Genomic DNA, 72089 nt, shown 5'->3' with positions numbered 1-72089 from the left:
AAAACCGTGAGAACACTAATCCCTTTAGAGTACCTGTTATGCAATGTTATGCTATGCAATGTATGAAATGTTTTCAAGGACTTTTGGAATTTAACTTTGCGTAAATCACCAACAAGAGAGAAATGTTTATTGCTAATTTTTTCCATGTTCATTACAAAAGGAACAATAGTAAAATACAATGAAAGCTCAAGTCTCCCAGGGGCGACTTCTTTTTGGGCGAAGATATGCATTGAGCCTTCGTTCCTCATTAAGCTGGCTGGCGAGTTCTAGTGCTTTCTTCCTTTCTGCATTGCACTGGGCTTCGAAAGTATCTCTCTCCTCTCTCAACTGGGTCCAGGATCTTTTCAATTCCTCAACATCGGTAGGCATATCTGGGTAAGAAATGATCTGGGAAGTACCTCCTTCGACCTCTGATTCAACAATCAATGGTCCGACTGCAAGATATGGCATGACAAGTTCACGAGCTCTGGCGCGTACCCATCTGAGATAAGGCTCCATAGGAATTGAATTTTTCTTTCCTAAAGTGCTTCGTTTCACCATGCCCCAAGCTCGTACAAACCTTTGGCGGAGACCTTGAGAGTCATTGTCATAGTCAAACACTATACCTTGAATAATCATTTCATGTGGCCCATCCCTTCGAGCATACCCAAACTGACGTAGGGCCAAGGCAGGATTATAAGTAATACCTCCTCTTATCCCCATGAGTGGTACATTAGGGAATTCTCCACAACGGTCGATGATGATAACATTTTCCTTGAGGTTAGAACCCCACCGGATGTCTGAATGAGAGAGTGCCATTATCCTTTGAGACCATTTCAGATTTTGATCGTGCTTCAAGACTGATTGAGGAAGGTGCGAAATAAACCACCTAGACAACAAAGGTATGCAACACATGAGGGTCCCTTGCCTCTTCATAGTACGAGTGTGAAGGGAATGCAAAATATCTCCGAGCAAGGTGGGCACAGGGTTATGAGTGAGAAATATCTTAATAGCACTCATGTCTATGAATTGGTCCGGATTAGGGAATATCACCAAACCATAGATTAGCAATGCTAGAACATCTTCAAAAGCATGGACCTTCATAACGTTTAGGAATTCCCGGGCCTTACCTACCAAAAATTTGGCGAGTAAACCCTTAACTCCACTCCTTGTTACCCAATTATTTTCAATGTCGGACTTTGTCATGTGTAAAGCTGCGGCAACTTCTTCAGTCTTCGGAATCTTTTCCAGACCACTGAAAGGTACTTGATCAAGGATAGGTATCCCAAGCAGCTTGGAAAACTCTTCTAATGTGGGTACCAACTGATAATCTGGGAAAGTGAAGCAATGATGTTTAGGATCGAAGAACTGGAATAGAACTCTCATCATATCTTCTTTGAAACCCGTGGTAACCAAATCGAGGAGAGATCCATGTCTTTTGTTGAACCGAGCGTGATCGGGAAGTTCTGACACTAAATCCTTGAGTTGAGGAGAGATTGCTACAAGATTGATCCGGATAGTCTTCCTGGAAGCCATAACCTGTTTACCAGAGCAACGCTAAATTCCTAAGTCCTTGAAATGGTTAGTATAATGCCATGATGTTATGATGTTATGATGTTATGATGTTATGATGTTAAGTAAACAACAAGCACAAGCAAGTCACACAACCATCAGTCCTAGGTTTTAAGGCTTGCATGAGTTTCATAGGTAAGTACCCTCCCCACTGAAGTTTGGTTGGTTCAACCTGTCCTAGAATAGTAACCGGGTTCTAAAAGGATCTCCAATCATTGACTTTCCTTTAAGTCCACTTCAGTGCAACACCAAGTGGTTGACCGAAGCTTCCCTAAAGTCCAATCTCAAGGAGTGTAGTATCGAGTCTCAACCAAGCCCCAGTCGGAACCGAAGTCAGTTAGCTCACTACTTTCTAATGGCCAGGATGAGTCAATTAGGGTTCTAAAAGTCTGGTTAATGCTTTGATGACACCACACGGAAGCCAAATTTTTCCTCAAATAACATGAGGACCATCAGGACAACCAAAGTGTCACATTAACCGTAGCCATCATTTTAACCATTCCAGTATACGCCGGATAGTCGCGATGATCTATTGCTACTTACCTAAGGTACACTAGATCCGGGTGTAGGATCTTTCACTCAAGCATAGGATACCCAAGCAATCCCTTAAAAGTAAATCAAACAATTCAAATAAGTGATCTTGTTTTAAGGTAACCTCTCTTTTTAAGGTCCCCAGCAGAGTCGCCAGTTCTGTCATACGGTGAACTGGACTTTTTGTGTTTTTTATCGCAATGTCGCGGTTAGCAAGAGTCGCCACCGACTTTTCTTTTATCCAATAAGGAAAGGTGGAAAAGAACAGGAAAGACCTTAATTTAGATTTTGGGTTCGGGAGGTACATTATACAAAGGGAAGGTGTTAGCACCCTTTGTATCCATGGTTATCCATGGGCTCTTAATTGCTCGATCACTTATATTATTTTTGTCTAAAAAAAAGTGTTTGTGAATTGTTTGGAAAATTGTTTTTGGAAAGAGAATTTAACTTTGTAATGATTCTTGTATGAATGTATACAAAATGATTATCTCGTTTAGTTTTGAAAATTGTTTAGAAAAATATAACTCGGTAATGATTCTAGTATGAATGTATACCAAGTGGTGATTTTCTGAAGGTATTTTGAAAGGTGTGAGGTGTGAAAAAATGTTTTAGGTTGTGAGCCAGCAATTAAGAGTTATACCGACCCAAGGTCTTTATGAGTATTTCATATCCTTATGAGGGTAAAACTGTCCTTATTATTGAGAAATAAGTAGTTTTATCCTTTGGATGTAAAAGGGTCATCGTAGGGTCGTCGATTGGTCATTGAAGGCAACAGCTATGAGGATATCTTAGCATTCGAAGGGACTATCATCTTTTAACCGTAGGCAACATCGGAGGGTCATCGAGGGACAAAGTTGTATATTCGAAGGCAACATCCGAGGGACTATAATTTATTTTATGATGATTTAACCGAAGGGTCTTTGCTAAGGGTATCCCCACGTTCGCGGGACATGACCGTAATATCGTAATCGTAAGGCAACAAAGAGAGGTCCAAGATCACTTATTCAAAGGCAAAGTTTTACAATTAATTATATAATTAGGATGAAACTCCACATTAAAATTATTAAAAATAATATATTAAAAAATTAATACATTAGAAATTAATACATTAAAAAAATAATTTAGGGTGAAACTCCACAAGGGTATCCCACAAATAAAGTGGAATACCTAGCCAATAACCTTTTCCTGGGATATGTGAACCTTTACGAAACTCAAAAAAAGAAACATGTCAGAACACCAAATCAGGGTGCAATCGAAGATTACACCGGAGAAATATCACAACAAGGGCAAAAAGGCAGTCCTTGACGAAGGAACCGCGCTACCTGCAGGGATATGAATACAAAACACAAAACATGTATCTCAGAGTAAAATGCCACCAAGGGGCTCAAACATTGCCTCCTATCGAGGTCTTCCAGCTAAGAAAGCGATAAAGTATGAGGAAGGGAAAAAATTACCACACGGATAAAGATCCGAAGCTATAGCAGTTAAAGGGGCAAGAAACCCTGAAATGTCTCCAGCTGGACCGTCAAAGGAAATCAGTCAACACGAATAATCAGAATAAAACTCCAGGGGGTATCCCACAAATAAAGTGGGAAACAACGCGAGTGTCTCTGATTGGAAAGCTTGATTGAAATTGAGTTGCACCCGTGAGGTTTACAAGTTGAGTTCCCTTCAGGGTTTGGAGGTTGCTCTGAACTCTGTTGGCTTTTCTCTCACTATCTTTTTCCTCAGGGTTTTGTTCCAAGGAAACCTCAGAGTGTTTTGCTTCTCTTCCTTCTTTCTCCAGTGAATCTCCCCAGTGTAACCTCCAAGTGTAACTCCCCTACTGAAACTTCAGTATTTATAGACTAATTTCGTGGGTAATGGGCTTGAAATGAGGGAGACCCAAGTCCAAAATAATTTATTTATTTTAATTATTTAATTAATTAATTAATTAATTAATAAAAAAAAATTCTTTTTTTTTTCTTTTTTTTTTCTTTTTTTTTTCGTTTTTTTTTTTTTTTTTTTTTTTTTTTTTAGGAAAAATGATGGGTAATTTTTGGGGTATGACAGGAAGCTTCTGTCTATTCTGGCTACTCAAGTGGATGAAGGTCTAATGAGTGTGTTGGTGCAGTTTTATGATCCCTTGTACCGTTGCTTTACTTTTCTGGATTTCCAGCTTTTGCCCACGGTTACAGTTGCCAGGTTACAGTGCTATGGCTCAAGGTTACAGTCAACAAGAAGGCATTTAAAGTGTATGTCAACCAACCCCCAGGTTTTGAAAATTAAAATTGTCCAGAATACGTTTTTAAACTTAAGAAATCTTTATATGGACTAAAACAAGCTCCCAGAGCTTGGTATGAAAGATTAAGTAATTTTCTTCTGAAACATGATTTTACCAGAGGGAAAGTTGACTCTACACTCTTCTGTAAAAACATTAATAATGATCTCATGATATGCCAGATATACGTTAATGATATCATTTTTGGTTCAGCTAACGCCTCTGTATGTCAAGAATTCTCTGAGCTAATGCAGGCAGAATTCGAAATGAGCTTAATGCAAGAACTAAAGTTCTCTCTAGGAATTCAGATTAATCAAACTTCAGAAGTCACGTACGTTCATCAAAGTAAATACATAAAAGACATTCTGAAGAAATTTGAAATGGCCAAATGCAAACCTGTCAAGACACCCATGCATCCAACTTGCATTCTTGAAAAGGAAGAAGTTAGTCAAAAGGTTTGTCAGAAGCTCTATCGTGGTATGATAGGCTCTCTCCTCTATCTGACTGCCACTCATCCTGATATTCTATTTAGTGTTTGTCTCTGTTCCAGATTCCAATTAGATCCGAGAGAATCTCATTTAACAACAATTAAGAGAATACTCAGATATCTGAAAGGAACTCCTAACCTGGGCCTGATGTATGAGAAAACATCAGAGTATAGACTATCTGGTTTTTGTGATGCAAATTATGCAGGAGACGGAATGGAACAAAAAAGTACATCTGGAAACTGTCAGCTCTTGGGAAAGAATCTGATATCCTGGGTTAGCAAAAGACAATCAACCATAGCCTTGTCTACTGCAGAAGCGGAATACATTTCAGCATCACTATGCACTACTCAGATGCTCTGGATGAAGAATCAATTAGAGGATCTGCAAATCTTTGAGAGTAACATTCCTATTTTCTGTGACAATACTGCTGCCATTTGTTTAAGCAAGAATCCTATTTTACACTCCAGAGCTAAGCACATAGAAATAAAACATCATTTCATTAGAGACTATGTTCAGAAAGGGGTAGTAATATTGAAATTCATTGATACAGATCATCAATGGGCTGATATCTTTACTAAATCCTTAGCTGAAGATAGATTCCTCTTTATCTTAAAGAATCTGAACATTCAAAATTGCCCTGAATAAAATGTGCCTTTGAGTTTGAAAAATAAGATTCTGATGTAAACAAAGTGGATTCTGCCTCTGACTCTGATACTCCTACCAAGTTAGAAGTCATCTGAGTTAGAAATCTCCAGGAGCCAATCCTTTGGTATTCCTGAAGATTAGATAGAGCAAACATATGGAGTACCTTGCGTCTAACCTTGGAACTTCTAGACAGCTGTCTAGCAGTATTCAAGGAATAGTCTCTTGAGATCTCCTCGAGCAGTATACTGACTGTTGGGATTAGACATCATTTATGAGCTGTAATCATTTTCCCTCTAACGTGCATACTTGGTTTTTGTGCTAAACTCTGTTTTGTGTGTTGTTTTTCATGCGCCCTAATTTGGGTATTTAAACACTTCTCTTCACACATTGCACACTTTTCACTCTCACAAGCACTCTAAACCCTCTGCAAGATCAGCTCTCCCTCAAGGCATTCCTGCAGCATTTCAAGTTCTTCAACCTTCAACCCAACTCATCAACAACATTCATGGATTCCCAACAACAATCAGTTTACAACTTCTCTCAACAAATGGATTCCAACGAACAAGCTCCAAGTTCAAGCAACCCTACTCCAGCGGTTACCGGTGTCGTCTCAACTCCCATCTACAAAGAGCCTCACATTCTTGATCGTGAGCGTCATATCAACCTTGCAACACCATTCGAGAAACTGAAGGTGTTATGTGAATCTTTGGTGGATTTTGATAACATGCGCAGAAATGGTATTGACCTCACTGAAGAATTGAAGAATCAAGGTTGGGGAAACTATTTCCAACGTCTGTATGGTCCAGTGTACACAAACTTAGTGAAGGAATTCTGGAGATTCGTTGACGCTGACGATCACTACATCGTCTCCTATGTTCTGGGAGTCAAAATGGTGATCACTGAGAAGTCCATTGCTGCTCTTCTGGGCATGGAAAAAGATGGAGGAAGAAGGATCTACAACATTAATCCTAGGGCAAAATATCTGTCCCATGAGATTAATCCCACTATCTTCAAATAGAACGCTGAAGGCAACCACTCCAAGAACAAGGAGCTACATCAGAACCTTCGGGTCTGACTGAAGATCATCCTGGGCACCATCCATCATCGCCCAGCTTCAACCTCTTCAAACTACATCAACACAGACCAGAAGTGCATCCTGTACTGCATCCACAAGGGTCTGAAGCTCTGCCTTCCAGCACTCATTTTCAAGTACCTCAGAGACTCTGTAAGGGACACAAGAAACAACATGAAGCCCAGAAACTACATCCCTCTGGGAAGATTGATCTCTGACGTTCTGATTGATAGCAGTCTCGTAGATCATCTGATCACCTTCAGACTCATGGACGACGTGATGATCGACACTGGAAGAGCTCTAAACGCCAAAATCTGAAGAGCATGGGGATTCTGGATCAAGTAAGGGCCAACCCCAGTCTGGACACCTCCTGAGAAGCTCTCAAAGATCAGAGGAAGATCCCAAATGGACTCTATCTGTTCTCAAAGATCGACCCTCCAGAGGTAATCCTTTATTACTTAGATGATCTGAGAAAACAAGGAGTAGATATCTCAGACTTCAACATAAGTCAACTGCCAGATGAGCCTCCAAACTTCATGAAGCGACCACGCGGACCCTCTGAGAAGGCAAAGCAAGCGAAGAAAGCAAAGCTAGGAGAATCCTCCGGATCAAGACCTCTAGTACCTCTGACTGGATCTTTTGGTAAGCCTGTCTCTCTAGCTCCTTCTGTACAACTTCATCATATTGCTTCCTCTCTCCCTCAACCAACCCCCATCTATACAAATTCAGAAACTCCTCCCTCAACCACCAGACCATCTAACCGACCATCTCAAAAATTCAACCTTGCCACCACAACCTTACCTGTTTCAGAAGCAGAAATGTTGAACGAAACCACCTCACCCTCTTCATCTTCTTCTCCAGAATCACCCCCCTACTACAACATTTCCACAGATAATGAACAATCTGACCCTTCCTCTCCCACTCTGGCCCAACTCCAAACTCGTGCTCTGGCCTCACAACAGCCAACACAACCCACACCTGAACCATAAGTCACTTCATCACCCATAAAACAACCAAACCCAACCACATCTGACCCTCCACCATCTGAAACAACTCACGCTGAAACTCAACCAAACAACTCTGACACACCCCCACCAAATACATCCGCTGAACCATAAACTCCCACACTCAACCTAAGCCCTCCCACTTCTCCATCCCCAGCCTCTGAACTAGAAAACACCCTGCCAACCCTTGAGGAATCAATCATGATGTTTGCAGAAGCCTCAGTTGACAAGGTCAAGTCTCTGACCATCAACTCTGGCATCAGTGATGATCCTTCATCTATAAGGACACACTGGAACAGAGTTATTGGTTGGATGACCGTTGAAGCCTTCAAACTGAAGGGACTCTCTGAGCAAGTCCGAAACGACTTCATTAGAGACGCTGAGTTACGACTACATGAGCGCCTAGCCAAAGAAGCTGAGGAGCGAGCCCGCAAGGAAGCAGAAGAGAAAGCCAAGAAAGAAGAAATACAAAGGATCAAGGAAGCTGAAGCCAAAGCTCTAGCTGAGGCTGCTGCTGCTGCTAAAGCTGAAGCCAAAGCTACCGTTGAAGCTGAAGCTCGTCTTGCTGAAGAATCTGCCAACATGGTAGAACCGGATGCTCTGACCCAGGGGGAGTCCTCCACCTTTGTCCCTCTGGTTCTCAAAACACTCGAAGATCTTCAGAAAGAGCAGAAGGATGTCTGAGCCAGATTGGATCAACAGGATTCAGTAAACGTCAACATTCAGAATCTGCTGACCCAGCTGCTCCAGAGGATGCCTCCACCTCCAAACCCTTAGGCACCTAGGACTTGCTTTTGTGTTCTTGTGCTTGTTGATTTGCTTTCTGTTTTAGCTGCTTGTTGCTTTCTGTTGTTTGTTCTCGCTTTCTGCTGTTTGTTGACTGTGTTTCTGGCTTATGTGAATATATATATATATATATATATATATATATATATATATATATATATATATATATATATATATATATATATATATATATATATATATATATATATATATATATATCCTTTCCTTCATTTATCTAAGTCTTTTTGATTCTGACAAAAAGGGGGAGAACTAAAAACAGCTCTAATGAAAACATATCTAAATCCTTTCAGTACTCTGCAAACATTATTTATAAATTGGTTCTAATCCTCTTTGACTTAGAAATTTGCAGTAGAGAATCTAGAAACATCATCTCTTGGAAGGGGGAGCTCACTTATATCTGATCTAAAACTCATCCAAAAATGTTTCATCTCTAAAAATTAAGATTGTTTTGTCATCATCAAAAAGGGGGAGATTGTAAGAACAAAATTAGTTCTACAATAGAATTCCAGGATTTTGATGATAACAAAGGATGAAACCAAAAATGGCACCCTAACGAAAATTCTCTAAGTGTGCAAGACTCTGAACAGCAACAAAGGAATCTGATCGTTTTATCAGATACAAACTTTGATCAGATACAAAGTACTAAAAGATCAGACACATCTAAGGAAGAATTGCGCCAAAAGAAGTTCTGAATCTGAGCAAAGCAAGACAGTAGAAAGAACCAGAAGCTCTAAACATCCACGGGTCTTAGCTCTGATGATCTAGAAGACCAGTACTCTGAGAAGCTCTGATGTAACCTCAACGTAATCTCCTTCTGACGCAGAACTCCAAGATAACAAAGACTCTGATGAAGATTCACCAAATCCAGAAAGAGTAACGGAAAGAATTTCTTCAAATGGAAAGGAAGTATTTTTAGAAAGAAATTATTCAGGGAGAAAAATTGGTTATGGCAAGAAACACTGAAGTAATGACATTGAATGCTTATCAAAGACAAATATTCTGTCATCACTACCAACGGTCCTTCTCACTACTATATAAAGGACAACATACCTTATTGAGAGACACAACAACGCACAGAAAAATCCTTTACATTCTCTCTCAGTTTTTCACGAGTTGCTGCTCATACGTGAAAACACTTGTTTAAATATTCTGTTGTAATACTTGCTTACTCTTAGAAGCACTCTCTATTACAAATTTACTTTGCTAAATTGTTTTTGTTCCTCAAGTGACTCTGCGTAGTCTGTATACTTGAGAGGACTAAGAGATCATTCTCTTAGACGTTTGGTTGTATTAATCTTTCAAGATTAGTGGATTAAGTCCTTTTTGAAGGCAAAATCACCTTGGCCGGGTGGATTGGAGTAGCTTTGTGTTATAAGCGAACCAGTATAAAATTCTGTGTGTTCTTACTTTTGAAAAAGCTTTTTATTTCTAAAATAATTCAAACCCCCCTTTCTTGTTTTTCTCACCTTCATCTCCCACTCTAACACTGCATCAACTTAGTACCTGGTACTAGTCTAGTTTCAATGACTCCTTATAGTATGTCTGCTTCAGAGTTAGGTGAGTTGAAGAAACAATTGGAAGATTTACTTGAGAAGAAGTTTGTTAGACCAAGTGTTTCTCCATGGGGTGCACCAGTGTTATTGGTTAAGAAGAAAGATGGTAGTATGAGGTTGTGTGTTGACTATTGACAATTGAACAAGGTTATTATTAAGAATAAGTACCCACTTCTGAGAATTGACGACTTGATGGATCAGTTGGTTGACGCGTGTGTATTCGTCAGATTGATTTGTGATTAGGTTATCATTAGATTCATGTTAAGCTAGATGATATTCCGGAGACTGCTTTCAGAACAAGATATGTTCATTATGAGTATTCAGTAATGCCATTTAGATTATCTAATGCACCATGTGTGTTTATGGAGTATATGAATTGAATCTTTCATATGTATCTGGATAAATTTATGGTGGTGTTTATGGATGATATTATGATTTACTCCAAGTCTGGTGAGGAACACGAAGAGCATTTGAAGATTGTATTGGAAACCTTGAAAGAAAACAAGTTTTATGCAAAGTTATCCAAATATGAATTCTGGATGAAGAAAGTGAGTTTTATGGGTCATGTGATTTCTAGTGTTGGTATTGTTGAGGATCTATTGAAGGTTGATATGGTGTTACAGTGGGAGACTCTAAAGTCTATCACTAAGATCAAAAGTTTTATGGGTTTGGCTGGTTATTACATAAGGTTTATCGAAGGCTTTTCTAGGTTGGCATTGCCTTTGACTCAGTTGACTCGAAAGAGATTGATGAAGAGAGTTTTGTAGAGCTCAAGAAGAGATTGATGACTACTTCAGTTTTGGTTCTTCCAAGTGCAAGTGAATTTTTTGTTGTGTACTGTGATGCTTCAAAGATGGGATTAGGAGGTGTACGGATGCAGAATGGTAAGGCGATGGCTTATGCTTCTAGACAGTTTAAAGTTCACCAGAGGAATTATCCTACGCATGATTTGGAGTTAGCAACTGTGGTGTTCGTGTTGAAGATTTGGAGACATTATCTATTTGGTTCCAGATTTGAAGTGTTCAGTGATTATAAGAGTTTAAAGTATCTATTTGATCAGAAAGAGTTGAATTTGAGGAAGAGGATGTGGCTTGAACTTCTAAAGGATTATTATTTTTATTTGAACTACCATCTTGGTAATACAAATATGGTAGCTGATGCTTTGAGTAGGAAGTCCTTGCATATGTCGACATTGATGGTTCGAGAATTAGAACTGATTGAACAATTCAGATATATGAGTTTGGTATGTGAGGTGACTCTTGGTAGCATAAAGTTGGGAATGTTGAAGCTGACCAGTGACATTCTTGAAGAAATCAAAGAAGGTCAGAAGTCAGATGTGAAATTGGTAGATCAGTTAGCTTTAATCAATCAAGGTAGCAGAGGTGATTCTATGATCGATGAAAATGGTGTTATGAGGTTCCGCGACAGGGTTTGTGTACCAGTTATGTCAGAACTTAAGAAGAGCATTCTTGAGGAAGGGCATATGAGTGGTTTGAGTATTCATCCCAGTGCTACTAAAATGTATCAAGATCTGAAAAGGGTATTTTGGTGGCCAAAATGAAGAAGGAAGTTGTTGAGTTTTTTTATACGTGTTTGACTTGCCAGAAGTCAAAGATTGAACATCATAAGTCATCGAGTTTGATGCAACCGTTGGAAATTCCTGAGTGGAAATGGGATAGTATTTCTATGGATTTTGTTACGAGTTTAAGTAAGAATCCTAAAGGGAATTATTTTGTTTGGGTTATGGTGGATATATTGACTAAATCGACTCATTTCATTACGATTAAGATCAATTATCCGTTGCAGAAGCTGGCTAACTTGTATGTTGAGAAGATTGTTAGTTTGCATGGCATTCCGTAAAGCATTGTTTCAGATAGAGATTTGAGATTCACATCGAGATTCTAGGAGAGTTTGCAGAAATATTTGGGTACTAAGTTGAAGTTGAGTTCCGCTTATCATCCACAGACGGATGGTTAGACGGAGAGGACCATCCAATCGTTATAAGGTTTGCTAAGGGCTTATGTGCTAGAACAAGAAGGTGCTCGAGATAGCTACTAGCCATTGATCGAGTTAACCTACAACAAGAATTTCATTCTAGTATTGGGAGGGAACCGTATGATGCATTATATATAGGAGGTGTAGAACTCCTTTGTGTTGGTATGAGTCATGCGAGAGTGATGTGCTCGGACCTGAAATTGTTCAGCAAACGACTGAGAAAATCAAGATGATCCAAGAGAAGATGAAGTCTTATCAGAGTCTTCAGAAGAATTATCATGATAAGAGGATGAAGGCACTCAAGTTCCAAGAGGGAGATCATGTATTCTTGAGAGTTACTCTAGTAACTGGTGTTGGTCGTGCTTTGAAGTCTCGAAATCTCACGCCATGTTTCATTGGTCCTTATCAGATTTAGAAGAGAGTAGGATAAGTGGCCTACAAAGTTTATTTACCACCGTCTCTTTCAAACTTTCATAGTGTGTTTCATGTGTCTCAATTGCGGGACTATGTTCCAGATTCGTCTCACGTGATTCAAATGGATGATGTGCCAGTGAGTGATAACTTGATTGTGAAAGCGTCGCCATTGCAGACTGATGATCGAGAATTGATACACATGAAAGGTAAAAATATTGTCTTGGTGAAAGTGATTTGAGGAAGACCTACTGGTGGAAGCGTGACGTGGGAGCTAGAGAGTCGGATGAGAGAGTCTTATCCGAAGATGTTTAATTCATGTAATTTTCGAGGGTAAAAAATTTCTTAAGTGGAGGAGAGTTATAATACCCCATTTATGGTATAGAATATTTACTTAATTTACTTATGATTTTGTGCAATTCAGTTAGTGGTTGTGGGGTTGTGAGAGTAAGTAGCCTAAGTAGCCTTGAGATAGAGAGATAGAGTGAGCATTAGAAGTGACTAATATTACTTAGAATTTATTTAGAATTTTAAGTAATTAGGAATAGTAGTGATATCGATATAATAATTGATTATTATATTAAATAATTAATTAAATAAGTAAGAATGTAGTACGAATGGGGCCAAATGTGTGAATTGGGAGAAAGATAGGGTAAGTGGAGAGAAGTTGAAAACTAGTTGGACAATAATAATAATTATGCAAAAGTTAGAATTATATATATTCTAAAAGTTGGAGAAAATAGGTTATAATTTTGTCAGTACATAGAAAGAAAAAGGCTAGAGAAACAAGAGCATTGGAAGGGTGGCAAGGTTTCAAAGGGAAAACCCATAAGAGTTTCTTGCTTGCTAGGAATTATAAGGTAAGAGGGAGATGTGCTTCTCTAATGGGTGTTAAAGAATGAGGGGTAGGTTGGAGCAACCTTTAACCTCCTTAGGATAGGGTGTTCTAACTTTATATTCTGAATTGGAATGTTATGATTGTTGTTGTATGATAACTTGGTGATGAAATTTGTATGCCTATCTGTGTAATTTTCTATTTTGAGGGATGAAACATATATTCATCATTGTTGCAATTTTGAAGGGTTTGAGATGATATGATATGTATGAATAACTATGAATTAAGTGTTGTTTGATGTACTTAGATTTTATGGTGGAATATAGAATATGTATGTAATGTCTTGGACTGATTTTGGTTGGCTGGAAGGTGAATTGGGGTGTAAAATCGTGCCCTGTGCAAAATTCGTAATTGGTGCCCATGGCACCATCGACCTCAAACTTGCATAAATATCTGTTTTAATGATACTAAGTGGAAGATTCCAATTTTTCAACCTTTGGGGATTGGTCTATTACTGTTGGGTATTGTTTGAGTACTGTTTGGTGTTGTCTTAGTATGCCTTGATGACTAAACTTATTTTAATCAATTTTACGAGCTCATGATGATAATGCTACAATAATGTGGTGGTGAAAATGCTTGCATGTATCGATAATGAATTCTTCAGTATGAATAATTGTGGGAATTGTTGAACGATAATTATGATGTTGTCATGTTGATATTGTTGAATGTTGATTAATATGATGTATAGTCAGGTATACACTTATGTTGAGTATTTTGGTGTAATTTTGGTGGTAATGCATGTTATTGGTGGTCATGCATCATGGTGTATGGACCTCGGTCCATTTTTGGTAAGCCTTTATCCTATGGTGGGGATCAAGTGCAAGTGATTGGTTCTGGTAGGAATCGGTGAAGTGTTACCTATGGTGATGGTAGAGATTTTGGTATGCTCCGGTTCTAAGAGGGAATATGATCCAATGGTAGGGATCGGGGAGCGAGATGAACCTGAGTGTTCATATTTGGTACCATATGCATATTGAGTCAGTGTTGAGTAAACTTGCACAAGAGTCTCATTTGTATCGTATTGATTGTTGTGGATGTGTTCTCGATTGAGAATACTTGATATGTTGGTGTTGATATGATTAATGTGTGTATTTATTGTTGTGTGGTAATCTACCTCTACTTGTTTTAACTGTTAATTATTGAAGTGTATTCTCACCCCCCTTGTGTTGATGTTCTCCATTTTGTACAACTTGCAAATACTCGGGAGTAACAATTGCTGACGTAAATGGAGGATAGCTCTTGAAGTGACTTCCTTTAGTTTGTCGTTTTACAAGTAGGGTCTTGCTCTGGTCATGCAACATCTATCATACCCTCAAATTTATCCTACCCCCATATCACATTCTTGAACCTTAACTCACGAGCATACATCCCATACATATCATCCCATATGCATTTTTACTTAATGATCCACAATGATCCACAAACTTAAGGCAAGGGATTCATCTAAAAAGCTTCAAGATTCTTTGGCCATGTTGAGGTGTGCCCAAGCCACATTAACTCTAACTTTATCCTCAAGCATCCAACAAAGCTTGGAGGATCATTCAAGTCATCTCACTCACTCTCCAAACCTAATTTGGATGGTGAGTCCCCTTTGAATACACATCAAGATTCATCTGGTCACCCAAGGACCCTAACCTTAGCTCTTGACCCTCATTTGGCTTGCATAAGTCATTATTCACCATGGATCTTGACCATGTCATTGAGGACCCCTTAAATCCAAAGTTTATTCATTCCCCATACCTTTGAAACATATCATTATGATCCTTACATCACCAAACCCTAATTCATATGACCTTGATTCTTAACAAAACTTGTGGCTCAAGAAACCCTAATGGGCATCCCTTTATCATTGACCTTGCTTCATCTTGATCATTCAATCACCCCATCACTTATTCAACATCTATTTATGTCCATTACAATCAAAATCCATAATTTAAACATCCATTCAATTAATGTTAGAAGTACTTGGTTTGGTCATGGTTTTTCAACCTTCAAGACATTTGTTCCACCAATTAACTTGACTTAAAATCATCCCACAAAGTTCCAAATCTCATTTCCCATCATGGTATGATTATATGAACTTAAAAGGTCCACCATCATGCCTTGGAAATCAAGAAATCACAAAATCACATTTTTAAGTCATGTTGGTTAGTCACACTTTGGCAAGAATGGCCTACGGAAAGTTCCAAAGACCATAACTTCCTCATTTAACAAGCTTCTTAAGTTCCACTTCGAGCCAAATGTACTAAATAAGTTCCTCCAACTTTGTTTCAAGGTCCAAGACCTAATTCATTGAGGAAGGACCTCAATGTTTTCATTGTCCAAGCTGGTCTAACATGCCTACCATGCCCTAAAACATGACCAAGACCACTACTTTAACACATCACCATTTCCAAACCACAACTCCTTTTGACTTGGTTTTTTTGTATTCAAAAAATGACATGACAACGAACAATTAGCACAAGTTTGGGACAAAATGCACGAGCTAATTTCATTTGGCCTTGGTTCAAACATTGATGATCATCCTGATTGGCCAAACCAGACATGTCAAGACAAATTTTTCATTTCCATTCACCAAGCCCTCAAATCACTTGGATCTGATACCAATGGTCCTCAAACATATTTCATATGGTAGTGTGGTGTAAATGGAAGTCAACTTGGATTCCAAAACTCCTTCAAGTGCAAACCCCGATCCCATGTCCAAAATCATATTTTTCCCAAATTGGCAAAAAGTGAAATCCATAGCAAGCCATCCCAAGCCCTTTTTTGTTCTAGATAGATGCTAAGGGCCAAGGCAAAGTGATTTGAGTTGCAAGCAAGGTCAGACAACAACCACACCTATCTCCCTAAGTCCAACCTTGAGGATGCTTTGAGCTCCACAATATTCTGAAGCAAACCTCCACAATCTTCCCTCCAAACCATCCAAACACCTTCCCTATAAATTGGGGAAGGTGTCCCCTTCATTTTACAATCTTCATAAGCCACAAAAACCCTGTTGCACATTCGAGTTAAAGCAACCAAAATAAAGTTTCCATTTTCGAGTTTCAAAGTGTTTCAACCTCAAACAACCACCCACAATCCATCACTGACCTCCAGTAAAACTTTCCCAAGTCCTAACTCATCCTCTCTAAGCCTCACCCAAATTGAGCTAAGTCATCGTAACTTCACTTTAAGATCGATTCCGATCAGGTAGTTCCACTCACCCATCTCTGAAACAAGTTACCATTCACCTCAGAATTCCCTTCTAATCATTAACCCTAAACTTTTGGCTTTGATTAATCCATATTCAGAATTTAATTTTTAAATTAAGTCAACTGTGTTCATCTGGTTCATAGTGAAATACTCCATACTCAAAGCCAATCAATGGCTCATGAATGTGAAGGATGATTTGTTTTCATGTTTTCAAGTTGAATCCATGAAAAAATCTGGTTAAAACCACGTATTTTCAAGTTTGGATTTATGAGTTCCAAGGTTGAAGACTTCCGTTTGCGCTTTTTTTTTAATTTGAAAAGACCCCGTGTCATGTTCTGCTTGGCCGAATCTCGTGCGCTTCCTGTAAGACCCCAATTTTGACCCTAAGATCCCTCATGTTATCTCATCATATGCATTGGCATTGGGATCACACCTTGACATCCTCCTTACCCCTCCATTCATTGGGTTTGCATTGGGAGAGATCACCAAGCACATTTGATTGTATCATACTTTGTTTTTCATTATTTACTAACCAAAATACCAAAAATATGTCAATGCATAGTTTGTTGCTTTTGTAGGTAGGGTGCATGCTCACCTATGCTCCATCAAAATCATATCTAGGGTTTAAGGCCATCAATAGAAGGAGCTCAATCAATAATTGGTTTACATTGGTTATAAGCATCATATATGGATCCCTATGATCTCCACATGTTATTTTGATCAAGAAATCATCAAGAGTTTGGAATTTGTTTGCCTTGGAAACCCTAATTCATTTGGGTATCTTGTGTGACTTCTTCAATAAGTTTATTCAAACATTTGATCAAACATTTCAAGGGATACTTCATACTACATCTTATTATGCATATATGATCCTCCATGAGTCCCAAAAGTCAGGAGAATGTCAAGCTAGCAAGATGGTTCATGGTGGTTGACCAGAGAAAGTCAACTGGTCAAAATTGGGGTTCCCTAGACCCTATCTCCTACAATGTTTGTCATATAAAAATTATTCCAAGATAAACGTTACTCAAAATGGAATTCCAAACAACTTTCATGTTGAAGTCAAGAGCTATTTTTGCTTGGAAAGTCATTTTTTATGGTGAAAGATTATAGGTCATTTTGTTTGAACCCTAGTTTGACGGTCAACTTCCCAAGACCATAACTTGCTCAATCTTTATGAGATGAAATCCATTCAAATTACATGATCAAATTAAAGTTGTCTAATTCAACTTTCATGCTTTTAGGATGTTAAAATTAAAATTTCAAATACATGTGCCAAGAGGAAACATTATAGGTCATTTTGGGCCAATACGATTGAATAAGTGATTTTCCTCAACTTCTAAAATGCATAACTGCTTCATGCCAAACCAAAATGAGGTCAAATTTGTGACCAAATTGAATAGGTTTGAAATGTATACAACTTTGATGAAGTAACATTTCTCATTTGAAGTCCATGGAAAAAGTTATTCAAGGTGGAAGAAGTGAACATTTGACTTGGGACTTCGAAAATTTTCAAATATGTTTGATTTACCAAACTTCCACCTCAAAATTCATCACTATCCAAGATTCAAATGAAAAAGTGTTTAACATGAAAGTTTTCCCCTTGATCTCACCTTTCTAAAAAATCCTAGATCATCTCATTTGGCCAAAGGATGAAGGACTTACGCATGGGTGCAACATAAAGACCCATTTGGATGATTTCCACTTCCACTTTTCATACACGATTGCATGGATTTGTAACATGATTTTAACATGACCCTCACTCATTTTTGGACCTGATTACATCACTTGATGGGCCTATCACACGCCCATGCAAGCATGCAAGGGAATTTCTCAAAATTTGCCAAATTTGGAAGTGTGTGGAAATGAATCTCCTTGGCTATAAATAAGACCCTCATTGCTCAGAATTAAGGACCTCATGCCCAAGCTTTGAACCTGCAATCCCAAACCCTCACCATTGAAGGATAATCTTGAAGGTTTTCTTTGAAAATCAAGTTTCAAATCTCCATCTATTTTGAGATTGAAACTCCAAGAGCCCATACCTTTTCTTGATCCTAATCACTTCCAACAAGTATCTGAAGCAAGACCAAGCATAATTGGAATCAAGATCGTGCCAATCTGAAGCTCTATTGAAGGTGAATTTTTAGAATTTTCTTCTCTTCGATTCTTCCTCAATTCTTCACCATTCTTTGTGATCTTTGGTTGTCTGAAGTCCTATCAATGTATGCAAGAAGATTGAGTTGCTTTGAGGTCAAATCGAAGTAACTCAGTTCATGATCCTCAAAATTCAAATCCCTGTATCTTTTTATATACTTGGAATTGGAGAAAATTGAGGCTTGATTCGTGCTCCTGAGCATTTTTCCTTAAAATTAGTGTATTAACTTTTCATTTTTCATAAGGTTTTTGTTGGACCAGTCTGGTGGTCCTCACCGGAGAAGATGACCGGGGCTAGGGCTCCGGTGGTGTGCTGGATCAATCCAAGCCATCTGATCCGTTTGAAATGTTTTAATCTCACGCGCCCAATCTGATTACCAAGCCTACAACGCATTGACTAAGGACTATCATGGATTGCGCGTGCTTGGCCATCACATCTGCCACCTCAATTAATGAGGGAGATCTGATGACCCTCCCTTTTTTTATTTTTTTATTTTTGTGTTTAATCTATTTATTTTGATTAATTCATATTAATTTCATTTTAATCCAAAAAATATGGGACTTTCGTCAAAAATCTTTAAAGATTTTCCTCTTTAATTTTCTGAATTAAAATTATTTTTTGGATTAATTTTGATATTTTTCATGAATTAATTGTTTTTGTGCATATTTTTAATTGTTTAAAAATACTTCTGACTTTTCAAAATTTGTGAAATTTTTTGTCTAAGGTCCTTTGACCTTATTTGACCTATGATAAATCTCTTGACCATTTATTTGGTGTTTTGAAGAGGTTTTAGATTTTGACCAAACCAAATTTAATTTAAATGCATTTTTAATTGATTAATTATGTAAAAATTATGTCGAGCCATTTTTATTGACTTGTGAAGTGTGACTATGTGTTTGGGCCTTGTTCAAGATTGTTTTGAGTTTTGTTGAGTTAAAATCATTGGATTTAGGGGACTGATGAAATGCACACTTCATCTTTTAAAATGAATGAATGATTTTAATTTGATAAAATTCCTCCCATGACCAATTTGTGTTCTCTCATTTCCCCTCCCTCTTCATCTTCAATCCTATTCTCTCCCATCCTTTCCGTTGACCAATGAAGTCTCAATATCCTAAGGCTAATTGGTTCAGCAATAACTTTGTGTTAGATGAACCAATACAAGTATGGATGAGATAGGTTCATCCTTTATTCTTTTTCTTTTTGTGTGTGATATGTTTTAGAAGTATGATTCATTATACCATATCTCTAACATGCACTAACACCAAAATTTTTATTGCCCGACCTTAGATAGTTGTGACTTCTACATAAGTCCAATTATGATTGCTTAACATAGAGCTAAATTTTGACCCAACGACATAACATTCTAGTAAGTGAGATTGTAAGTCTCCCCCCTTTCATGGCATTGTGTGGAAACTTGACATTTTTTCATTCCTTTGGAAGATGTCTTGGTTCAAGATCCATGCTTGTGAATAGAGGGTTGAGTGTTCTCCAAAGAATGACTTAATGAATTAAAAAGTAAAACATCACTAACATCTAATCAACTAACATTTGACTAACCTTTATTAATCTTGATTTTATTTCCAAGTCATTTACTTTATGCAATTTAAATTCAAGTCATTTACCATTTCATTTATCATTTACATATCATTTAACTTGTTTATGTTTATGTCATTTTCACTTTGCTCATTTGAGACATATATAGTGATTGTATATATATGTTTGTGTATTTTGTTTGTGTTTGTTGTCTCAGGACCTTAAAATACTTAATAAACAACAAAAACCCTAAAAAATGTTTGCGTGGACTGTTGAATTTGATTTGAGCTTTTGGACTTAAAATTAGCAACATTCCCTATGCAAAAGGACTTGGTCAATGCCAATTTTTCTGAGACTAAGTCATTGTCATTTGAGTTTTCATCTGATGCAAGTATTGGGATTTACATGAATTCATCTGCTACATGGTCTTGATGTAACTGTTACTTTGAACCTGTGTCTAATACCTTATTCTGAGCTAATCAAGGAGTATGTCATTTGATACATGAGAAAACAAAGAAGACTGTTAGCTATGAAGTTGCTTGCTTGGATGTGGTTATCTTCATTTGATGCCTTGCTCTTCATATTGTTATTTGCTTGTTGATATTGCTTGATTCAAAGTCCAAAGGGAAAGTGGGTTTTCTACATGACATTCTTGTCTGTTGGATTGCATCCCATTGGTCAGATCTTTTCAACTCTTAACTTTTAATTTTATGCTTAGGATTAGTCTCTTCATCTCCTCCAATTTCTTAAATTTCAAAATCTCTCCCCCTTTTCAAAAACTTTCTTTGCTTGTGATTTCAAACTTAGACTCTTTTGCAAATTAGAAACTTTGGCCTTACACCATTGAATTTTCAAACTCTTTTCTTAAGTCAAACTTGTAAATGAACTTAACCATATTTGGCCTAAAATTTCAAAAGACAAAAGAACTAACACTCATTCAAACTCTTTCGGACCTTTTTGCCTCTTTTAAACTTAAATTTTGATTAAAAGCAATCCACTCATTTTGAAATTGATACCACGAACTGCGAGGTTTTGATCCCTCATTTTTATGTTGGTACGTAGGCACAAGTCTGAAGGTCTTGTCAAACACAAAAATATAATCAATGAATTCTTTTCTCATCCCCACACTCTATTTTTCCCAAACATCTTTTATCCTTGGGGTTTGTTCATACTTTTCCCTTTTCCTTTGGAAACAATAAAAGTGCGGTGGCGACTATGGTTTTATTGACGTTAAGTTTATCCATAGCTTAATGGTCATGAATTTACCGCTACACTTCCCCTTTTAATTTTTGTTTTTATTATTTATTAGTTTCGGGTCATTTGTTGACACAACTAGGCGCTTGGCCCAGTGAGAGAGGGGGTTGATCCCCCTATAACACCAAGGTCAGGGGTTCAACCCCTAGCGTGTGCAAAATGTTTATTCTGTTTTGTTTCATTTTCATTTTATTTATTTTTACCCTATTTTATTTCCAACTTTGATTTATTTTTTAACCCACTTATTTTATTTATTATGAAAATATGTTCAACATAGACCCCTATTATTTTTGTCTGTAGTATTTAATTATGTCTTGTTTCAAGTCATTTGGATATTTTTTGTTGGACTTATGAGGTCTTAAACCTTAAGGCTAATGAAATCTAAACTTGTCATGATATTGATTTGATTAGGGTTGTTTGAATCTTCCATACTTCAAACCTACTAATGAATGATCAAATGATCATTCATGGTACTTTGAAGCATGGATAGGTTACCCCTACATCGATCAACTTGGGTCATTAGACATGTAGATGAAGCTTTGTTTATACATATGCTAACTTGTGATTTCATCTGATACATTGTCATTTCTTTTGGTTTATTACTAACCCACTAACCCTTTATACTTACTTGTTTATATTGTAGAATAACCCTTATTATTTTGGTCATATTATATATTGATCTTTATATCTTGTTTAACTTAATAACTTAATCAATCATTAAACTTTCAACCTTGAGTTTGCATAGTCTTCCTTTTGTCAATCTATTGATAGATGGATTTAGGGTAGCATAACTTTCATTGTTACAAATCTATTGCAAGTTGATCCTTTGATCATCTTCAATACTTTGCGTCAGTGATAAGTTATCCCCTGATGCGTTATATTTTCAATTCATTTACCTAAGGATAGATAATCCTCAATTGTTGGTTCATTGTTCATAATACTAACTTAACTTGACTTTACTAACTTTGATTACCATTAATCATTTGTTTTTATTGTTATCTTGTTATTTACTTTTAGGTAATTACTTTGTAATTTCAATTTAAGTACTCATCATCATCATATTCGTTGTACAAACTTATCATGCATATTTATTATTGTCATTTATCTTTATTGTTATCATACATTTTAAAAACAACAAAAACATGATAAATGATAAGACCAAAAACAATACATTCCCACTTAATCAACTTGGACTTAGAGGATCTCATCCTAGGACCTTTGCTTGGAGGCCTTTTCCATTACTCTTTGTGACACTTGGTTTTAAACTTTGGATTTCATCTGTAACTTGCATACCTATTGTAAGAAGGACATCATGGGACCACCTTAGGGGGCACATTTGTAAGACCATTATCCTAAGTTTAGCTTAGGTCACTTTTGCACACACAAGACTTTCTCTTGGGCTACCTTACAATGAGACTCTTTATTTTCTTGTTGGTTATTTTGCATACTTGTTACATTACATTAGACAATTTCATAATCAAATAAACAAACCCTTGATTCAACGTCAAATGGAATTTTCATAATCAAATTCAAAACACATTAAAACTACGATTCATATTGTGCACCACGAGCCTCAAGTGGTGGAGAATGAGTAAGAATGAAGCATTCCTACCTTTAGTCTGATTATTTTGGATGCAAGACGCTTGACTTGTTGTCTAGAATATTCACCTCCACCCTTAGAGTTTACTGCAATATAATCACAAACTCTTTTCATAAACCCTTATTCAAGGTAAAATCAACACAACCCATTAAACCTAATTTTTTGTGCCTTAGGGCACCATTCCGAAAACCCTTTTCTCAAAGGTAAAATCAATTAACACACAAACATTTTCTACTCCCAACTACGAAGCTCTGATACCTCATCCATGATGAGTGATACGTAGGCACAAGGGCCACAGTCCTTGGCGAGCACGGTAACAAAAAACTCTCAGAGTCCAATCTTTTTTACACACACTTTTGAAAACAAAACAATAAATGTGATAAATACCCGCATACATAAACAACCCAAATGGTTCCCATGGACGTAGGGTGTTAATACCTTCCCCTTGCGTAACCGAATTTCGAACCTAAATCTTGGTTGCGAGACCGATTACTTATCCCTTTTTACGCTTTCCCAGGCGCATCACTATTTTTCAAGGGTTTTATCGACTATTTCCCCTCGCCTCTCTAATAGAGGCATACAAATAAAATTTGGTGGCGACTCTTCTATTTTTGCCTCTCTTTGGCAATTCTTTAGTCTTTAGTCCCAGTTTCCTCGCTCAGAAAGATTCGGTAGCGACAACATCAGGTTGGGAACGTTTGCTTTCACTTGTTTTGTTTCGTTAGAGTTTACTATTTATGTTTTGCTGGAGATCCAAAGTTCTTGAGAGTTGAATATTACAACTCATTTTGCTTATGTTATGAAATTTGAAGTTTATGAGACTAAATATCATGAGTTGAAATGTTGTTTAATTATTTTAATAATGATTCTAATGCGATGATACCCTAAGTGAAGGTGAGCATGTGATGCAAGTTTTAAATATTCAGTTGTAACTCGTGTTACGGAGCAAACTATGTTTGATTTGTGAGTGAAACCCTAAGTGGTTTTGCATCTTGTTTTATTAAATTCTCTGATAAATTGAGTTGGGGTTTAAGGGTGTCACAACCCCTCATGCATGACACGTCTTCTAAAGTATAACCCTCACGTAGCAGGGGGTTTGCCTTTAAAGGAAAATGGATAACTATGTTTACTTCGTCCATAACTACATGTGCGAAGTCATACCTACGACCCCCTAAAATATAAGCGATCAACAAATCTCCTATTTAAGATGGAACAATTATCACTTCCTAGGGGTCCTCAAATTCTGGCCCGAGAGCATCTATAAATACCTCAACCCTAGGGTTAAGATGGAGAGATCGTAACATACATGATATACCCCCAAAAGCTATAAAGCTTCTCACTCTCACGTGAGCTTGCTCTCAAATCACCGCAAACACCATCGTGACGAAGAACTAAACCATAAAAAATACCTAAAGCTTCTAGCCACCCATACAAGCCTAGGGGTTCCACACATTCTGTACTTTTCACAAGTATAATGGCTTCCACTGTGAGCCCCCGGTAACCTGGGCCACACCTTCCATTATCATCATCACTCATATACTCACTAAAGTATCTACCCCTAGCTTTAATCGTCTAAAATCATGGTTTCTAAGAAGGCATAATCCCCCATATAAGAGGATACCATAGGTAGTAGTGATCCCAGTGCCATAACAAAAATGAATGCTGGCATGGACGAACTGCGCTGCTAGAATCAAAGTATGAATGGCAATGTCCACAACACCCAATAGAGCTAATAGGAGGTTACCCCCACATAGGATATGGAAGTGTTGGACCCCTAGCCACTTTTAGATGAAATATGGGAAACAATTGTTGCCAAAGGCTTCAAGCCTCCTTCTTTGCCGAAGTTTGACGGCCGCAACGACCCCTACGAGCATGCCGCCTCCATTAACACACAGATGGCCATTATCAGAGTGCCCGACTCTCTGAAACACAAGTTATTCTCTGGAGCTTTCAAAGATTAAGTCTTGTGATGGTACATGGGCCTACCCCGAGCTTACATCACCATCTATCAAGAGCTGATGAAAATACTCTTACACTAGTTTGCAGCCAATCGACACAGGAAGATGTCTATCAACAACCTGTTTAGAAATTGACAAGGCCTCTCAGAATTAGTGAGGAAATATATCGACCATTTTAATGAAGCCACCATAAGGGTTGCCACCCGAATCAAGAAATATTTGTGGGAACATTTCAGAATGGTCTTAAAGTGAGGCATTTCAATGAGCCTCTTGCCCAAAACCAACATCATCATTAGAGGAGGTGGTCACAAGGGCATAATTCTAGATAAAAGGCGAACATAGTAACACTGGGAAGAAGACCCGAGACATAAAAAAGCATGTTCCCAGTGTCGAAGGATCGCATGACTCTCGGATGAACAACTACGACTCGCCTATCAGAGACAAAGCTACATTCAAACGAGATGGAAATGATGTGGAGAGCTTTATGCCCCTAAACACTCGCCATGAATAGATCTGATGGGAGGTTCTCCACTTGTAGCATATCCTCGTGCCTCCAGAACCAAAGGTAGATGTTACGGGACTTGAACTTTGCAGATGGTGTAAGTTCCATAAAGTTAAATGACACCAAACAGAAGACTGCTATCTAATCAAGAAGAAAATTGAGTGATTGATCTAGGACGTACATCTTAAGAAGTATGTCAAAGGTGATTCCTCTCAAGGGTCAGACAGGTTCAACTCTAGCAAGAAGGACGACACATGAAGCCTCAGACCCAGAAAGGGAAAGGAGCCATCCAAAGAAGATGGAGAACATGTCGTATGCCATACGCTTAATACTATTTCATGAGGATTTTAATGAGACAGAGATACTAGCTCCGCTCGAAAAAGATACGTCTGATATGTATTAAACATAGAGGATCTTCCCAAAGGGATGAAAAAAGGTGAGACCTAGACGCCAGAGGTCAAGTTCGTTTTTTTAGAAAAGGATGCAAAAGGTGTCCGCCCCACAACGACGACCATATGGTCATCATCGTAAGGTGCGATGATTGGGAAATTAGAAGAGTTTTAATAGATCAAGGGAGATCTGCAGATATCCTTTACTAGGATTCATTTTAAAGGCTCCGCCTTTATCCAAAGTACCTAAAATCCTTCAAGGGGTCACTAGTTGGATTCTCTGGGGAGCAAGTACAAGTGAAATACTATATAACACTGGAGACCACCTATAAAGTCAGGGTACAGGCCAGACAAATCAAAGTCAAGTATCTAGTTATAGACTCCCCCTTCTCTTATAATATGATCACATGGTAACCAAATTTTAATCAATTGGGGGCCGCCTTGTCTATTTTGTATTTGTGCATGAAATACTTGTACTTTGACGGGTGGGTTGCTAGGAGACCAGAAAATCTCTAGGATATGTTATATGGAGAGTCTCAATCTTAAAAGAGTCCAAACTCTAGGTGTGAACATTAGGAAGGTTGGTTGGGAATCAAGCCATCGAAAAAGTCTGTCCTGGGCGAAGAGCCTCCCCCTCAGAAATGCGAAAAGATAGGAGACTGAAGCCTCGGAGAAAAGGCCCATAAGGCTTTTTCATTTTATCATTGTTTATTTATTTTACTGCTATTATTTGTGATCAAGCGAGTAGTACATCTCTTCCATTTTCATCGTGAGGGGCAAGGGTTATTAATGGGGCCTCTTATTTTTATTATTTCACATATTTGCATTGTTGTCTCCATCCTTTTTCTTTACAGAAACCTAAGGACACTAAAGGGAATCACCCTCAACTGCCATTAAAATGTTGGGTCCTCATAGAGAGATCCTTGTCGCCCTTTAAGGAAAAATAAAATGTTGGATCCCTACGAAGGATCCTTGCCGCCCTTTCAGGAGATCAAAATGTTGGATCCCTATGAAGGATCCTTTCCTCCCTTAGAGGTGAAATAAAATGTTACATCCTGACAGGGGATCCTTTCCGCCCTTAGAGGTGAAGTAAAATGTTGGATCCCTATGAGGGATCATTGTCGCCCTTTGAGGCGATCAAAAATATTGGGTCTCTACAAGGGATCCTTGATGCCTTTTGAGGTGATTAGGAATGTTGGATTCCTTTGAAGGATCCTTGGCACTCTTTGGGGCAATCTAATATATTGGATCCTCCTAGAAGGGTCCTCGTCACCCTTTAAGGCGGTCAAAAGATTTGGAGCGTCAACGAAGGGCCCTAGTAGAGCTCCAAATCAATTACGCAAATACCTCAAAGAATAGACAAAATAATGAAATACGCCTAAAAGGTGTAGTAGTACATGTTTATGTTGGACATGCAACTTCACACACAAGAGGGTGGGAGGGTGAATTGTGTCATAATTTAAAAACATTTTTAGAAAATATTTATAAGTAAGCAACCAAAAATAAATTGCGAAATTAAAGAGTCAAGGAAAGAGAGAAAAACACCAGGAATTATACAGATTCAGTAAAAAATGACTTATTCATGTTCCCAAGATTTGATCTTGAGAGTATCCAATAAATTTAAGAGCTTTTAGTAGATTAAACTATATAACCCCTTTATACAATAAAAATGAAGTTTATGGTTAACTTCCAACCAAACAACAAACACAGAGAGAAGCGACGAGTCTTCCTTCTAAACTATGGATCAAAGCGGCTAGTCTCCTTTCCACAAGAAACTTGAGCAGTTAGTCTTCAAGCTTCAAACCAAGATTTTATCACGGGCTAATCCTGAACCTGGGTGAGCTTTTAACACGGGCTTAACTCAAACCTTACCAAGCTTTTAATATCAGTCTAATCTTGAATCGAACCTTGGTTTTATACCCGACTAACAAGGAACCTGTGCGATTTTAACATTGTGATTTCTCAAACCTATGAAGACTTTTTCACAGGCTGAGTCTTCAAACCTAATTAGGTGACTTAACAAATAAATTCCCTGAAACCAATATTTTTATAGGATAAGCATTGAACCAAAAATAAACAATTTTTAAATGTATGAATTGTTCAACCAAGGTTAAAACAAAACTTCCTTAGTGAACTTACAAATCTACCATTCCAGAAGTACAACCCTCTCACTTGCAAAACGACTTTCTCGAAAGCGCTACAACTAAACTTTAGTGAGAGAAAGTAAAATAAATATTTTAGAGAGAGAGAGAGAGAGGAGTGAGCTATGAGATTCTCATGTTGGTGGATATGAAAATATGTGGGAATTGACCTCTATTTATAGGCTACAGGTTGGCACAAAAAAGGAAAAGTTTTGGGATCATTTATGACTTGCTAATCGATTGATAACATGCTCCAATCGATTGTTTCCCTCAAACTAATCGATTAATAAGTTAAAAGAGGTAAGAAAATATATATGGATGCTACTTATCATTAATATGATGTCCTACTCGCTTAAGACACATTTTTGAACTCTCCCAATCGATTGGGATAAGGTGTCAATCAATTGGCACATACAAGATTTTGTCTAAAGCTATTTTGATAGCTACCAACTTATCAGACATGATTTCAAAGTATTTTTGAAAGTATTTTCTTGAGAAAAATAAGGTTTAAAAAATGTTTTAGTGTGTGTGTGTGATTATCCACATACTTTACGAGAAAACCTTAATGCATTTATAATGTATATTCACTCAAACACATTTAGGCAGACTTTCACATACTTCAGCTTTTGTCAGATACTTCCATCTTGTAGACACTTGCTTGATCTTTATTTGAGATGAGACTTCAGTTATATTCCTTTTAGGTGTCATCATCAGAGAATCCAACTCATCAAGTTCTATTGATTTGATTGCATCTTTAACATATTTAATAGTTGTCATCATCAAAAACATGTTTAACTGCAAAACAATATTCCATATTCTCCCATTCTTTATGATGACAACACATCTCTCAGAAAAGGTGGTAAAAGAAATAACACGTATATTTTTGGAGTAATTAAACTTCCCATCAATTAAGTATAGAGTATGCTCTACTCCCTCTGAGAATATACTTCTATCCCCTTTTCAAAATAAAAAATAGATAAAGATGCATTACAATAATATATATATATATATATATATATATATATATATATATATATATATATATAATCCTTAGTTCCATTACACCACTTCCTATGGTTTCTTACAAAGACAAACGAAATCTTGTAACTCATCTCTAGATCCTTTCCGTCTTTAAATTAAACCCACCTTTAACGCATTTTCTTACCTAAACTATTGAATATTTTATTTTTTTTACACAAATCTATCTTCTCTTTTCCACCCAACACATGTTCTTTCTCCTCACTAAAACCGTTTCAAACTTGTTTTTTTTTTGTTTTTTTTTTTATTTTAATTTCTATTTTCCTAATCTTACTTAACACGTGTTCGTGTTCTTGTTCGGACACTCCTATGTAGTTTTAGTTATTTTTTCCAACACTCACAGTTAGGGTTTTGTAATAATGGATTACAACCGAGACGGCAACGTCGTTCAAATCATCACCGGCGGAGGCGGAGGCGGCACTGATAGCTGGTCGAGTGACCAAGCAGATTGGGCGACGGAAGATGAGTACCGATACTGGAACGGAAACGAAGCCGGCGAAACCACTCCGTCTTCGAACTCCAATTGCGAGAGACAACAGCGTTCGGGAAGCGAGCCGCCGAATAAGAAATCGAGAAGCAGTTCGCAAGACGGAGGAAATGGCGGCGGCGGCGGATCCAATCGAGCGAAAGCAATTGGGAAGATGTTTTTCAAGACGAAGCTCTGCTGCAAGTTTCGTGTGGGGACTTGTCCTTACATAACGAACTGTAATTTCGCTCACAGTGTTGAAGAGCTCCGTCGGCCGCCGGCGAATTGGCAGGAAATTGTGGCGGCACATGAGGAAGAGAGGAACGTGCTTGAGCAGCCGAGGGAGGAGTTTCAGATTCCGACGGTTGGGTCGAGTACTTTTGTAGGGGAGAGTATGAATAATAGGTCTTATAAGGGTAGGCATTGTAAGAAGTTTTATACCGAGGAAGGTTGTCCTTATGGAGATAGTTGCACGTTTCTTCATGACGAGCAATCCAAGAATCGCGAAAGTGTTGCTATAAGTTTAGGTCCTGGTGGTTATGGAGGTGGTGGTGGAGGTAGTACTGGTAGTGGTGGTGGTGGTGGTGGCGGTGGTGGTGGTGGTGGTAGTGCTAGTGGTGTTGTTGTTGTTGCGGCTGGTGCTGCAGCGGCTGGAAATGGAACAAATTTGAAGCCTTCGAATTGGAAAACTAGGATTTGCAATAAGTGGGAAATGACTGGGTATTGCCCCTTTGGTAACAAATGCCATTTTGCTCATGGTGCTACAGGTATGATTCATTTTGATGAATTTCTTATGTAGATAGATAGATAGATAGATTATAAAGGGTTGCTACTAGAATTGGAAAATTGTGAATAATTAGTACTTTGGAGTTGTGTCAATGTTTACTTACCATTTGAATACAATTTTTGGGTATTGATGTGAGATTGTTTTATCACTAAATTTACAACTTGAGTTGATTCTGTTATAATTTCCAAGTATTGTGCACTTTAGAGAGAGTTAACTTTCCTTAGTTGCGAATACTTTTCATATGCCTTGTGTGCTTCATTTTCTGAATAGATGAGAAAATAATAGTTTCATGAGTGATGGGTTAGATCTAGTATGTGTTGTCAAATGGTGCCTATAGCGGTGCTACCACCTCGATCATGTGGCAGAATTTTAACAAATCGCTATTGCTCCGCGATGTTATTTAGTACATAGTGTTGTCATGTCAAATAGCGTCCATAGCAGTGCTTTGCTGAATTCTAAAGGGTAGCTTTTGCCAAAATCGCTGTGAGTCACTAAGAATCTGCTAAATCTTACCATCAATCCAAACATGAATGTAAACATTACACTCGATTGATACATGAGTGATTTATTGGCTTAAATTGATTATCTATAAGAATGACTTATAAGCTATTTTTATTTTATATAAAATTGACTTTGATACTGTGACCGCAGAGTTACACAGATATGGAGGTGGGCTTATGGAAGGAGAAAGCAGAGACGGTGTTTCTGTTGTTGCGTCCGACTCAAAACAGGGAGTATCATCAAAAAATCAGGCTGATAATGTGGTTGCATCAACTCCACCTATAGGTCATTCAGATGTTTATCATATTGGAGTCCCTTCACAGAGGCCTTCCATTGTGAGTCAGCAGCCAGGACAGAGAGCTCATCATAAGTGGAAAGGTCCAGATAAAATCAGTAGGATATACGGCGATTGGATCGACGACTTTGACTAGAGGTATAATAACTTATATTCCCAATCTCGGAAACATGGAAAAATGGCTGATGATGAGGGTTTATCTATCACCATGTTGCTGAATAAGCTATGATTTCCATTCCCATCTTGTTATATTATCTAATGTCTTGTGATCCTTAGCTTCCAGAAGCACTTTGTTCAATTCACAGATGAATGTTCTGTGCACTTACAGCACTTGTAGCACTTTGTTCAATTCGCAGATGATTGTTCTGTGCACTTATGTTTGGTGAAAGAATTAATCTTTTCAAGTTTTTGTTTCGGAGTTTAGAATGTAACAAAGGCTTCCGTGTTTGCGCATTTGCGCATCAGACTGCGTCGCGCATAATTGTTCTTTGAATGGTATGAAAACACATTCTATTGTTTGGATTTGAGTATTATAGAATATAATGGAGAACTTTTTTGTATCTCAATCCATTTCCTTCATTCAATCTGGAGGTATGCAATGAAATGGAACTTATTGATTAAATAATTAAGCTTATGCCCCTATTTTTCATTTCACCATTTTCAACAGTTTATTCTTCTCTTTTTTATGTTTCTTCTGTACGAGTACTTGTTTTGCAGCTTCCTTTTTTTCTTCTAGTTCTTTCTTGCAGTTTCTCGTGAGTGGTTAATACAATTGAAAAGTTATAATGTTTTTCATTAATCGTACTTAATATTGTTTATTTTTTAATAATAGATAAAACTAAAATTAGAAAGCTATAATGTGTCCTATTTTTTTTTAACAATAGAAGGAAGATTTCCTTTTTATATCAAATCACTATGTACCATTCATTTTAAAATACATAAATAAAATCTAAATTTTCAAATTTTATTGGTGTTTTGGGTTGGTCAACTGTCCATAAAGACCGGCCATTTAGCATAGATTCATTTTCATTCAAAAGTTCATCCTAATTTAATAGAAAATCGTAAACTAAATCAAATCAAAATTGTAAAAAAACCGAATTTTGTTCATATGTGATAGAGTCATTTTTTAACAAAATCGATTTTCAAAATATACATGATTGATATGTATTTTGAAAATCAAACTAAACCAAACCTTATTATTACAATTCAAATTTCACTTACTTTACATTCAATTCAAAACTTCAAAGATATTATACCTCGAAGATATTATATCTTAGCCTTCCAAATATTCTCTTAGTCACAATTAGTTTTAGTTTCAACATTCTTAATTCTTTTATAGTAGTATAGCGAATTTTTTTATCTTCTTTGTCATGCACATCTCACATCTTCTCCTATAACATCTCTTCTCTTATGTTCTTTATTTTTTATCTTCTCATTTTTATATTATTGTTTTTTCTTTCAATTATATTTTTATCATACTTTTCTTCTCTAATCTCGCATATATAATATTCTTTCTTTTTTATCTTTTCTAATATCTTCTCTCCTCCATTTTTTTTTTATTATAATATTTTTTATATTATTTTATATTATTATGATATGTTTCTTATTCCAATTTTGTTTGATCTTATTTTTGTATATTATATGAAAAATTTGTCTAAATAGGATGAGTTTTGATATTATTTGGTAATGTATGAATAATTAAATACAAAGTTATCTTGTTCTCTGTAGGTGTAATGTATGATTCAATAATTTATTTTGTAAAAACTGAACCAATCGAACCAACTCAAACCACATTGATTTGGTTCAATTTTATTTTTAAAAATTAACCGAATCAAACCGGACCATATATTTTTTTTCTCTTACGATTCAGATGGTTTTTAAAATCAAAATCATTTAAATCGCACCACAATCACCTCTACTCACCACAACGACATACGCCATTCATTCTAATAAAGTCATTAGTCTTCCTCCTACGACTATTCACACTCCACGTCAAACAAGTTACAATATAAGTCAGATTATATATAATTTAACTGATACTTATAAAGTTTTACATTAATCTCATAGTATCTTTAGAGTGCTAATCTTTTCTTTTACCCTCTTCGAGTACCAGAGAATTATTGTCACTGCATGGGAAGCATTTTCACGGTGATCTTTATCAACATGTTAACTAGTCTCTATTTATATACATAATAGTGACACTAATATATTAACTATTCTCTATTTAAATAAAGAATAGAGACATTTAAATAAAAAATAGTTCTTTCTTAATTGCATCACCACCACTGTTTTTCTTTATAACTATGAGTAATAGTAATTTCTTTATGCTATTTCACTGAAGGACGGTTCAGAAGGTCGGTTCAGAGTCAACTTGTGATTAGAAAATTACAAGTGTGAACATTCTTCAAGATAATACTGAAATAGTTCTTTCCAGTGGCGCGGAATTGACCCCTCAGTTTTTTATTTTTTTTAATTCATATATATTAAATTATTAAAATATCCTTATTTTAAATTAAAATTACTTTTTATTTTTTCTTTTTCACTCAAAGTTAGATTAAAATAGAGATAAGATAAGGTAAAAAGCTCATACCTTTCCTTTCTTTTTCATATGGGTTTGCTACCGACACTGGAATCAGAACAGATTAAAGTGATCGGCATCTAACAGGTAAAAAACTTTATTCATTCTTCTTTTATAAAAAGTAACAAATTAAAGTGATTGTTTGATTTGTGTTTTTGAGATTTTTAGGGTTCTTCTTTCTTGATGTGTTAAAATAATCTATATGAGGTTTATTAAGTCAATTCATAACACTGTAATTTATAAATATAGTTATACACTGTAATAAGGTTTATTTAATCATTGTTGCTGCTAATTTCTAATAGTGAAGTTACCGGTATTTGAAAACGGATTAAAGTTGATTAATTAAGTTTATTAATTTTTTTCTCTTTTAATTTTTATGTTCTCTAAATTGATTTTCAGATCTGATATGATATTATAGGAAGAGTAAAGATGAATAATAGGAAAATTGATTCTTTTTTCAAAAGGAAAGCATGTGAAATTGAAAGAGAAGAGAGAGATGAAGAAATTATAATCCCGACATCCGAATCTGAAACAATTTTTGAGAATCCAACAATTGAAGAGCATCATGGTTTTGAAAATTCTTTGGAACGCGATCCTGGAAAGCGTCCTCCGATTTGGCAATATCCACCAAATCAAGTGGATGCAATACGAAGAGCTTATCTAAAATGGGGTCCATATCAATTTCATTTAGAAAACTATCCTTTGTCCGGTAACGGGATCATCCGAGAAGGTTTCAACATACTTGGTTTAGCATATTTCCATCATGGTTAGAATATTCACCATCTGAAGATGCCACATCTTGCTTACCATGTTACCTTTTTAGCAAAAAACTAAGTGGACGTCCCGGATCACTTGTCTTTATTTCTATGGATTTTAGAAATTCGAAGAAAGTTAGGAATGGAAAACATTATTCCTTTCTTAAACACATAGGGAAGGATCCTTGCTCACCACAGAACAATGCAATGAAAGCTTGTCAAGACTTGTTGAATCAAGATGATCATATTAGAGATGTTATTCAAGTGCAAAGTTCAAGTCAAAGAATGAATAATCGGTTACGACTCAAGACTTCAATTGACACTGTTCGTTGGTTAACACTACAAGCTTGTGCTTTTAGGGGTCACGACGAAAGTAGCAAATCAAGAAATCAAGGTAACTTTCTTGAGTTATTGAAACTTTTAGCATCCTACAATGATGAAGTTGCAAAAGTTGTGTTGGAAAATGCTCCACAAAATTGTAAGTATACTTCACATCAAATTCAAAAAGAGCTCTTGCAAATTCTTTCTAGTAGGGTGAAAAAGAGTATTCGTGAGGAAATTGGTGATTCCAAATTTTGTATCGTTGTTGATGAAGCTCGTGATGAGTCAAAAAAGGAACAAATGGCTCTTGTATTAAGATTTGTTGATAAAGTTGGTTTAATACAAGAGAGATTTTTTGATGTGGCACATGTTAAAGACACCACATCTTTAACTCTTAAGGAAGTCGTGATGAGTCAAAAAAGGAACAAATGGCTCTTGTATTAAGATTTGTTGATAAAGTTGGTTTAATACAAGAGAGATTTTTTGATGTCGCACATGTTAAAGACACCACATCTTTAACTCTTAAGGAAACAATATGTGATATACTTTCTCAACATAACCTTGATGTTTCTAACATTAGTGGCCAAGGGTATGATGCTGCTAGCAATATGAGAGGAGAATTGAATGGTTTACAAGCCCTCTTTATGAAGGACTGTCCTTATGCATACTATGTTCATTGTTTTGCTCATCGATTGCAACTTGCATTAGTTACATCATCAAGAGAAGTCAAACATGTTCATAAATTTTTTGAGAAGCTGATATTTGTTGTGAATGTTGTTTGTTCTTCTACAAAGCGTCATGATGAGTTACAAGCTGCCCAATTAGAAGAAATTGCTTATTTGTTAGAGATTGATGAGATTGTAACTGGTAAAGGTGCAAATCAAGTTGGTACATTGAAACGAGCTGGAGATACTCGTTGGGGATCACATTAAGATTCAATTTCTAGCTTGATAAACATGTATGAAGCAACTTGTTTAGTTTTAAAAAAAATTGCAAAAGATAGAGGGAAATATGCTACACGTGGGGATGCAGATAGTTGTTACAATTACTTGAAGGCATTTGATTTTATATTTATTTTGCACTTGATGAAAGAAATCATGGGAATAACAGATATGCTTTGTCAAGCCTTACAAAAAAAAAATCAAGATGTAGTTAATGCTATGAACTTGGTTCGTTCAACAAAACATCTTATTTAAGGTTTGAGAGAAAATGGTTAGGATATATTGTTTACTAAAGTGGTATCTTTTTGTGAAAAGCATGGTATTGAGATTCCTGATCTTAATGATGTTCATTCAACAACAAGATTTGGACGCTCCCGTCTTGAAGAGAATCAAGTCACAATTCAACATTACTTTAAAGTTGAAATCTTTTTCACTACCATTGACAAACAGTTACAAGAGTTGAATAGCAGATTCAGTGAGCAGGCAATGGATTTGTTAACTTTTTCTTGTTCTTTATCTCCTAAGGATGGATATAAAGCTTTTAGCATTGATACTATTTGTTCTTTAGTTGAAAAATATTATCCTATGGATTTTAGTGATCAAGAGAAGAATAATTTGCAATTTCAACTCCAACATTCTCTATTTGTTGCTCGTCAAGCATCAAACTTGAATAATTTATCAACTATTCAAGAACTATGTTCATGTTTGGTTGCATCTGGACAAGCTGAAACTTACTTCTTGATTGATAGACTACTTCGGCTTATCATGACTCTTCCCGTTTCTACGGCCACAACTGAGAGGTCTTTTTCAGTAATGAAAGTTATTAAGACTAAGTTGAGAAATAAGATGGATGATGAATTTCTTGGAGATAGCATGACAATATATATTGAAAGGGAGATTAGTGCAAGCATTAGTTCGGAGTCAATTATTGACGATTTCAAGTCACTCGAAACGCGTAAAGCATTACTTTAAGGTAGTTTTAAGTCATGTAATTTAAATTTTTAGTAATTAACTTTGTATTTATTTTAACTTTAATATTTTATTTAAAATACTATTTACATTTTATTTATAATCTTTATTTTACGTTAGCGGTCATCCCAAATTTTTTTATCTGGCTCCGCCACTGGTTCTTTCTCTAATGAGCGATAATCTTCCTATCCAGCAAGAATCACAATCTTCAACAACAAATCATTTGCATCAATCACCAGTTCCTCAACCTTTGCTCCAAGCTAGAACCATTGATCAAATCACTTGCTCAAAAAAATTCTCTTTCCTCCATCACATGTCTAGTTTCCTCCATTGCACGTTACTTTCCCTATGCCATACACCTCAGCTCCTTAACTTCATGTTCTAATTCCTTATCCATGAGACTTCTCCAAACACTCCCGTTCCTTATAGCAGGAACACAAATCTTGCTTAATATCTTCAACTTATTCGCGTGGAAGAGAGCTAGAAAAATATCCATGTTGAAATCGCCACACAAATCGAAGTCTTGTAATACATCTAATCCAAAGTAGATACGATGAATAACTCATCCCTTCTACGATGAGGAAAACTCACAAGCAATTTATGAAGAGCTAAATTTTCTAAATAAAAATATATATTTTCAGCCCTCACGAATGTCGTATTCAAGCAAGCTACGACAACCAAATACAACAAGAAGATAAAACCCTTGGAATTCCACCACGACGATCTTGTCCTTCGCAAATCCGACAACAACAGGAAGAATGTCATGGAAGGGAAACTAACACCCAATTAGGAAGGAGTGTACTGAGTCCAAACTAGCATGTGAAAAATAGCTTATACACTCGAGATGCTCCATTAAAAGGAAAAGAAACTTAAATATCATTTAATAGATGTCAAAAACAGAGGCCAATTTATAAAGCATCAAATCTACAAAATGAAAAACAATAAAGAGCTAAAACTCAGGCGCCACGGGGACAATCTTAATGTCCACGATTCTCTGGTCGTACTTGAACCTCTCCCTCAAAATTTTGGCTTCAAGGTATATACGCTATATCTGCCCCTGACTCTTTGTCAAAATATTTTTGGATATTGACTAGATTATCATTAAGAAGTTCACTTAGATTCTTATCTACAAGTGTCTTTTTTAACTCTGCCATAGTTAAAGCAATCTCTTTGCAGACCAAATCCTCTTTGATTGTGGTCTCCTTGTTAGTAAAAGCATGAAGGGCATGTTTGAGGGCATTCTTCTTAGAAGTCAAAGCTTCCTTGAGGGAAACCTCTATATCACTAATAGATTTGCACTAAATGACCACAATCTTATCAAGTGAGTCCATATTCTGCTTTAACTTTGAATGGGACCCAAATATATTTACATCTTCATCTAGTTTGTGTTAGTGTAAACTCTAGAGGCCAATAATTTTATTTAAATTGTTGCTTGTATCAAAGTATCTATTAATAATAAGACATTTCTTTATTATGTTTGTTTTTTCGAAGTAATAAAACTCCTAGAATGGCTAATCAGTTTGATAAAGCATTAAGTGCGACTTAATCGTGAGACCCTATTAAACATATGTACACCATTATTAAAGTATATGTAGTTGAACTTTATTGTGAAATGTGATAACATTAAAGTATTGAGACTATTAAATGAATATATTAATGATCATATCTCACATATCATGGATAAAGAGTTATCAAGTATTCACATAGGTATATATATTAGGAACAATATTTCTATTGTCTTGACCAACCATAAGAATACTACATAGACTGTTATGCAAGTGTCATAAGTTATTCTCAATGTGATAATGTTGTATACCACATTTTGACCTAAAACTGCTATAGAGTCTAGATGTGAAGCTGAGTACTTTATTGTCGTTCAAATTTTGTACATAATAACATAACTATAAAGATACTCGATGGATACTCCAAAAATCATGTTAAGGGACATGAATGATCTAGATGGAATTTTTCATCATGCACAACATGATAAATGTCTAAGGTCCCAATATTGAATTGGACAAGGATGACATATTTGATGCATTGTGTTTAATATAGACATGAGATCAAAAGGGTAATTGTATACATAAACATTATCATATAAATGTTTCATCATATTATTTGTAACTAAGGTAGAAGTGATGTGTTGCTAGATACTATTCACAATTTATTATATTAAATGTGTGATTTAGTATAACTGTCAATGTCATGAGATTCTATAGGGTTATACACATAAGGACAAATTGATGAGAGATAAAATGAAGAGGTGAAGTTTATTCGATTGTGAGGTCTTGCATGCACTAGCGTTAAATAGAGAAATGTGATACATCATAAGGTATGGCGTACTTAAGTGAAATATGGAACAATGTAACATACATTGCACTTAAGTAGAATATAGAACACCGTAAGGTACAAAGGAATTAAGTGGAATATGGTACACCGTAAGGTATGATGTGGTTAAGTGGTATTGTTCAGCTTGCAATCCACATAAGTGGTTCTATAAATAAAACCATTGTGCTGAAGTATTTACACATGAAAAAAATCGGTTTGCAAAAATCTATCCATATTCTCTCATTCTCTCTCTCTCTCTCTCTCTCTCTCTCTCTCAAAGTCTCCATTTAGAACAACTAGAACTAAGATTGAAAATACTATGTTCATGGGGATATAATAGAGGTGTTATTGTTTCTTCAACGCTCGTTATCGTTCTCTAGATTCTGCATTAGCGGTTAATCTCCACAAGAGATAACCATTGTATCATTGATCATGTTCATTCTTAAGGATCAAATTAAGGGATTTTTTTTACACTGCTTGTTTTAATCACATTTTCCCATCAATTTGGCCCCGGTCAAAACTCTTGGTTAGGTTTATTAGCCACCTTAGGATATTGATTCAATTTCACCTCTCTCTCTAGGGCCTTGGTCAGGTCATCAAACATTCACATTCTATGAATTGAAGATCTTCAACCACTTCTTCAACACGCCACTCTTATCACAAATCCTCATAGATGCTAAGATAAATAGAGTATCTCTCAACAACAGGGTTTTGATAATCCTTCACGGTCCTAGGGGAATGGGTGACAAAGACGACTAGAAACTTGAAGGAGAACGAGTAAGCATAAGTAGTTTTTGTGGGGAGAGTACGAAAATCGTTATTTCTGAGCACCAACCTTTCTTGTGTATGATTCTTCTTATCATGACCTATTGCCATATATTTCTTCTTCATTTTCTTGGAGTTAATATCTCTGTGTTTCATTACAGAGGTACCTTTAGTGGGTGGGAGAACCCCTTTTAACTTAGTAACCTTTGCAGGGAGAACCCATTCCCTCATATTTGCAAATTTTTCCTCCATGATGTCTATTTTTCCTTCATGACATCATTGATGTCCATGAAATATTTTACGAAGTCCTCAAACGATGAAGCCAAAATGACAATCGGGGAATGATGGCCTTTCCCCCCTTTCATCTTCATCATTATCCTAGCCAATATACTCATAGCATTTACAAAAGAAACAAAACATAAGAATACAAAAATAATGACACCTTAATAGGAAAATAGTAAAATGACAAGGGAGGACAACAAAATCACTCCTCACCAAAGATTTCTTTTCTCAGCGCTTCAGTAGCCAGTTCAATCAATAAACGAGTTTCAATTTATTTAAGTTTCTTTTTTTGGGGGGCACCACCCTCTGGGTCAACATCCTCATCACACTTAAATTCATATAGAAACTCTACAAGTCTCTTATTTAATCTCAATTTCTCAACAGAGAGGTCTACTTCCTTGTATATGTATGTTCTAGAAACGTTTGTAAAATGACTCTAAGACCACCAACTTGGAGCACTTCTACTCACATTTTGACTGGTCAGTAAAGCATCCAATTTCCTCTTCACTGCTCATCCGCGCCTTGAAGGGATATTTAGAGACAACAACCTCCAAGCTATCTCCATGTCTTTTTAAGTCACGTTATTTATCCCCCTCACCCTCAAATGCCCCTTTTGGGATATCATAGAGTGTTTCATGTGTGTTATTATTGAGGGGCACACCAAAGAAGAATTTATCATTAAAATTATTAAAAGAATCCATGTACACTTCAAAAAATGTAAGACCCTAATTTAAGGAGACCAATCCTCGAGGGTGGCAAGGGTGTAAGCTAACTTCCTTAGAACATGGACCAATTGGAAGAACATGGCCATCGTACGAGAGTTCTTCTTGTACTCACACTAGCACGAGAAAGATTTTACATATGCCTAACTTACCATATTCAATTAAGAATTGGAAATCTCCAGATGGTTAAGAACCTCAATCTCGAAATCATTAAAAGGTGGGGTAACTCACATCCAAGAAAACACAAATTCATATGTATGGAGGCCATATACCTCAAATTGACTACATATTCAGATGTCATTATCGGGGACAATCACCTTCCAAACTAAGGACAACCCCATATCCCGACACATAATGTCTAACTTGACCTCAAAGTTATAGAAGGACCGAGTACCCAATATTTCATCGTCGTCCCACAAAGTATCTTCAATATTGGTGGGAAACTCCAAATTCATTAAAGACACATTTTTCATCATAGTTCCGTTATTGTCCAAAGATAAAAACATGATGACCTTGAGTCATACACTTGGCAAGTTCCTCCAACCACCATTTCACTTCCTCAACACTAAATTTATGTTTGAATTGAAACTCCAGACCCCTAACAAACATTTTCATATTAGGTTCATTCATGATAATTTTAACATCAATGACAGTAGAGTTAGTTAGTTTAACTTCCCCAAAACTAAATTCCTAACCTGTTTTATATCAATACAAGTAAGATAAGGCTCCCTATCACCAAGATTGACTACTATTGGTTCATTTCTAGAAATATTGTCACTAATTTCTATAAAGGGAGTTTCTACGTTTAGGTTTCTTGGGCTCTCCATGTGCCAACGCAGATGAAAACTCAAAATGAAAAAGGAGAAGAAGCATAAACCTTATGTTGATGAAGCTGACTTTGAGAAAGCAAATAAATAAAAAAATTGATTAAATAAAGCAACCTCAATTCAGGAATCTCCAATAATGAAGAAAAAACAAACAAAGCTACTTTGAAAATCCTTGAACCAAGAAGAATGCGAAAAGTGAAAATGAAATGAAGGTCCCCACTTTATACATAACTTAAGCATAATGATGAACGACCTTAATCCATTTAAAGCTATAAGGTTCCATCCAATGACTCAGATGACAACTCGATTCAATAATTGCACTCAAATGAACTCAAGTGGGTCTATGCGCGTCATCTCCTTCCTCTATGCCCATGGGACACATGGGGGCTGGCGTTGTAGAAACGTTTCATCTTCACGAAGTGCATTTATTGTGCAGGTTCTCCATGCCAACTACTCCCACATAACACATTCTCAACGGGAAAAGTTACCATAATTCAGATTCTTGGGTCAATGTCACTTATTTCTACATCAATAATTCTCGCTTCATAGATGATAGCAAGGACTTGTAAGGAAACTATTCTAGGCTGGCTAATAGCCCATAAATATTTTGTTATCCCTATGAGCTAAATTTTCCTTAGAAACTTACCATATCGCCACATAAGTAGATCCCTGCACCAGAACGCCACATATGAGTACACACATCCTTTCATTAGAGTCGCCCATTTTCATTCAAATGTCACCCGCACTCCGCGTCAAACAACCAGGAGACAATTACAACAACTTCTCTTATATAAGTGTATTCATGAGTCACACTCAAGTACAATTTGACTCATATATACTTTCAAATTTTCACCCTAATCTCATACTGACTTGAATGTCAAAGTAGTAACTTTTTATCATGTACCATCTCTAGTCACCGAAAAACCATTGTTGTTGCACCATAAACATCCTTATGTTGATCTTCATCAACGTATCAACTATTATAAAAAATATATTATTTTTATTCTTCTTGGCTTCGGTTGTGAACATGGTTGAAATGATAAGAAACAATTTTTAAAAATAAAATAAAATTATTTCAAATGTTAAATAATTTTTTTGTATGGTCAAATAGGAGAGTGAGGTGTACATAAAAAATTATCCATGTATCCATCAAAAATTTGAAATTAAAAAAATTAAAAAAATTAAAATGATTCTATATGTTAAATGATTCTTTTGTATGGTCAAATAGGTGTATGAGATGTACATAAAAAAATTATCCATGTATTTATTATAACTTTAATAATATTAATTGCTTATTCATGCTCTACATACACTCTCAATAGTGTTCGGACATAAGTCCTTTTCCTTCTCACAACGACTCGCTCAAAACCAACATTTCTAATGAACCAAGGGCTATAAATCACTCTCCACATTACTGTCTCATATTAACCCATCATCTAATACTCAAACACCACCTTCATTCTCTCTCCCTTAAAATCCTCTCTAAAAATGAAGAGAGAAAAGTAATCACCACTTTACTAACTTTCATTCACACCACTTTTGTTCACAAACTTCTCTCATCCATGCAAACAAGAAAGTGTGGAAGGTCCGGAATAACCCATCCTCGCTGTCCCGACAATGTCTTCATTGGAACATGATTACGAAATCCCGCCGACTCCAACATACAGGACCCCACCGACACTAGTAGCTTTCACCTTCACCATCCTCATATTAGTCTTTGTGGCTTTGAGCATTGTGTATCTTTGTAAGTATTGTTTTCAAGGCCTTTTCCACACCTGGGCCTTACAACGCACAACCTCCAGTTCTCTCGTTCGTCTCTCGCCTGAGAGATCACCGCCTCGAGGACTCGACAATACCCTTTTAGATAAATTCCCTACTTTTGTTTACTCCTCCGTGAAAGATCTGCGCGAGGAAAAGAGTTGCAGCTTGGAATGTGCCATTTGTTTGCTAGAGTTTGAGGATGATAGCATGCTTCGTCATTTAACTATTTGTTGTCATGTTTTCCATCAAGAATGTATTGACCTATGGCTTGAATCTCACAAGACATGTCCCGTTTGTCGAACTGATCTTGATTTACATCCAAACCAAACGGCGAAACAAGGGGACAATGACAACGACAACGACAATAACAACAACAACAACGTTGATACAGACGAGGGTATGATGCAGTTACCATGCGATGCTATACGTATTGATGTTGGAGAAGAGGAAAAAGACATTGTTGGTGAGATCATTGGAGCTCAAATAAATGCCAATGGCCAACATGATTGTGAGAACACGAGCATGCCACGAGGAGAAGAACCTAGGTTTTCAAAGTCACATTCAACGGGGCACTCTATAGTAATGATTAGAGGTGAAGAGAAAGATAATGCGAAATATACTTTGAGATTGCCTGAGCATGTTATAAGGGGAGGGCACAGCAGCTCTAAGAGTTGTACAACTTACAATGAAATGACATTGAGAGAGCCTACACCTTGTAGTAACTGTGGTTTTGTTAAACCAGTAGCTGCCTCCTCGTCACTTGCTCATGCTCAAGACCATTAAAGCATGCTTTTTATCATTCAAGATCATTTTTTCTTCATTTAATGTTTAAATTTTACTTCTATAGGTTGAGACTTTAGATATAGACTCATAGAAGATAGAGGTACCAAGCTTTTTATTGGTGTAAGCAATTAGTTACATGTGGTTACTTAGTTTCTTAATCAAGTTTACCATTCAAGAGTTTTAAACTAAAAAAAAAATACATAAAACAATTTGATTGATTGAATGTCTTGAATAATTTATGCAATATGATATTCATAAAAGAAACCTATCATATTTATGCGGGTAATTTATATGTGCTCTCTATTTTGGAATACATGACATCCCATGTTCTTCCTGCAGTCTTATGTTTTTCACCATGTTGTTGTAATTAATATAATTAATTATCATGGTGTGTTTTAAAATAGTAAGAAAATATGCAAGGGAAAATTATTTTTTGAAATCAGAAATAGGAAATATTTTTTGAAGTGTTGCAGGATTCAAAATAGTATAACTTTTAAAATTCTTTAACCTTTGAAATAGGAATGATAATGGGAATTGGGAGGAGAAGTTGAGGGAGAGATAGAGAGAGGTTTAAATGGGAAAATGGGTATGGAATCTCCGCTTAAGGTTCGAAGACGAATGGTATTGGTAGTGGTGATACTAATACGTGTTGTCGAATGCTAACATAATATAATACTCCACCTAACCAAAGGTAAAGTAAGTGAATTACCGTCACTATGCCTATGTTTCTTTTTTAATGAAAATAATTGATTTTGAGTAAATAAATTTATAAAATTGATTTGATTAAAAGTTATTTGAAATAAAATAATTTATATTTGAATATTTTTATTCGAAATTGAGTTGAATGGTAAATTATTTTTATATTAAAAAACTTTAAATTTTGATTTTAAAGATATTTTTTCGGTTTCTTTTTTTTCACCATAAGTAGTTAATTAGATCAATTAATTTGGTTTGAGAATTAATTCTAGCATCAAGTGATTTCAGTGTTTCGATTGTACTTCTAGTGATTTCAAATTTTAATATGATTTCAAATTTTAAAGGTTAAAGAATGTGAGATATTGGATCAAACTCTAGTATAGTCGAATGGTAGCTTCTTGGTTCGACAATTCGACATGACTTTAGCATGTCGTCGAAGTCTGTTCACATGCTGTAGTCGAAGTATGTTATGATTGTTAGCATGTCGAATTTGGCCTATTTATAACGTTCAATTGTTTAAGTTAGCTTATTCTCTAAGTTAGCTTGTGTAATGGACATGTGTGTAAAATCCCATTAGTTTAATGTGTTAGTTTTTTATAAATAGAATACTAGTCTCTCATTATTGCATAACGCAAATCCTAATTAGGGTGAGAGCGGTTATTTGTTATTCTGTAACACTTGTAATCTTGTTTTAAAGAGAAAGTAAAGAATAACAGTTTATAACCAATTCCATTGTGTTCTTCTTGCTTCCCTCTTTTCTATCTTTGTGAGTTTCTTGCCGATCAAAAAATTGACTATACTTTGTTATTCCGGTATCGTTTTCACAACACGAAATAGTGCAACGTTTGAAATGTGTTGTTGTAGGCGAAATAGTGTAACATTTAGCAAAAGTGTGCTTAAAGTGTATGTTTCATCAAGGGTCACAACCTTATGAAACAACACCAGTTTGACCTATAAATTGAGCATTTCTGATTTAGAAAATACAATAGAAAAGTCTATCCTCTTCACATAAAATTTCTGATTTCACCATCCCTACATTTGAGTTTTCATCGATCTTATGCAAATTTGAGTATATGCTGAATTATCTTGGATATTCCTGCACGCAAACTCTAAAACAATTTGAGAGTGCCTGAAATATTATAACGAAAGTGACCTCTAATAAATTCTTATTAATTCGATTGAACTTAGTATATGAGGGATATTATCAAAGACACTCTCATTATGATGGTTTCATAGTTATGGGGAAGATATACGACATTGAATAATTTCCAATAGAATTGATCGATCTACTTTGGGGTTCAAGTAATATTGGATATAAGTGGGTGTTTAGAAGGAAATATTTAATGATGGTATAATAAATATCTACAAGTTTAGATTAATAATCAGGGGTTTTAGACACACAAAAAAGGTGTTTATTATTTCAACACATGCATCGGTAGCAAGGATAAAGACAATTAAAGTATTGTTTGCTTTAGTTTCTTTTCAGGACTTTATATTTCATCAAATGGATGTCAAAACCACATTCTAAAATGGAGATCTTGATGAGGAGATTTACATGGAGCAACCATAAGTTTATGTGCTTCTTGACAATGAACAAAAGGTGTGGAAGTTTGTCAAATCCTTGCATGGATTAAAAAGCAAGCACTGGAACAATGACACCAAAAGTTTGACTTTGTCATTGCAAGATTCACCAATTATACTGGGATTTATATCGGAATGATCTCAAACCTATTGTGTTTTTACACCAAACTAAACTTAGAAATTAAGAGAGATTTTACATCAAGCTGATCCTGAACTGATAGAGCTTTTAACTTGACTGAGATCAAGAACCGTTGTGGAGATTTTTACTGGAGAATTTTCACGAACAAAAAGAAGGCTTTTTCTTCAATGGCAGAGCTCACGAACCAAACATAGACTAAGACATATCCCAAAATGCAAACAAACACTTTTTAAATGGTTTACCTCCCAACCAAATCAACAACTTCCCAAGGAATAATTATTTACTAAAGAGAAAAATCTACCATTGGTAAATTTACATTTTTGCCCTCATCCAAAACAATATTTTTCACTACACTCAAGCACACTCTCAAAGCACTATAGCTAAAATATGTGAGAAAATATGAAAGATTTAGAAAGACGATGAGAGAAATTAAAAATGAGGTTTTTCACATTTTCTGGATGTGAAAAAGTGATAGAGAAACTCTCTATTTATACGCCAAGGCGTGGTATAATTTGGGAAACAATCAAAGGGCCAAAAGAATGCTCTAATCGATTAGGCAATTCAAATAATCAATTTTTGTGGCCCAAATTAAAAGGTTTTGATACATAGCTGTTACCAATCAATAAGAGACCGTCTTAATTGATTATAGACTCGATCATGCATCATCTAATGGATTAGGCAGATGATCTGGTCGATTAGATAGTTTGAAATTTTTTCCTAATCAACAATTTTTTGGTGTTTTTAATTAAAAAAATGAGAGTCTTATCAATAATTCCAGTGTGTGTGTGCGTATGAGCGGGCGTGTTCGAGCGTGCACGAGGAAATACGGGTGTGCACCCGCATGTGTGTGTATGTATGTGTGTGTGTGTGTATGAGAGAGAGAGAGAGAGAGAGAGAGAGAGAGAGAGAGAGAGAGAGAGAGAGAGATTTATCCATAATGTTTCCAAAAATTCTCTTGTGTCTTTATGATACACTAATCACTCAAACATACATGATCAATTGAGCTTTCTCACTTCTTATCTTTCACACTCTGAAGCTTCAGTTTTTGACATCATTATCTTTGATTTTAGCCTTACATAAGAGCCTTGACTCTTCTTGATGAGACTTGGGATATCTCCATGTTGAATACCATCATTTGAGAGTTTGAAAGGTTTAAACCTCTGGTGCTCATAAACCCTTAAGTCTTCACTTGAGAGTTAATGGACTAAATTGTTAACTTTAGACATATGTTTATCTTGATTCAGGAGGATAGCTTGATCAACCATCTTATGCCTCTTTGACCGCTTAAGCTATCTTCAGCAGTTTCTTGACTTCAAGTGTTGTCATCATCAAAACTAAGTATCTACTAGTTGACTTGCACCCTTGCTATCAATAAGCTTTACAATTAAGAGAATTGTGTGAGGTGTCTTTATAAAATAAAGTGACTATTAGGTTAAATTTGAAATTCAAAATGAGATGGAAAACCACTGACTAATGATGACTCCAACCCACAATAACATTGGATTCTTCTCCTCTTAGAATAAGAGAAGTTACTTGAGATTAACACTGACTTAGGAGAATTTGCACTGGAGACAAAAGGGGTATAAAAATGAGGTGGTAGAGGGGTGTTGGATAGAATAAGTAGCATATTTGCAGCTCAATTTTTTTTAATGATCAAAACACAAGAAAGAAGAAGATATAAGCATCTTTGATCCATTTTTAGAGGATTAGAATCCTTGTATGGATTAAAAATCAAGCACTAAAACAATGACATAAAATGTTTGACTTTATCATTTTAAGATTCACCAATTATACAGGGATTTATACCAGGATGATCTCAAACCTATTGTGTTTTAAAACCAGGCTAAACTCAAAAACCAAGAGAGATTTTACACCAAGTTGATCTCGAACTGATAGCGCTTTTAACTTGGATGAGATCAAGAACCATTGTAGAGATTTTTACTAGAGAATTTTCACGAACAAAAAGAAGGATTTTTCTTCAATGATAGAGCTCACAAACCAAACATAGACTAAGACATATCCCAAAATACAAATAAGTAATTTTTAAATGGTTTACCTCCCAACCAAAATAACAACTTCCCAAGGAAAAATTATTTACTAAAGAGAAAAATACACTTTTGGTAAATTTACATTTTTTCCCTCACCCAAAACAATATTCTTCATCAGACTCAAGCACACTCTCAAAGTACTATAACTAAAATATGTGAGAAAATATGAAAGATTTAGAGAGGCGATGAGAGAAATTAAAAATGAGTTTTTTCCTATTTTCTGAATGTGAAAAAGTGATAGAGAAACTCTCTATGTATAGGCCAAGGCGTGGTATAAGTTTGGAAATAATCCAAGGGCCAAATGAATGCTCTAATCGATTAGGATGGTCGATTAGGAAATTCAAATAATCGATTGTTATGGCCCAAAATAGAAGGTTTTGATATAGAGTTATTACCAATCATTAAGAGACCATCTTAATCAATTATAGACTCGATTAAGCATCATCAAATGGATTAGGCAAATGGTCTGATCGATTAGATAATTTGAATTTTTTTCCTAATCAACATTTTTTGGTGTTTTTAACTAAAAAATGAGAGTCTTATCAATTATTTCAATGTGTGTATGTGTGTGTGTGTGTGCGCTTATGTACAACCGTGTGTGTGGGCAGGCGTGTGGGCGGGTATGCTGGCGTGTGTGTGTATGCGTGCGTATATGTGTGTGTGGGTAAGAGAGAGAGAGAGAGAGAGAGAGAGAGAGAGAGAGAGAGAGAGAGAGAGAGAGAGAGAGAGAGAGAGAGAGAGAGAGAGAGAGAGAGAAAGATTTATTCATAATGCTTTTGTAAATGCTCTTGTGTCTTTATAATACACTAATTACTCAAACTGACACGATCAATTGAGCTTTCTTACTTATTTTCTCTAACACTCTAAAGCTTTAATTCTTGACATAATTATCTGTGATTTTAGACTTACAAAAGAGCCTTGAGTCTTCTTTATGAGACTTGGGATATCTCCATGTTGAATACCATCATTTGAGAGTTTGAAAGGTTTAATCCCCCAGTGATCGTAAACCCTTAAGTCTTCACTTGAGAGTCAATGGGCTACATTGTTCACTTTAAACATATGTTTATCTTGATTTGGGAGGATAGCTTGATCAATCATCTTATGCCTCTTTGATCGCTTAAGCTATCTTCAGTAGTTTCTTGACTTTAAGTGTTATCATCATCAAAACTAAGTAGTTACTAGTTGATTTTCACCCTTGCTATCAATAAGCTTTACCATCAAAAGAATTATGTGAGGTGGTTTTATAAAATAAAGTGACTATTAGGCTAAATTTGAAATTCAAAATATGAGAGGGAAAATCAGAGACTAATGGTGAGTCCAACCCATAATAACATGGACCCTTCTCATCTTAGAATGAGAGAAGTTACTCGAGATTGACACTGACTCAGAAGCATTTGCACTGGAGACAAAAGGGGTATAAGAATGAGGTAGAAGAGGGGTGTTAGATGGAATAGGCAGCAGATTTACAGCTCAATCTTTTTAAAGAACAAAACACAAGAAAGAAGAAGATATAAGCATCTTTGATCCATTTTTAGAGGCTTAGAACCTTATTTCATGAAAAATTATAATATTAATCTATTTTTGTTCAATAAAGAATGACATGACAACTAAATTAATCCAATTGAAATATTACACATTATCGTGATCTTGTCATGACTTATAAAAATTGTTATATCAACATTTTTTTCCTAAAATGGGGATGAAAGATCAAAATGGTTTAAAAACAAAAAAAAAGAATATTTTTGTAAATAAAACATAATAGGAAAACAAAACTATAACTTAGTCAAGGGTTAATATGTCTTTTCCTTCTGTCATATATGCGATTTTCAATTTTCCCCTTTATAAAAAAAATTAAATTCCAACTCTACCATATGAATATTTCGTTCCTTTAGACATTTAACTAATATTAGTTAGTCCTAGTGTATATGTGTCTTGCTGAATGGATTTTTTTTGTTGTTTTGCTAAAAAATATATTACATGTGGGATAAGTAATGCCACTTCACAATTTTATTATTGTATTATTTAAACAATCTAAATAAAAACTGATATTTCATTTTATTCACCACTTCATCTTTGTCGAAAACATATTGTTCCTTCTTCCTATATCAAAGCGTCTTTTCACCTTCATCTTCATACATTTCATATCTCACTCAAGTGTCTTATTCACTCTTTTTTATTCTGGATTGTAGCTATTTGAATCTTTTTTTAGGGTTTACATATGGGAGGAAATATGAATTGGTCAATTGAGAATTCGTCTGAAAGAGAATTACCTTAATGTGGTTGTAACCTAGCCATGAATATGTGGGTTACAAATACCCATGAGAATCCTAAGATAAATTTTGGAGATGTAGAATTTTTGAGGTGTGTATAAAATTGTTACCGTGTATTCTAAATATTATTCTTCCCTAAACTCTTGATGCATAATTTATTGTTAATTGCAGTCGTATATAAGTTGTGAGTTATTTACCTAGGATGATGAACTATATGAAATGACATGGAAATCTCGATATCAGGAACTTCCCAAAAGTATGGATATGGAGTCTAACAATTGTGAAGCTATATTTAATTATTTGAGAGAGTCTGGAAAGGGGTTTGGAAAGAAACCTAGAAAAGAATATGACAAATATTTAAGCTCAAAGAAGGTTAAAAAATAGAAGCTGCTACAATATGGAAAGAAAACATCTTTTGGTTGATGGTTGCCCTTATTATGTCTTGGTTGTTTTTTGCTATTGTTTATAAAATTTTGGGTTAGAATCAAAATTTGAATGTACTATTTGTGTAGAATCTCTAAATTTCAATGTAGTTTTGGTTTGGGACCATTTAAATTTTATGTAATGTTAATGCTTTGGTTGAATGAACGATTGAGATTAAGTTATGATTTAGTTCCATCATTGTAATAATATGTAATTCATAATCTCTGTGATATAAATGTACAATTGTTGAGAGTGCAACTATCATAATATCATTACAAAAAGTACATAATTTGCAACTGTCAAAAGCAGATCAAACTGTTATTGCAAAAGCACATAAAGGGCAACTGTCAAAAGCAGATCATAATGTCATTAAAAAAAGCACACAAAGTGCAACAATCTAAAAAAACAACACATAATATGAAATTGTTTGAACAAAAAATAAGTAATTGTGCAACTCTAATAAAATTATCAGTAATATCACTGAAAAATCCCCTAGAAATGTCATCCCAAGATCTTATTTCCCTAAAGCATGTATGTTTACTAGAGTCTGGTACAACGACAATAGGTTCTTGAGTCAATGTGCCCTTTCCATCCCCAGGTATCACCATTGGTTCATCATTGCTAGGTCGTGGGCCTTTAATTGACTTAGTGTTTAAAGTCGTCAATCTACCACTTGATCTCTTGTTTCCTTCATATTTCAACTTCTTTGTTGGTTTCATATTTTTCTTCACTAGTATAATTCTTCTATCATCACTATTTGGTTTAGTAACATCTATAACATTTGTTTCAGTAGTAACTTGGGTAATTACTGGAGTTGTAGGTTTATCTATTTTAGGTCCATTCTTCCTTAGCCTTTTCAATTTTAGTTTCTTAGTTTGAAGATAGATAGGTCGATCTACATCTACAAGATTTGGTTCATTAACATGTTCAACACTTGGATCATCAATATGTTCAACACTTAAATCATCAATATGTTCAATAGATGGTTCATCTACGTGTTCAGTAAATGGTTCATTAACATGTTCAACACTTGGATCATCAACATGTTCAACATTTGGATCAAGGTCAATAGATGGTTCAGTTGCAACACTTAGTTTTTTTACAGTGTTCCTAGGAGTCTTTCTCTACAACAACAAAAGAACATATCAAAATGTACACCTATCATAATTTATGATAACAACATATCAAAATAAACCATTACCTTTATTTTTAAAGCATTTGGATCCTAAGTTGATTCTTTGCATCTTCTTGAGTTGTGGCCCATTTATCATATTGTGTACATCTATATGTAATTCCAACTCTCCTCAGTCTTGAACCACCCTCACCTAATTCCCTAAACCTCAATTTATTTGGTCTTCCATGTCCTTTCTTGTACAAAAGAGGTTGTAAGTCATCTACAACAACTTCAGGCTACATATCCATCCCATTTATTGGACTTATAGAAAAATCATAACAAAGTGCATACATTTTCCTAGTGTAGCAATCATCCACAAAATCCTCTGGTTTTTGTTGTCTATAGCTTAATGTTGCACAAACATGTCTAAAAGAAATGCCCCCCAAATCTCAAAACCTACATGTACATGTTCTTTTGCTAACATCAACCACAATTTGTTGAATGTTATAGGCATATTTTATCTCGCATTCATTATTCATAGACCAACATGGATTCCACTGACCACTCAGTAAAACCATCTTATCTAACCTCTTCCTAAGAATATGCATTATCATATGTTCCCATCTATCAAAATTAGTTGCAGTAGTTGATATCCTATTGATAAGGTAGCTTTTAATCCATTCACACATAGTTAAAATAGATTTATCCTTTGCACCCAATATTATAGCATTAAATGATTCAGATATATTATTCATTAACACATCACATTTAGGGTAAAAGCTAAAAGCATGCTTACACCAAGTCTTTATTGAAACTTTCATCAATCACTCACATGCCTTTGTATCAATCCTATTAAGTTCAAGCATTTTTTCATGACATGCTTGATAATATGTTGCTTTTTTAGCTTCCATCATCAAATATCTAATTAAAGTACCTCCATCAAATTTCTTGAAATTGGCATATAGGTGTATTAGGCACAACATGTGCTTAATTCTCACAAACATATCTTCAAAAACCCTAATCCATGTAAAAAAAAGAGCATAACAAAGAAGACGCACATAATAGGCAAGTGACTTAGTGTCATACCACAAAAATTTCCCTACCTCTTTTATTTTTCACCTGGCTTATAGATTTGTTTATTTCCAAGCATGCTTCTCTTGATCATTCATTTAGGGATCATTTACATTCATTACATATGTGTTATATGTGAGATTTTAGGTAAAATGTTCCTTTTTTCCATCTGCATCACCATCACATGCATTCCATTTTATCATACAATACATCATTAATTTCATTATATTATTCAGAGGTCCAAAGATTGACTTTGTTAATTCTTATTGTCATTTGCATTGATTTGATTTAAATTTATGGTTTTTCTCGATTTATAATTTAAAATTCATTTGTGTCCTATTACTTGATTTTCGTTCTAAATATTATGAGATTTGGAGTAAAAATAAGAATAAGACGCAAATTAAAACAAAATAAGATAAATTGCATTTTTATTAGTATTATTTCAAAAAGTCAAAGCTAATTTAATTCATAGCTAATTTGTTTTTTAGTCCAATTATTTGTTTTTAAAGCTAATTTGTTTTGAATTTTATTCATACTATAAAATGACACTTTAATTCCAATTTCCTTCACAAATTTGACTTTCACATACATTTACATTTGTATTTGTATCCCAGTTGAAATTTTATTCATATTTGCATTTACATTACATTTCAAGTAAACCAAATGAAATTCACTTACATTTCAAACAAACACAAAAATTTACATTTCACTTGCATTTCATTTCTAACTATCCTAACTACCCATAACTACCTTAATCCTTCAAAACTAACACAATTCAATCCTAGTCACTCTTAAATCCATCACAAGGATGACTATCTAATGGTTTTAAATCATCTTCAATAACTAACTTTCTCTTCATTTTATTCATATTTAAATATCACTCTTCGGCCTTCACCATCATGAGAGGTTAGTCATTATTTTCAAAAAACCACAAAAATCACTATCTACAAAAAAAAAACCTTCATCAATCATCATCTTTCATAATCATTATTCACAAAAAAACACAAAAAACACTATCAATCATCATTTTCCATAATCACTATACACAAAAAAACACAAAAATGACATTTCACCAATTTTTCATTTTCCAAACTACACCAAAATCAAACTTCAAGTCTTCATCTTTAACCTTTAACCATGAACCATTCTTCAAGCATCTTCAACCAAACTTCAATCTTCCATCATCAATCTTCAATTATCATCTTCATAATCCAAAGTTCACCAAAAAAAATCAAAGTTCACCAAAAATCAACCATTCACCACAAAATCTTCATCTCCATCAATCCACCTTTACCTTTTCTTTTCCAAACTTCCATAACCATCATATTTTCTCCATAAACTTCAAATTCAAGAAAAACCCCATAACCATTAATTTCTCCATGATCATCATCACCTACAAAACAACAAACAACAACCATAACCTCCAAGATTTCACTTCACAACAATCATCAACAATAATACAACAATTTAAAGAATCACGTTTGAAGATGTTCCACGTGCTACTTTACTTTTCACATGCGTTTTGGTTTTGAACTTCTTCTTTTTTGCATGAGATTTCATGTTACTATGCATTTTCACGATACTACAATATGTTACCTGCTGCATTTTCACGTTTCACCGTTGTACTGCTATGCTTTTTTTCTATTGTCACCTTTCCATTTTTGTTCGCACAATATAATTCCTTTTTTATGTGCCTATTATATATTTTTTATATTATTTTATTAAAGTTAAATTGGCCACATACTAGTACAAGTTTTTCTTTTATATTATTCCCTTCTAAAAAACATGATATTAGTTTCTATTATTTTAATTATACTTGTTTAATTTTATATAATATAGCACATGTCCATCCTTGGTCGGTTACTAGATTATGTATTAGCAATGATCCTATACATTTCCTATGAAAATTATCATAGTCATGCACAATTATTTTTAGGATCTAATGTTTGCTTAATTCACTTTAGAGTTAATCTAGTTTTTGGTAGTAAAAATAAGGTATTAGTTCTCTTGATTAATTATGATTAGGTTTGATTCATGACTTTAACTTTGGTTACTTTCTTTTATAACTTTAATTTTGGTTACATTCTTTTCATCATGCTTTTACTCTTGATTGCATTTTTAAATATATTAATTATGATTGTGGATTGTTTCTTGAATGATTTATATTTGCTTATTGAAAGATTCATATATGCTTATGATTTAATTTTTTATGGTGTATGATTATACCCCATTTAGGACAAATATACCCCAATCTCATGAACGCGTAATGATTTTATCGCTTTCCATTTTATCGTTTTCCATTAACTTAGAAATAATCAAAAGCGGACTAAAAAGAACATTTTTCCAAAAGGACAAAAAAGTAAACTTGATCCAACGTTAAGTATTTTCCAAATCAAACTTAATTGAATGCAACATGAGTGCTTTATCCAACATCAAGTACCTCTTCCATATAATTCACACAATTGTCATAGATAAATTCAAACACTTGATCCAACGTCAAGTCATTTTCAAAACATTTTTACGATAAATCGGATGAAAAAGGATGGGGTGTACATACTTGTCCACGTCATTTCTCAAGTGCTTAGGTTGTCGACCATGCTTAGCTTGTGGCCCAATACTTGTCTTCCATTCAAAACACTTAAAAATAAACGAGTTTAATTTGGTCCTCAAAGGATGAAAAAGGGGTCAGGATGCACTTGTCCTTTCATCTCCAGAGTATTCTGATTGTCAACCGTACTTAGCTTGTGGTTAGATGCTTGTCTCCCTTTAAGTACCAACGATTAAACTTGCCTCATAAATTTTACAAACAAAAACTTTTGGGCTAAAAAAGAGAGGTCAAAATGCACTTGTCCTTTCAGCTTCCGAGTACTTGGATTGTCGGTCGTACCTAGCTTGTGGTCCAATACTTGTCTCCTACTTAAAATCAATCACAACCAATCAAATTCAATTTTCCCCTTAGGGCATTCAAAAGCTTTTCCTATAGGATATGTTATTTCCATTCTACCGCAATACAAACAATTCTTAAACCTCTAACACACGAGTATACAAGTAACGTTTAACTGCTAGAACATGAATGTTAACATTATTTAATAAAAACAACCACAACACTTATTTTCTACCCCACTAACTATGAAGATCTGATTTTCTCATTACACTATGGGAATACATAGGCACAGGATTTTAAAGTCTTAACGAGCACACAAATTAAATACTTATTTTTCCCTTAATTAAAACCAATCACAAGTAACCTTTAGATAATAACATCTTGTGTTGAATTTTTTTCCAACACTCGTCCATGGTGACCATATTTTTCCGACATTCATTAGTGTTGACTGTATCTTTCCAACACTCGTCTGTGTTGACCGTATTTTTTTCCAACACTCGTCCGTGTTGACCATTTTTTTCAACACTTATCTGTGTTGACCGTATTTTTCCAACACTCGTCCGTGTTGACCTTATTTTTTTCAACAGTCATTCGTGTTGACCGCATTTTTCCAACACTCATCCGTGTTGACTGTATTTTTCAACCACTCTTCCGTGTTGACCATATTTTTCCAACACCCGTCTGTGTAGACCGTATTTTTCCAACACTCATATGTGTTAACCTTATTTTTCCAACACTCATCCATGTTGACAGTATTTTTCCAACACTCACCCGTGTTGAACTTATTTTCCCAACACTCGTTTGTGTTTGACCGTATTTTTCCAACACTCGTCCGTGTTGACCGTTTTTTTCCAACATTCCTCAGTATTGACATATTTTTCCAACACCCGTCTGTGTTGACTGTATTTTTCCAACACTTGTTCGTGTTAACCATACTTTTCTAACACTCGTCCATGTTGATCTTAATATTTCTAATACTTGTATGAATTGTTTTTCAAAACTCGTTTATGTTGATCTTACATTTTCAATACTCATCCATATTTATTTTTGACACTCATTTGGAATGACCTTACCTTTTCAATACTCGTCCATATAGATTTCCTACACTCATCTGTGTTGATCTTTGATTTTCGACACCCGTCTGTGTTTTTCTTACCTTTTCAATACTTGTTCATATTGATTCCCATCACTCGTCCAATCTGATGTTTGATTTTTGACACTCGTTCATGTTGATCTTACCTTTTTAATACTCGTCTGTATTGATTTCCAACATTCATCCATGTTGATCTTTGATTTCCAACACTTGTCTGTGTTGATATTTCCTTTTTAATACTCATCCATATTAATTTCTGACACTCGTTCGTAATGACCTTTCCTTTCCAATACTCGTCCATATTGATTTCCAACACTCATCTATGTTGATCTTTGATTTTCGACACCCGTCCGTGTTGATCTTACCTTTTCAATACTCGCTCGTATTGATTCTCAACACTCGTCCATGTTGATCTTTGATTTCCAACACTCGTTTGTGTTGATCTTACCTTTTCAATACTCATCCATATTGATTTCCAATACTCGTCTGTGTTTATCTTTGATTTCCAACACTCGTTCGTGTTAATCTTACCTTTTCAATACTCGTTTGTATTGATTTGCAACACTCGTTCGTGTTGATCTTACCTTTTCAACACTCGTCTATATTGAATTCCAACACTCATCCGTGTTAACCATATCCTCCAATACTCGTCCGTATTGATTTCCAACACTCGTCCGTGTTAATCGATTTCCAAAACTCGTCCATGTTGATCTTATCTTGCTAACACTCGTCCGTGTTGACCTTATTTCCCTAACACTCGTCTGTTTTGATTAATTTTGATCCCCAATATTTGTTAGTGTAAATCTCATCTTTCAATAATCGTTCGTATTGATTTCTAATGTTGTCCATGTTGACCTTATCTTTCCTACCCTCCAATACTCATTTGTATTGATGTTTGCTTTCCAACCCCGAATTAATGATAATCATATCACCATACTGACATGAATCACCCCGAATTAAAGATAAGCATATATTTAAAGTGAACAATATCATTATTTATAATACTTGGGATATCTCCATGTTGAATACCATCATTTGAGAGTTTGAAAGGTTTAATCCCCCCAGTGATCATAAACATTTAATTCTTCACTTGAGAGTCAATGGACTACATTGTTCGCTTTAAACATATGTTTATCTTGATTCGGGAGGATAACTTGATCAATCATCTTATGCCTCTTTGACCGCTTAAGCTATCTTCAATAGTTTATTGACTTTAAGTGTTATCATCATCAAAAGTAAATAGTTACTAGTTGATTTGCACCCTTTCTATCAATAAGCTTTACCATCAAAATAATTGTGTGAGGTGGTTTTGTAAAATAAAGTGACTATTAGGTTAAATTTGAAATTCAAAATATAAGAGGGAAAATAAGAGACTAATGGTGAGTCCAACCCATAATAACATTGGACCCTTCTCATCTTAGAATTAGAAAAGTTACTCGAGATTGACACTGACTCAGAAGCATTTGCACTGGAGACAAAAGGGGTATAAGAATGAGGTAGAAGAGGGGTGTTGGATGGAAGAAGCAGCAGATTTACAGCTCAATTTTTTTAAAGAACATAACACAAGAAAGAAGAAGATATAAGCATCTTTGATCCATTTTTAGAGGCTTAGAACCTTATTTCATGAAAAGTTATAATATTAATCTATTTTTGTTCAATAAAGAATGACATGACAACTAAACTAATCTAATTGGAATATTACACATTATCGTGATCTTGCCATGACTTATAAAAATTGTCATATCAATATTTTTTCCTAAAATGGGGATAAAAGATCAAAATGGTTTTAAAAAAAAATTATTTTCGTAAATAAAACATAATAGGAAAACAAAACTATAACTTAGTCAATGATTAATATGCCTTTTCCCCCTGTCATATATGCGATATTCAATTTTCCCCTTTATAAAAAAAATTAGATTCCAACTCTGCCATATGAATATTTCGTTCCTTTAGACCTTTAACTAATATTAGTTAGTCCTAGTGTATATGTGTCTTGCTGAATTGAAATATTTTGTTGTTTTTTCAAAAAAAAAATTACATGTGGGATAAATAATGCCACTTCACAATTTTATTATTGTATTATTTAAACAATCTAAATAAAAACTGATATTTCATTTTATTCACCACTTCATCTTTGTCGAAAACATATTGTTCCTTCTTCCTATATCAAAGCGTCTTTTCACCTTCATCTTCATACATTTCATATCTCACCCAAGTATCTTATTCACTCTTCTTTATTCTGGATTGTAGCTATTTGAATCTTTTTTTAGGGTTTACATATGGGAGGAAATATTAACTGGTCAATTGAGAATTCATCAGAAAGAGAATTACCTAGATGTGGTTGTAACCTAGCCATGAATATGTGGGTTACAAATACCCGTGAGAATCCTAAGATAAAGTTTTGGAGATGTAGAAATTTTGAGGTGCATATAAAATTGTTACAGTGTATTCTAAATATTATTCTTCCCTAAACTCTTGATGCATAATTTATTGTTAATTGCAGTCATATATAAGTTGTGAGTTATTTATCTAGGATGATGAATTATATGAAATGACATGGAAATCTCGAGATCAGGAACTTCCCAAAAGTAGGGATATGGAGTCTAACAATTGTGAAGCTATATTTAATTATTTGAGAGAGTCTGGAAAGGGGTTTGGAAAGAAACCTGGAAAAGAATATGACAAATATTTAAGCTCAAAGAAGGTTAAAAAATAGAAACTGCTACAATATGGAAAGAAGACATCTTTTATAATCATTATTCACAAAACCACAAAAATCACTATTTACAAAAAAAATGAGGGGTTAGTCATTATTTTTAAAAAACCACAAAAATCACTATTTACAAAAAAAAAAAACTGCATCAATCATCATCTTTCATAATCATTATTCACAAGAAAACACAAAAATCACTATCAATCATCATTTTCCATAATCACTATACACAAAAATGACATTTCACCAATTTTTCATTTTCCAAACTACACCAAAATCAAACTTCAAGTCTTCATCTCTAACCTTCAACCATGAACTATTCTTCAAGCATCTTCAACCAAACTTCAATCTTCCATCATCAATCTTCAATTATCATTTTCCATAATCCAAAATACACAAAAAAAATCAAAGTTCACCAAAAATCAACCATTCACCACAAAATCTTCATCTCCATCAATCCACCTTTACCTCTTCTTTTCCAAACTTCCATAACCAACATTTTTTCTCCATAATCTTCAATTTCAAGAAAAACCCCATAACCATTAATTTCTCCCTAATCACCATCACCTACAAAACAACAAACAACAACCATAACCTCCAAGATTTAACTTCACAACAATCATTAACAATAATACAACAATTCAAAAAATCATGTTTGAAGATGTTCCACATGCTACTTTACTTTTCACATGTGTTTTGGTTTTGAACTTCTTCTTTTTTGCATGAGATTTCATGTTATTATGCATTTTCACGAGACTACAATATGTTACCTGCTGCATTTTCACGTTTCACCGTTGTACTGCTATGCTTTTTTTTTCTATTGTCACCTTTCCATTTTTGTTCACACAATATAATTCCTTTTTTATGTGTCTATTATGTTTTTTTTCTATTATTTTATTAAAGTTAAATTGGCCACATACTAGGACATGATTTTCTTTTATATTATTCCCTTCTAAAAACACATGATATTAGTTTCTATTATATTAATTATACTTATTTAATTTTATATAATATACCACATCTTCATCCTGGGTCGGTTACTAGATTATGTATTAGCAGTGATCCTATACATTTCCTATGAAAATTATCATAGTCATGCACAATTATTTTTAGGATCTAATGTTTGCTTAATTCACTTTAGAGTTAATCTAGTTTTTGGTAATAAAAATAAGGTATTAGTTCTCTTAATTATGATTAGGTTTGATTCATGACTTTAACTTTGGTTACTTTCTTTTATAACTTTAATTTTGGTTACATTCTTTTCCTCATGCTTTTACTCTTGATTGCATTTTTAAATATACTAATTGTGATAGTGGATTGTTTCTTGAATGATTTATTTTTGCTTATTGAATGATTCATATATGCTTATGATTTAATTTTGTATGGTGTATGATTATACCCCATTTAGGACAAATATACCCCAATCTCATGAACGTGTAATGATTTTATCGCTTTCCATTTTATCGTTTTCCATATTTGTCCAATTAACTTAGAAATAATCAAAAGCGGCCTAAAAAGAACATTTTTCCAAAAGGACAAAAAAATAAACTTGATCCAACGTTAAGTATTTTCCAAATCAAACTTAATTGAATGCAACATGAGTGTTTTATCCAACATCAAGTACCTCTTCCATATAATTCACACAATTGTCATAGATAAATTCAAACACTTGATCCAACGTCAAGTCGTTTTCAAAACATTTTCACAATAAACCGGATGAAAAAGGATGGGGTGTACATACTTGTCCACATCATTTCTCAAGTACTTAGGTTGTCGACCATGCTTAACTTGTGGCCCAATACTTGTCTTTCATTCAAAACACTTAAAAATAAACGAGTTTAATTTGGTCCTCAAAGGATGAAAAAGAGGTCAGGATGCACTTGTCCTTTCATCTTCAGAGTATTCTGATTGCCGACTGTACTTAGATTGTGGTTAAATGCTTGTCTTCTTTTAAGTACCAACGATTAAACTTGCCTCACAAATTTTACAAACAAAAACTTTTGGGCTAAAAAAGAGAGGTCAAAATGCACTTGTCCTTTCAGCTTCCGAGTACTTGGATTGTCGGTCGTACCTAGTTTGTGGTCCAATACTTGTCTCCTACTTAAAATCAATCACAACCAATCAAATTCAATTTTTTGCCTTATGGCATTCAAAAGCTTTTCATATAGGATATGTTATTTCCATTCTATCGCAATACAAACAATTCTTAAACCTCCCACACATGAGTATACAAGTAACGTTTAACTGTTAGAACACGAATATTAACACTTATTTTTCCAACACACATCTGTGTTGAACGTATTTTCCCAACACTCGTCTGTGTTTGACCGTGTTTTTCCAACACTCATCCGTGTTGACCGTTTTTTCCAACATTTCTTAGTGTTGACATATTTTTCCAACACCCGTCTGTGTTGATTGTATTTTTCCAACACTCGTTCGTGTTGACCATATTTTTCTAACACTCGTCCGTGTTGATCCTAATATTACTTGTACATATTGTTTTTCAAAACTCGTTTATGTTGATCTTACCTTTTCAATACTCATTGATATTTATTTCTGACACTCATTTGGAATGACCTTACCTTTGCAATACTCGTCCATATTGATTTCCAACACTCATCTGTGTTGATCTTTGATTTTCGACACCCATCTGTGTTGATATTACCTTTTCAATACTTGTTCGTATTGATTCCCAACACTCGTTCATATTGATCTTTTATTTTTGACACTCGCTCGTGTTGATCTTACCTTTTTAATACTCGTCCATATTGATTTCCAACATTCATCCGTGTTGATCTTTGATTTCCAACACTTGTCTGTGTTGATATTACCTTTTTAATACTCATCCATATTAATTTCCGACACTCGTTTGTAATGACCTTGCCTTTTCAATACTCGTCCATATTGATTTCCAACACTTGTCTGTGTTGATATTACCTTTTTAATACTCATCCATATTAATTTCCGACACTCGTTTGTAATGACCTTGCCTTTACAATACTCGTCCAAACTTCCATAACCATTATATTTTCTCCATAATCTTCAACTTCAAGAAAAAATCCATAACCACTAATTTCTCCATGATTACCATCACCTATAAAACAACAACCAACAACCATAACCTCCAAGAATTCACTTCACAACAATCATCAACAATAGTACAATAATTCAACCTCTTAATTCGCAAGAAACCGAAGCAAAAAAAACTTGGTTGAGGAAATTTACCTAACACTTGGCGCCCAAGTTGCAAAACGTTTGATACGACACCAATTCTTAATAAATTTGTCAACCACAATCGATCACAACACGATAACAATAACAAAGACCTGCAACCAAGATATTTCAAGACAAAAAAGCAAAAGAATTTAGTCCAGGCATTTCAACGAACACTCGGTGTGCAAGTTACGAAACGTCAAATGCGTTAACCAATTCGCAAGGCAAAATTCAGCATCAATCAACGATAAAAACATAGCATCACAGATGGACGGAATCGGCACCATAAATAAGTAGCAGAAAAGTTAAGTTCGTTATACTTATACTTTATTTACAACGTTTTCTTTTAATCTTCTCAAACCAAAACAATGGAAAATCAATTCTGAGTCGAAACACAAACCTGAATGCAAAGAAAATTTTGAGTTGAATCCAAACGCGATTCTGGATCGAAGTGAAATACTCAGAAACGTGAAACCAAGTCAAAACGCAAACATAACTATGAACCTATGCGAATTCTTAACCAAAACTTACTGAACAAAATTGAATCATAACTCTGAATCGAAAATATGGAAGATACCGAGCCGTAAGTCGTGAATCAGAGGGGATTCGATTGTTGTTACTGAATTGTAAATGTGATATCATGAATGGTTTTGGTGCGTTTTCGCGTAAGAGAACTGTGAGAATCACGTTTGTGAAAAAAGTACTTATTCGAAAAATCACATCTGGAAAGATGTTTCGCGTGTTGCTTTGCTTTCCGCCTGCGTTTTGGTTTTGGACTTCTTCTTTTTCGCATGAGATTTCACGTTAATTTATGTTTTCACGATATTGCAATATGTTACCTGCTACATTTTCACGTTTCATAGTTGTACTATGAAGGTGGCCAGAAACACAAGAAATGGGGGTTTGAATTGGGTTTCTAAAAACAAAAGTTTTTACAAAACCAACTCAATCAAGCAAAAATACTAACAAGAAAAATAAAAAATTTATTTTTATATTGGTTCACTGTTAACAAAGCCATCTCTAGTCCACCCTACCAAGGTGATTTTGATTTCTCAAGAAGGACGTAATCCACTATAATCAAAACCTGATTACATACACCACAAAGACAAATCATCCTTGTCTTCTTGAGTCTATCTTACTACAACCTAGTCACACAAGGAAACCACTCAAACATATTTGAGATTTTACAAGTTGTGTTTACAAATAATACTTCTAAGGAAGCATATTAACACAAGTTAATAAAATGAATATTTCTCACACAGTAACAAGCAAAAACTCTTGTGTGTTTACAAAACTATACACATAAATAATATGATTTCAACAAGAGCGTGTGTAATAGCGTGAGCATTATCAAAGCATTAACAACTTCTTGCAATCTTCAAGTCTCATTTATATAAGCATATAAAAGATCCGTTGGAGAGTAGAATTAGAATACTGAATTACAATTCTCTTTATCATAACGGTTTGCATAAGGGAGGCAAAATTGTATAATAGTATTGTCCTTATCCCACAAAATCAGTGTAGTGTAGGGAAGGGTGATCTTGTACTCTGTACTATTTTTTTGATGCAAAACCTTTTGATCTTATCTTCTATTCTTTAGAGGCTTCTGATAAAATGATATTGAAGCATGCTTAGAAGGATCAAGAGACAATTTGACAAAATCTTCATAACTTTGGTCTTCAGAGTCTTGACACAGTTCCTCAAAACCTAGTCTTCAGAGTCTTCAGATCTTGTTCTTCAGAATCTTCAGAACTTGAGCGTAGAATCTTGAAGGCAGACAAACCTTTAGAGGCTCTTCAATCAGAGTCACAGTCAGAAGCTTTATCACAAACGTTCATTAGAACCGTTATCTAAGAGCTTTCTAGAACTTGAAAACATCTTGTAAATCACTTGTATCTCCTCAAAGTCAGAGTGTGTTGTTTTTCTAGAATGTAATGATGCCACACACCATTGCTTTAGAGTTAGAACCTGTTAGAAAAAGCTACACACTAGATAAAAACCATTAGTGTAGAAAATTATTCTCTAAGAAACAATGAATTATTATCATCAAAACTAAAGGCCAGATGCAAAATCAAATCTTGTTCTAACAATCTCTGTTAGAACAAGATTTTGATTCTGCAATATATCTCTAAGTTTTTGTGATGACAAAGAATGAAACAGTTTAGTACCCTAACAATTTTCTCAAGTGTGCAGGATTCTAAGTTAAAATAAATCTGATGAAACCAATATTTGGCATCTGACGTAGTTCATAAAAGCTGACCCAGCAAAGAAATCAGATCTGACACTGAACAATAACACATCTGAGGAGCAATCACCTGAAGAATCTGAATGCTGAAGTTCAAGCTCTGATATCTGAAGACTGCATATGTTATCTGAAGTCTGCAAGAGATATCTGAAGACTACAAGAGATATCTAAACTCTAACTCTGAAGACTCTGATCACGCTCACTCTGATACATGCTTAACACGTCATTTGATCAAAAACTTACATAGGAAGTAATCTGATTCTAGTACAATTCCTTTTAAGGAAACAAAGGATTATGTTCCAAGACTGCTATAGAAAGGTCAAGAAAGTTAATACCTTTAACTCCCATAGCTGGCAAGAAATATCCTTTAATTTCCCTCTAACGGTATCATCTCAAAGTACTATATAAAGGTCTCATCACTACTTGCTGAAAACACCAACTTGATACACAACAAAACAACTTTGACAACAATATTCTCATACTTCAAATACTCTCACTTTATTATTATAAGAAATACTTTCTCATAAGAGTTGTTGCTCAACATTGTGTGGTTGTGTTTCATAGATCTTAACGTGTGCTTATACTGCTTAGATAGAAGCATTTAGTCAAACACTTGTATTTCTTGAAACTCTTTGTAATTCCTCAAGTGACTAGTTTAAGTATGTAGACTGTAGAGGGCTAAGAGGTTATTAAACTCTTAGACGTTTTTGTAATCTGTTGAGATTATTGGATTAAGTACTTAGTGAAGGCGAAGTCACCTTGGTTGGATGGACTAGAGTAGCTTTGAATTTCAAGCGAACTAGGATAAACTCTTTGTATTGTTAGCATTTATGTTGTGTGTGTGGCGTTGCAAAAAGTTTTTAATTCCTACGAAAACAATTCAAACCCCCCTTTCTTTTTTTCTATACCTTCAATTGGTATCAGAGCTTAGGCTCTGTTATTGATTTTTGAATCAAACACTTAACAGTGTAGAGAGATCCAGGGTGAGAAAAACCTCATGGCTAACACAAATGAAAGAGAAAGCTACAACGCAAAACCTCCCGGTTTTTATGAAGAAAAATTTGACTATTGGAAGGACATAATTGAAAGTTTCTTCCTAGGCTATGACGCTGATCTCTGGGATATGGTTACAAATGGTTACGAACCACCCACTTATGAACTTGGTATTTCTATTCCAAGAAACAAAATGAGTGACGATTAAAAGCGTGATTTCAAGAATCACCATAAAGCAAGAACCATTTTGTTAAATGCTATTTCCTACAATGAATACGATAAGATAACTAACATGGAAACAACCAAAGAAAATTTTGATTCTTTGAAAATGACGCATGAAGGAAACAATCAAGTTAAAGAGACTAAGGCTTTGACCTTAATCCAGAAGTATGAAGCCTTCAGAATGGAAGATGGTGAAGTTGTTGAAGTAATTTTCTCAAGGTGTCAAACCTTGGTTGCCGGACTCAAGGTTCTGGACAAAGTATACACTACAATAGATCATGTCAAGAAGATAATCAGAAGTCTTCCCAAGAAGTGGAGACATATGGTTACTGCTCTGAAGTTATCCAAGGATCTGAACAACATAAGTCTTGAAGGACTTATCAGCTCTCTCAGAAGTCATGAAATAGAGCTAGAAGAAGATCAACCTTAACAGAAAAGCAAATATGTGGCTCTAAAATCTAAATCAGAAAGAAGAAATACAGAAAGGAACAAAGCCTTTCAAGATGAAGAGGAAGAAGCTGATGACTCTGAGAATGAAGATTCTGATGATGAAGAAGAACTATATCTTCTTTCCAGAAGAATCAAACAGCTCCGAAGACAAAGATAAAACAAATTCAGAAGGCCCAGACAGAAGGGAGACCGTCCAAATTCAACCTCCAGAGGCAGACCCAACAAGGAAGCAACATGTTATGAATACAAAGAGCCTGGACACTACAGAAATGAACGTCCAAAGCTAAAGAAGGATAGCTCCAGAAAAGAAATCTTCAAGAAGAATTCTTTCAAAGCAAAGAAGAAAGGACCCATGGCAATATGGGATGATTCTGAATCTGAAGCTTCAAAATCTGATTCTGAAGAGGAGCAGGCAAACATAGCATTCATGGAAACTACCTCTGTAAGTTCATCTGAAACATAGTCTGACTCTGAAGAGGTATTATCTGACTTTTCTCGTTCTGACCTAGAAGCCTATTTGTCAGAATCTCTGAGATTGTATCAGTAGCTTTGACAAAAATTTAAGAACCTAAAAAGGTTCATGAAGAAACTGATGAAGAGTGTGATAAGCTTGAGAAGAAGTTTCTGAACTCAAAGAAAATAATTTTATTCTTGAAAGAGATAGAATTTTCAACTAAAAAATGTTCTAAACTTGAGGAAACTCTCTCTAAATCTCCACCTACTTACTATCATATACAAATATGAAAAAGCTTTTCATAAATTTCTGAACAACAACCTAGAAAGAAGAAAAATGGCTTATATGATCTATGGTGTAAGTTATAATGGAAAAATAGGAATTGGTTATGACTCTGATGAAGATGATCTGAAACCTTCTATAGAAAACAAATCAAAATCTCCTTTTTCTTATCATTATACACATGCACAGACATAGAAGTTCAGTAATGCTAGAAGACCCAAACTTTTCAGAAACTCTGGGAGAACTAATCCTAAAGGACCCAAAAGATTTTGGGTACCAAAAGATAAAATAGTGTATGTTGAAGATATCTTATGTAGCAGAGCTGAAACACTAGTCGTGGTACCTGGACTCTGGATGCTCGCGACATATGACGGGAAGAAAACATATGTTCCAAAACCTAGAACTTAAAGATGTTGGTTTCGTGGGCTTTAGAGGAGATCAGAAAGGAAGAATTAGAGGATCTTGAATAGTTGGTAACAAATCTCTTCCCTCTATTTCTGATATCCTTTATGTTGAAGGATTAATGCATAATTTGTTATCCATAAGTCAATTAAGTGATAACGGTTATGATATATTCTTTAATCAAAAAGCGTGCAAAGTTATGAATCAGATAAATGGCACAATCCTTTTCACTATAAAGAGGAAAAACAACATTTATAAAATAAAACTTTTAAATTTGAAAAACCAAAATGTAAAATGCTTAATGTTTGTTAATGAAGAGCAATGGGTGTGGCATAGACGCTTGAGTCACATTAGTTTAAGGTGGATTTCTCAGTTAAATAAACTTGAGTTAGTCAGAGGCCTACCTAAGCTGAAGTTTTCCTAAGATGCTCTTTGTGAAGCATGTCAGAAAAGGAAATTTTCTAAAACCACTTTCAAAACCAAAAATGTTGTTTCCACCTCTAAACCTCTAGAACTTCTACACATTGATCTTTTTGGACCTAATAAGATAACGTCAGTCAATGGTAAGAAGTATGGACTTGTCATTATTGATGACTACATTCGTTGGACATGGGTAAAATTCTTAAGGCACAAGAATGAGTCACATTCTGTGTTCGCTAGTTTTTGTTCAAAAATGCAAAATGAATTTGAGTCTAAGATTTTCAGAGTCAGAAGTTATCACGGTGGCGAATTTGAAAATAAACTTTTTGAAGAACTTTTTGACTCTAATGGAATATCCCATGATTTCTCCTGTCCTAGAACTCCACAATAAAATGGAGTTGTAGAAAGGAAGAATAGGACTTTCCAAGAAATGGCCAGGACCATGATTAATGAGACTAATATGGCTAAGCACTTCTAGGAAGAAGCTGTGAATACAACATGTTACATTCAGAACAGAATCTCTATCAGACCTATTCTAGAGAAGACTCCTTATGAATTGTGCAAGGGAAGAAAACCCAACATTGCTTATTTTTATCCTTTCGGATGCTTCTATTTTATTCTGAACACTAAAGAAAATCTGAACAAGTTTGACTCTAAGGCACAAAAGCTTATTATGTTGGGATATTCAGAATGTTCTAAAGGATATAAAGTATACAATACAGAAACACAAATTATGGAAGAATCAATTCATGTTAGATTTGATGATAAGCTTGACTCTGAAAAGTCAAAGCTAGTTGAAAAATTTGCAGATTTGGAGATCACACTTGCAGGTTTTAATGAAAAGACAAATGCCTCTAGAGAAGCTGAAAGAGTAACTTAAGAAGCACTTGAAAGCACAATCAATCAAAAAAGACAAAGAAATAGGTAGAATTTTTCTGAAGAACTGATTCTGGGAAACAAGAATGAACCTATCAGAATAAGATCAACATTCAAAGTCTCTGAAAAAACACTTATGTGACTAGTATCTCTGATAGAGCCAACTTCATGTGAATAAGCTCTTCAAGATAAAGAATATAGTTTGGCAATGAAAGAAGAACTTGATCAGTTTTCCAAAAATGATGCCTGGGATCCTGTACAAAGACCTAAGGGAACGCATGTGATTGGAACTAAATGGGTATATAGAAACAAGCTTAATGAAAAGGGTGAAGTTGTCATAAATAAAGCACGACTAATGGAACAAGGTTACAATTAACAAGAAGGGATTGACTACAATGAAACCTTTGCTCCAATCGCAAGGTTAGAATCTATTTGTCTCCTTGTATCCTTTGCTATTAATTATTCTATTAAGTTATATCAAATGGACGTCAAAGGCGCGTTTCTGAATGGTTACATTTCTGAATAAGTGTATGTCCATCAACCTCCTGGCTTTGAAAATTCAAAACTTCCAGAACATGTTTTTAAACTTAAAAATCTCTTTACGGCCTGAAATAAGCTCCTAGAGCTTGGTATGAAAGACTTAGTTCATTTCTTATGGAAAATGATTTTATCCGAGGCAAATTGGCCTCCACTCTCTTTTGCAAAAACATCAAAAACAATCTTATGATTTGTCATATCTATGTTCATGATATAATATTTGGTTCTGCTAACCCTTCTGTTTGCCAAGAATTTTCTAAGTCAATGCAGGCAGAATTTGAAATGAGCTTAATGCAAGAATTGAAGTTCTTTATGGGCATTCAAATTAATCAAACATTAGAAGCCACATATGTCTATCAAATAAAATACATAAAAGATCTTCTGAAGAAATTTGACATGTCAGAAAGCAAGCAAGCCAAGACTCCCATGCACCCTACTTGCATTCTGGAGAAAAAAGAGGTAAGTCAAAAGGTTTATCAGAAACTCTATAGTGGTATGATAGGTTCCCTTCTCTATCTGACTGTTTCTCGTCCAGATATATTATTTAGTTTATGTCTATGTGCTAGATTTTAGTCAGATCTAAGGGAATCTCACTTAATTGTTGTTAAGAGAATCCTTAGGTATATGAAGGGAACGCCTAATCTTGGCATGATGTATAAGAAAACATCATAATACATGTTTTATGGGTATTGTGATGCAGATTATATTGGAGATAGGTTATAACACAAAAGTACATCTGGGAACTGTCAGTTTCTGGGAGGAAACCTCATCTCATAGGCAAGCAAAAGACAATCAACCATTGCACTATCAACTGCAAAAGGAGGGTACATCTCAGTTTCACTTTGCAACACTCAGATGCTCTGGATGAAGAATTATCTTGAGTACTTTCAGATATATGAGAGTAACATCCCTATCTTTCGTGATAATATTACTATTATCTGCTTAAGTAAGAATCCAATTTTACATTCCAGAGCAAAGCACATAGAAATTAAACACCATCTTATTAGAGATTATATTCAGAAAGGGACAATCATTTTAAAATTTAAAGATACAGATCATCAATGCGCTGATATCTTTACAAAACCCTTAGCTGAAGATAGATTTTTTTTTATTCTGAAAATTTTTAATATGGTTGATTGCCCAGAATGACTCTGAACATGTGCTTCTCATCTCTGATGTTAAAATTAGATTCTGACTTAACCTTTGATTATCAAATTTTGGTTCTGATACTTATACAAGTTAGAAGATATCTTTATCATAATCCTCTATAGTTAGAAACCTTTTGGTATTCTTGACTCCAGAAACATTAACATGTGGTCCTTCAAACGTGTGGCTCTGGATCTTCTAGACAACTGTCTAGCTCAAAACTCAAGAGACAAACTATTGGTATCCCCTTGAGTAGTGTGCATATCTTAAGATTAGACACCCATCATTAGTGCATTTAATTCTCCCCACGCTTGTCAACTCTGGTTTTAGCAATGATAATTGTATTTGTTCCCTCTCAAAGCTAACACTGTCGTTTTGCATGTGTTTGAAATTATGTATATATATATTTCCATGATTCCCACATTCACACTTTTCACTACTAACAACTTACACGAACCCTTACCTTCATCTCTCTGCATTTTCTCTGAAACTCCTTCATCTCCTTCAACTTCAACTTCAACAACAACATGAATCCTCAATAGCAACAAGTGTTTGAATACTCACAATAGATGAATGCTACTGAACATGTTGAAGCTTCACAACAAGTTGCAACCACTACTGCTGCGCCTTCAAAAAACTCTTATCAAGAACCCCATGTTCTTGATCGTCCTCCTCACATCAACCTTGCTACTCCTTTTGAGAAGCTTGAAGTTCTTTGTGAGTTGTTGGTTGATTTCGACAACCTTAAAGAAAATGGAATGG

The 72089-nt window shown here is 35.0% G+C and overlaps 3 protein-coding genes across 4 annotated transcripts; 2 read left to right on the top strand and 1 right to left on the bottom strand.

Annotated features, from left to right (window-relative positions):
- Nucleotides 1–29023: 29023 nt before the first annotated feature.
- LOC127075021 (zinc finger CCCH domain-containing protein 12) lies at nucleotides 29024–31672 on the top strand. Its single transcript, XM_051016458.1, has 2 exons — nucleotides 29024–30207; nucleotides 30879–31672. Exons 1-2 carry the CDS (start codon nucleotides 29334–29336, stop codon nucleotides 31157–31159), a joined length of 1155 nt encoding a protein of 384 aa, XP_050872415.1. The 5' UTR covers nucleotides 29024–29333; the 3' UTR covers nucleotides 31160–31672.
- An 11298-nt stretch (nucleotides 31673–42970) lies between these two features.
- LOC127075020 (RING-H2 finger protein ATL29) lies at nucleotides 42971–44157 on the top strand. Its single transcript, XM_051016457.1, has one exon. The coding sequence runs from the start codon at nucleotides 43129–43131 to the stop codon at nucleotides 44053–44055; it is 927 nt and encodes a 308-aa protein (XP_050872414.1). The 5' UTR covers nucleotides 42971–43128; the 3' UTR covers nucleotides 44056–44157.
- Nucleotides 44158–54418: 10261 nt separating this feature from the next.
- On the bottom strand, nucleotides 54419–64172 carry LOC127075019 (uncharacterized). 2 transcript variants are annotated; one of them, XM_051016455.1, is made up of 5 exons: nucleotides 63832–64148; nucleotides 63701–63741; nucleotides 63313–63413; nucleotides 63111–63181; nucleotides 54419–54719 (listed from the first exon to the last, which is right to left on the bottom strand). In XM_051016455.1, the coding sequence occupies exons 1-5, from the start codon at nucleotides 63940–63942 to the stop codon at nucleotides 54654–54656; spliced, it is 390 nt and encodes a 129-aa protein (XP_050872412.1). In that variant the 5' UTR covers nucleotides 63943–64148; the 3' UTR covers nucleotides 54419–54653. The 2 variants fall into 2 exon arrangements, with proteins under 2 accessions (XP_050872412.1, XP_050872413.1); XM_051016456.1 differs by lacking the exon at nucleotides 54419–54719 and adding an exon at nucleotides 60309–60582 and having other exon boundaries at nucleotides 63110–63181; nucleotides 63832–64172.
- Nucleotides 64173–72089: the final 7917 nt, after the last annotated feature.

This window comes from Lathyrus oleraceus, chromosome 4 (genome assembly GCF_024323335.1).
Source record: "Lathyrus oleraceus cultivar Zhongwan6 chromosome 4, CAAS_Psat_ZW6_1.0, whole genome shotgun sequence".
Classification (NCBI taxonomy): domain Eukaryota; kingdom Viridiplantae; phylum Streptophyta; class Magnoliopsida; order Fabales; family Fabaceae; genus Lathyrus; species Lathyrus oleraceus.
This window is presented reverse-complemented; position numbering and strand designations above follow the sequence as displayed.

Bases quoted from the DNA above. Each gene is read 5' to 3' on its own strand.
- LOC127075021 (XM_051016458.1), top strand. From the start codon at position 29,334: ATGGATTACAACCGAGACGGCAACGTCGTTCAAATCATCACCGGCGGA. The intron at 30,208-30,878 runs GTATGATTCATT...CTGTGACCGCAG, and splicing joins TTTTGCTCATGGTGCTACAG to AGTTACACAGATATGGAGGT.
- LOC127075020 (XM_051016457.1), top strand. From the start codon at position 43,129: ATGTCTTCATTGGAACATGATTACGAAATCCCGCCGACTCCAACATAC.
- LOC127075019 (XM_051016456.1), bottom strand. From the start codon at position 63,942: ATGATATCACATTTACAATTCAGTAACAACAATCGAATCCCCTCTGAT. The intron at 63,414-63,700 runs GTTTGTGTTTCG...TCTTGGTTGCAG, and splicing joins AAAATTTTCTTTGCATTCAG to GTCTTTGTTATTGTTATCGT. The intron at 60,583-63,109 runs TGGTTATGGAAG...GAGAAAAAATGT, and splicing joins AGATTATGGAGAAAATATAA to TGGTTATGGAAGTTTGGAAA.